This window comes from Saimiri boliviensis, chromosome 1, assembly GCF_048565385.1.
Source record: "Saimiri boliviensis isolate mSaiBol1 chromosome 1, mSaiBol1.pri, whole genome shotgun sequence".
Lineage (NCBI taxonomy): Eukaryota > Metazoa > Chordata > Mammalia > Primates > Cebidae > Saimiri > Saimiri boliviensis.
The window spans coordinates 176365724-176436303 of NC_133449.1; the positions used below are offsets into that span (position 1 = coordinate 176365724).

A 70580-nucleotide genomic window follows, 5' to 3' on the forward strand; every position below is an offset into this window, starting at 1 on the left:
AACATGTGTTAGGGGATGCAATTTTCCATTCTGCGGAGGTAGGACCTTTAAGAGATGTTTAGGTCCTTAGGGCAGAGCCCTCACAAATGGATTAATGCCATTATCTTGTTATTTTTGGGAATGGGTTGGCCTCCGCTTTCTTTCTCTCTCCCTCTCTTTGCCCTTCTGCCACGTGATACTCTTCCACTATGGGACGATACACAAGAAGGCCCTCACCAGATGGCAGCATGTTAGTATCAGACTTCCCAACCTCTAGAGCTGGGTGCCAATAAATTTGTGTTTTTATAAATTACCCGGTCTGTGGTATTGTTATAGCAGTACAGAATGAATGAAGACATGGATGTAACTAAGAATTTTCGGAATTGAATTTTTTAACCCCTCAGGGAGCTGGTGTTTTGAGCAGCCACATCCTGATTTTTTTTTCCATATTATATAAGATCACAGCCTTTTGGCCAGGCGTGGTGGCTCACACCTGTAATCCCAGTGCTTTGTGAGGCCTACGCGGGCAGATCACCTGAGGTCGGGAGACTAGCCTGACCAACATAGAGAAACCCCTTCTCTACTAAAAATACAAAATTAGCTGGGCATGGTGGCGCATGTCTGTAATCCCAGCTACTAGGGAGGCTGAGGCAGGAGAATCGCTTGAACTCGGGAGACAGAGGTTGCAGTGAGCCCAGATAGCACCATCAGACTCCAGCCTGGGAAAGAAGAGCAAAACTCCGTCTAAAAAAAAAAAAAAAAAAAAAAAAAATCACAGCCTCATACCCTTTCTCTGAACCTACTGCTCCAGTATTAGTTAGGTGCTTGTGAAAAATACAGGTGCCAGCCCCACCCCAGAAGTATTAATGGAGAACATCCAGGGGCTAAGGGATAGGCCCCCCCTCTGCACCTGCACATCCCAGCAGTCATGCAGGTGCTTCTTATGTGCACCACATTTTGTGATAAGATATAATTGCCTTTCCATTTCTATGCTCTAAGCTGGAAATATCTTGGGCTGGTTTTTCCTTTAAGACACCCTGTGTCTCAGCTAGGCACAGTGGCTCACACCTGTAATCCCAGCACTTTGGGAGGCCGAGGCGGGTGGATCACGAGGTCGAGAGATCGAGACCATCCTGGTCAACATGGTGAAACCCCGTCTCTACTAAAAGTGCAAAAAATTAGCTGGGCATGGTGGCGCGTGCCTGTAATCCCAGCTACTCGGGAGGCTGAGGCAGGAGAATTGCCTGACCCCAGGAGGCGGAGGTTGCGGTGAGCCGAGATCGCGCCATTGCACTCCAGCCTGGGTAACAAGGGCGAAACTCCGTCTCAAAAAGAAAAAAGAAAAAGGAGTGACTGAACGAGTTTTAGGAAAGCTATGGTATTTCCAGAGAAAATCCTAAGGGTCAGCCTCCCCTTCCCCCACAGTCTCTCTTCCAGGAGGAAAGGCCAGAGAGTAGGTCATGGGGGGTACGAAAGGATGGGGTAGGACAAAGGCAGGGACACTTGTGGACTCAGTGGCCAACATTGTTGTCTAGCTACCTGTCATTGCCCATGTCAGAGAGAAAGTCGTTCCTGGCAACCAGGAGGGAGGAGGAGGTGTTTGTGTTGGGGCCAATGAGGAAGCAAGCCCTCCCCAGGTTTGGGAGGAAGCTAGAGAAATGAGAGGTCGTAGGCAGTACACACTCAGCCAGGCCAGGTGTGTGGTCTGACACCAGCCTTCAACTGGCCAGGAGAAACCAATCCTCAATCAGGTGCACGTGGGCATGTGATGGGGGGTGAAGGCAGCTGTGGGGTAGTGCAAGGTTAGAGCTGTTGCAGCCTTAGGTAGAGAAACGTGACTCCTGTTATGTCGCTGCCTGGAAGGATAGGAGGTGGGGAAATAAATACTCCTTTCTTTTTTTTTTCTGCTCTGTCACTCAGGCTGGATCACAGTGGTGTGATCGTGGCCTACTGCAGTCTTAATCTCCTGGGCTTAGAATCCACCCACTTCAGTCTCCTGAGTATCTGGAATTACAGTTATTCGCCACCATACCTGGATAATGTTTTTAAATTTTTCATAGAGACAGGGTCTCACTACGTCGCCCAGGGTAGTCTTGAACTCCTGGGCTCAAGAAATCCTCCTGCCTCAGCCTCCCAAAGTGCTGGTATTACAGGTCGGAGCTACTGTGCCAGGCCGAAGTTGTGTTTTTTGCAGTCTTTTGTGATCATTCTTGTAATCAGGCATACATGGATGAGAACCTTCCCTTTACGACTTTCCCTGTGTCTATTTGTAGGGTTTTTTGTTTGTTTTCTTGTTAACACAGATGACTCCATTTTTATTACAACACCTTCACACATTTGATAAGTCACTGGAGGGACTCACTGTGATCTTGGTCATCCTAACAGTTACATTTTATTACAAGGGAAGGATGTAGATTAAAATCAGCCAAGCAGGAGACGCATGGGCAGAGTCAAGGAGGGTTCCAAACACAGAGCTTCCACTCTTCTTTCCTGACGGAGGCACATGGATGGTCTGTTCCTCCCGACGAGCGTCTGTGGCAGTACACTTAGAGCAGGTGTCCCCAGACTACGGCCCCATGGGCCGCATGGGGCCCCCTGAGGCCATTTATCCGGCCCCCCGCCGCACTTCAGGAAGGGGCACCTCTTTCATTGGTGGTCAGTGAGAGGAGCACAGTATGTGGCGGCCCTCCAACGGTCTGAGGGACAGTGAACTGGCCCCCTGTGTAAAAAGTTTGGGGATGCCTGACTTAGAGTTTTGCCAGCCAGGAAAACTCACGCGAGCTTTGGCATCTAGAGTTTTTACTGGGGCTCCCTGGTCAAATGCGCACAGGGCTGACATCATCTCCATTCTCCAGAGATCCAGCTGAGCATGCTGGATGCAAAGTCCTCACCCTGAATCACATATTAGTTTATCCAGTGTGGCCAACCCCACCCTAAATCACATTGTTCGCTTATCTGGTGTGGCCAGGCCCCGCCCTAAATATCCTCCTATCTGGCATGACATTGCAAGGGCTTAGAGATTACCTTCTGGAAGCTGAGGGCAAAGGCCAGGCCTCTTCCTGGGCAAGGTTAAAATAAATTCTTTACTCTAAAGGCAGATGAAACAGTCCCCAGCCCGAGCCAAGGCTGTGAGTCCGTTGTTTCTGGCAGATCAACAACCCGTGGGGCGTGATTCCTAGCTGTCCCCAAGGTGTGTGACTTGGTTGGGATATGTGTCTCCTCCAAATCTCCTGTTGGAATGTGAGCCCCAGTGTTGTGGGTGGGACCTGGTGGGAGGTGTTTAGGTCACAGGGGCGGATCCCTCGTCAGTAGCTTGGTGCCTTCCCCACGGTAATGAGTTCTCACTCTTAGTTCATGCTAGAGCTGGTCGTTGGAAGGAATCTGAGGCCTCCTCCTTGTCCCTTTTCCTCCGGCTCTTGCCATGTGATGTGCCTTCTCCTTCCTGGCCTTCTGCCGTGAATGGAAGCTTCCTTCTCAGGAGTCACTCACAGGCCTCACCAGAAGTCTGTATCATGCTTTTTGTGCAGCCTGCAGAAGAGCCGTGAGCCAATTCAATGTCTCGTCTTTATAAATTACCCAGCCTCAGATATCCCTTTACAGCAACACAAAAACGGACTAACACAGTGTGCAGTCCGCACAAAGGGGCAGTAAGCCCCTCCGTGTCAGTCCCCTGCCTTATGCCACACGCCACTCATCATCTCTTCAGTTATGTGTTTACTCACCGTTTCCTAATTCCTAGCATATGGCAGGCACTCTGGAAAGGACACAAGCATGGACAAAACAGAGCCAGTCCCTGCCCTCATGTCCTCACTCTAGCGAGGAAGTCAGAGCAAACCATCTATGAAATACATATAAACTGTGCTACAAGCTATGAAGGAAACGGAGGGCTGAGCTCAGAATAAGGATGGAGAGGAGAAAAGAACCTGTGTTAAATTTTGTAACAGGGAAGGTAGATTCAAGAAGGTTCCGTTTAAGCAGAGGCCAGAAAATGAGACGACATCAGCCGTCTGGGAAGAATATACCCAGGAGACAGGCACATGGGCTTTGCTGCCATGCCCCCTACAGACTGTGAAAGCAGAAACACAGCCGTTTCCTTGGGACTGACATAGTCTGGTCAGGACCCAAGGCTTTGTGAGCTGTGCATGGCGAGGGTCTCAGCCCTACACATCCCCTGTGCTGATGCAGTGTGTAAGCCACACAACCCTACACAGCAGGTTTAGACAGAAGTGCCTGAAAGCCAGTGCCCTGTGCAGCTCTACCTGGCTGGCACCCAGACAGCAGGCCATTTTAATTGCATCTGGCCTTGTCCACATTTTATTTTTATTTTTGTGTTTTTCATGCTTCCTGTCCTTGCATTTGTGTTCATTTTAAATAATAAAAACAAAGTGTTGCCTGTTAGCAGAGGCCATGGTGCCAGAAACTGGGACATTCTTCAAGTCCCAGCCACTTAGGCAAGAATGCAAGTCAAGGGGAAGAAACAGCCCCATTTTGGCTTGAGGAAACACTGCTTGGGTCCATTTGCTGGTGGGGCCTGGAGAAGGGGTTCCATGTCCCTTGCAATACAAGGGGATCCCAGTCTAACTTTTTCCTGTTTTTCTTTAGCCTTTATCAGGGACCAGAGTGTGCTGAGCAAAGAGGGAAGCCCTTGCCTTCTCAGTTCAGAGTTTTCTGGTAGGATTCCAGCCCCATGCCCATTCTCCTTCCCACTCCCCATCACAGCCATGTGTACAAGCACACATAGTCCCTCTCAGAGAGCATTACAGGTACCAGCACTGGGCCTGAGTTTGCTGTACAATAATAATGCGATCTGCACTTACCCCAGATTGCAGTCTGTTTTATGCAGCAAGAACCCCTGCCTCTTTCCTCGTTGTTTGATTTTAATACCACACCCAGCCTCCTTTAAAAGTTGGAGGTTGGATATGGTGGCTCATGCTTGTAATCCCAAAACTTTGGAAAGCTGAGACAGGCAAATTGCTTAAGCTTACAAGCTTGAGACCAGTCTGGGCAACATGGCAAACCCCCATTTCTACAAAAAATACAAAAATTACCTCGGCATGGTGGGACATGAAGTCCCAGCTACCCAGGAGGCTGAGGTGGGAGGATGGCTTGAGCCCAGGAGGCAGAGGTTGCAGTGAGCCAGGATCATGCCACTGCACTCCAGCCCGGGCAATAGAGCCAGACCTTGTCTATAAATAAATAAATAAATAAACATTTTTTTCAAAAGTTGGAAAGCAGGGGAAAAAAAAGAAAAAAGCCAGCTGGGTGCAGTGACTCATGCCTATAATCACAGCACTTTGGAAGGCCAAAGCAGATGGATCACCTGAGGTCAGGAGTTTGAGACCAGCCTGGCCAACACTGTGAAACCCCGCCTCTACTACAAATACAAAAACTAGCTGGGTGTGGTGGTCGGCACCTGTAATCCCAGCTACTCAGGGGGCTGAGGCAGGAGAATTGCTTGAACCTGGGAGGCAGAGGTTGTAGTGAGCCAGGATCGCACCATTGCGTTCCAGCCTGGGCAACAGAGTGAGACAAGTCTATGTCTCAAAAAAGAAGAAGAAGAAAAAAAAGCAAAAAAAAAAAAAAAAAAGCCACTTACAACTTTACCATTTGCCTTAGTTCATCCAGGCTGCTATAACAAAATGCCATAGACTGAGTGGCTTATAAACAACAAAGTTATTTCTCACAGTTCTGGTGGCTGGAAGTTCAAGATGAATGTACCAGAAGATTTGGTGTCTGTTGTGGGCCTGCTGCCTGGTTCATAGATGACACTTTATTTTTCTTTTTTCAACTTTTCTTTTAGATTCAGGAATTATATGTGCAGATTTGTTACAAGGGTATATTGCATAATGCTGAAGTTTGGGTATGGTTGAACCTGTCACCCAGATACTGAGCATAGTACTCAAAAGGTAGTTTTTCAACCCTTGCTCCCAGTTCCCCCTCTTGTAGTCCACAGTGTCCATTGTTTCCATCTTTATGTCCATGTATACCCAATGTTGAGCTTCCAGTATAAGTGAGAACATGCAGTATTTGATTTTGTATTCCTGTGTTAATTCACTTAAGATAACAGCCTATAGCTGCATCCATGTTGCTGCAAAGGACATGATTTCATTTCCTGATTTTTTTATGGCTGCGTAGTATTCCACGGTATATATACACCACATGTTCTTTATTCCATCCACCACTGATGGGCACCTAGGTTGACTTCATGTCTTTGCTATTGTGAATTGCTCTATGACAAACCTACAAGTGCATGTGTCTTTTTGGTAAAATGATTTATTTTCCTTTGGGTGGAATAGTAGTTCTATTTTTAGTTCTTTGAGAAATCTCCAAACTGCTCTCCACAGTGGCTGAACCAATTTACATTCCCACCAGCAGTGTATAAGCGCCCTGTTTTCTCTGCAGCCTCACCAATATCTATTTTTTAACTTTTTAGTGATAGCCATTCTGACTGGTGTGAGGTGGTATTCATTGTGATTTCAACTTGCATTTATCTGATGATTAGTGATGATGAACATTTTTTCATGTGTTTTGGCCACTTGTATTTTTTTTTCTTTTTTCTTTTTCTTTCTTTTTTTTTTTTTTGAGACAGATTCTCACTCTGTCACTCAGGCTGGAGTGCAGTGACTTGATTTTGGCTCATTGCAACCTCTGACCACCGGATTCAAGTGATTCTTGTGCCTCAGCTTCCCGAGTAGCTGGGATTACAGTCACCATGCCTGGTTAATATTTGTATTTTTAGTAGAGCTGGGGTTTCACCACATTGGCTAGGTTGGTTTCAAACTCCTGACCTCAGGTGATCCGCCTGCCTTGGCCTCCCAAAGAGCTGGGATTATAGGCATGAGCCACCATACCTGACCGTATGTCTTCTTTTGAGAAGTGTCTGTTCATGTCCTCTGCCTACTTTCTGTTTTGAGATGGAGTCTTGCTGTTGCCCAGGCTGGAGTGCAGTGACATGATTTCAGCTCACTGCAACCTCCACCTCCCTGGTTCAAGGATTTTCCTGCCTCAGTCTCCTGAGTAGCTGGCATTACAGGTGCCCGCAACCACGCCCAGCTAATTTTTGTATTTTAGTAGAGACGGGGTTTCATCATGTTGGCCACGCTGGTCTGGAACTCCTGACCTCAGTCAATCTGCCTGCCTTGGCCTCCCAAAGTTCTGGGATTACAGGCGCGAGCCCAACACACCTGGCCTTCTTTCTACTTTTTAATGAGGTTCTTTGCTTTTTGCTTGTTGAACTGCTTCAGTTCCTTATAGAGGCTGGGCACAGTGGCTAACACCTGTAATCCCAGCACTTTGGGAAGCCAAGGTGGGAGGATCACCTGAGGTTAGGAGTTTGAGACCAGCTTGTCCAACATGGTGAAACTCTGTCTCTATTTAAAAAAAAAAAAAGTTCCTTATAGATTCAGGATATTAGACCTTTGTCAGATGTGTAGTTTGTAAATACTTTCTCTCATTCTACATTTCTCTCATTCTCATTTCTCTGTTTACTCTGTTGATAGTTTCTTTTGCTGTGCAGAAGCTCTTAAGTTTAATTGGGTCCCACTTGTCAATTTTTTTTTTTTTTTTTCTGAGACAGGGTCTCACTCTGTCACCCAGGCTGGAGTGCAGTGGTGCGATCATAGCACACTGCAGCCTCAACTCCTGGACTCAAGCGATCCTCCCACCTCAGTTTCCTGAGTAGCTGAGACTACAGCTATGGGACACCATGCCAGGCTAATTTTTGTATTCTTTGTACAGATGGGTTTTTGCCATGTAGCCCAGGCTGATTTTTGTTTTTGTTGTAACTGCTTTTGAGGACTTAGTTATTTATAAATTGTTTACCATGGTTGATGTCTAGGAGGGTATTTCCTAGGTTTTCTTCTAGGATTTTAATAGTTTGAAGTCTTACATTTGTCTTTAATCCATCTTGAGTTAATTTTTATACATAGTGATAGACAGGGATCCAGTTTTGTTCTTCTGTATATAGATAGCCAGTTATTCCAGCACCATTTATTGAATAGGGAGTCCTTTCCCCATTGCTTATTTTTGTCCAATTTGTTGAAGACTTGTTGGTTGTAGGAGTGTGGCTTTATTTCTGTGTTCTCTATTCTGTTCCACTGGCCTATGTGTCTGTTTTTGTAGCAGTATTCTGCTGTTTGGGTTATTGCAACCTTTTAGTATAGTTGGAAATCAGGTAACGTGATGCCTCCAATTTTGTTATTCTTGCTTAGGATGCTTTGGTTATTCTGGCTCTTTTTTTGTTCAGTTTAAATTTTAGAATAGTTCTTTTTCTAATTCTGTGAAAGATGATGTTAGTTTGATAGGAATAGGATTAAATCTACAGATTGTTTTCGGCAGTATGGACGTTTTAATGATATTGATTCTTCCAATCCATGAGCATGGAGTGTTTTTCCATTTGGTTGTGTCATATAGATGATGCTTTCTAACTGTGTCCTTACCTAGTGGGAAGGGTGAGCAAGCTCTCTCAGGCCTCTGCTCTGATGATAATCACATTTCAAAAGCTCTGCCTCCTAATACCATCATCTTGGGACTTATGATTTCAACATATCAATTTTAAGAGACAAACATTCATACCATAGCTCCATTCTAATAAATCATTTCTAGAATTGTCTTTTAGAGGTTGTATCTCAGTTTCCTATTCCCGTTGTAACAAACTACCACAGACTTAGTAGTTTAAACAACTCAGATATATCATTTTACAGTTTTAGAGGTCAGAAGTCCAAAATCAATCCCTCTGGGCTAAAATTAAGTGGGCATCAGGGATACCTCCTTCTGGAGGCTCTGGGAGGAGAATCTGCTTCTTTGACTTTTTAGCTTCTGTGGGCTGCCTGCATTCCTTGGCTCATGGCCCTTTCTGACATCTTCAGAGCCAGCAGTGTAGCATCTCCAGTGTCTTTCTTTCTCTCTCTGACCCACTCTGCTCTGTCATTAAATTGCCTTCTCTCACTCTGACTCTCTTGTCTTCCTCTTACAATAACTTGTAGGCTGAGCATGGTGGTTCATGCCTGTAATCCCAGCACTTTAGGAGGCCGAGGTAGATAGATCGGCTGAGGTCAGGAGTTTGAGACCAGCCTGGCCAACATGGTAAAACCTCGTCTCTCCTAAAAATACAAAAATTAGCTGGGCCTGGTGGCAGGTGCCTGTAATCCTAGCTACCTGGGAGGCCGAGGCAGGAGAATCACTTGAGCCCACGAGGCAGAGGTTGCAGTGAGCTGAGATTGTGCCACTGCACTCCAGGCTAGGTGACACAGTGAGACTCTGTCTAAAAAAAGAACTTGTGATTACATTCTTGTGATTACATTGGGCCCACTTGGATGATACAGGACAGTCTCCCCATGTCAAGATACTTAACATCCGTATGATCTCACTTAAATGTAGAATTTAAAATATTCATATCATAGAAGCAGAGAGTACAGTGGTGATTGTCAGGGCTGGAGGAAAGGGAAAATGGAGAGATGGTGATCAAAGGGTATAAGTGTTAGTTATGCCAGATAAATTCTGGAGATTTGTGCATCTGACATAAGGTCTAATATCCAAAATCTATAAGGAACTTAAACAATTCAACAAGCAAAAAAACAACCTCATTAAAAAGTGGGCAAAGGGGGCAGGCGCAGTGGCTCACACTTGTAATCCTAGCACTCTGGGAGGCTGAGGCAGGTGGATTGGTTGAGCTCAGAAGTTTCGAAACCAGCTTGGGCAAACATGGCAAAAACATCATCTCTACTTTTTTTTTTTTTTTTTTTTTTGAGACGGAGTCTCGCTCTTGTTACCCAGGCTGGAGTGCAATGGCACGATCTCGGCTCACCGCAACCTCCGCCTCCTGGGTTCAGGTAATTCTCCTGCCTCAGCCTCCTGAGTAGCTGGGATTACAGGCACGCACCACCATGCCCAGCTAGTTTTTTGTATTTTTAGTAGAGACGGGGTTTCACCATGTTGACCAGGATGGTCTCGACCTCTTGACCTCGTGATCCACCCGCCTCGGCCTCCCAAAGTGCTGGGATTACAGGCTTGAGCCACCGCGCCTGGCCCTCTACTAAAAACAAAGAAGAAAAGTGGGCAGAGGACATGAACGGATGCTTCTCAAAAGAAGACATGTAAGTGGCCAACAAAGATGTTAAAAAAATGTTCATCATCACTAATCGTTATCTACTATATATCACAGTACCCACAGCTAACAATACTGCACTGTATACTTACAATTGCCAAGAGGATAGATCTTAAGTGTTCCTACCCAAAAAAGGGAATGGGGGTTGGGTATGTTTATATGCTTGATGCTGGTGATGGTTTCATGAAAATATACTTATCTCCAAACTCATCAATATATGTATATTAAATACGTACAGCTTTTTATGTGTCGAAAAAGTAGGGTTTTTTTTTGTGTGTGTGTGTGTATTTTTTGTTTGTTTTTTACATTCACAGGTTCCAGTGAATAGGATGTGGATATCCTTGGGGGGGCCATTATTGTACTTACCATAGTTTGCCTCCACAGTCTTTAATGCTGGGCTTGCAGTAATGCTGAACATAGATTGCCTTCCATTAACATTGTAACAGAACTATTTCCTGACAGGAAGTTTTTGTAACTATCTTTCCTCAAGGCTGTGAGTGATTTCAATATGCCTAAGCTGGAAACCAGACTGTGTTCCATACTGGGCTGCTGTCCATTTTCCTGCAGCACGCATTCCCCATACTTAGGATAAGTTGGGTTCCCAGCAGTAGGTCAAGGTAGGTGGAATAAGTTTATGATTCTTATCGAATATAGTCTAATTGCTTTTCAGAAGGATTGTATCACTTTACATATCTACTGATGAACCTCACGACTTTCTTAAAACCGAAAAAAGTTCTCTCTTTTTATAATCAAGGTGTTACGTCTTCATTAAAGAATATTTGGAGGCCAGGTGTGGTGGCTCATGCCTGTAATCCCAGCACTTTGGGAGGCCGAGGTGGGTTGATCACTTGAGGTTAAGAGTTTGAGACCAGCCTGGCCAACATGGCAAAACCACGCCTCTACTAAAAATGCAAAAATTAGCCAGATGTCGTGGCATGCACCTGTAGTCACAGCTACTTGGGAGGCTGAGGCACGAGAATTGCTTGAACCTGGGATGTGGAGGTTGCAGTGAGCCAAGATGGTGCCACTGCTCTCCAACCTGGGGGACAGAGGGAGACTCTGTCTCAAAAAAAAAAAAAAAAAAAAAAAAAAAGAAAGAAAAAACAAAAAACAACAAACAAACAAACAAACAACAACAACAACAAAAACACAAAAGACTATAAGGGAAATGTAAAAAGAGCCAAAGAAAAAAATCACTCAGAGTCTCATAAATAGAAATACAACTTAATAATTGTGGTTCTGCTGAGACTTGATTATGAAAAAAAGAAAAAATAATTGTGTTTCAATGAATAAGAATTCATCAATTCTGGCCAGGCGTGGTGGCTCATGCCTGTAATCCCAGCACTTTGGGAGGCTGAGGCAGGTGGATCACAAGGTCAGGAGTTCAAGACCAGCCTGGCCAACTTGGTGAAACCCGTTTCTACTAAAAATACAAAAATTAGCTGGGCATGGTGGTGTAACCCTACAATACCAGCTACTCTGGAGGCTGAGTCAGGAGAATTGCTTGAACCAGGACCTGGGAGGTGGAGGTTGCAGTGAGCCGAGATTGTACCACTGCACTCCAACCTGGGCTACAGAGCGAGACTCCATCTCAAAAAGAAAAAGAATTGATCTATTCTCATAAATATTTCATTAATAATACATTTCTTTCCAATATTTGTCTCTCTGTGTATATGATACAAACGTCTTAAAAAACATAGCTATGATGTTGGAATTTCTTGGAACCATTTTATTTATTTTAATTTTTTTTTTTTTTAAACTGAGTTTCACTCTTGTTGTCCAGGCTGGAGTGCAATGGCACGATCTTGGCTCACCACAACCTCCGCCTTCTAGGTTCAAGCAATTCTCCTGCCTCAGCCTCCCAATTAGCTGGGATTACAGGCATGTGCAACCACGCTTGGCTAATTTTGTATTTTCAGTAAAGACAGGGTTTCTCCATGTTGGTCAGGCTGGTCTCAAACTCCCGACTTCAGGGATTCACCTGCCTGAGCCTCCCAAAGTGCTGGGATTACAGGCATGAGCCACTGTGCTTAGGACACCTCATGTTTTGGGATATACAGGAGAACAGTATCGATTGTGTTTATCTTGGGATGGTTCCCATCCTGTTTCCTCAAGTGATTACTGCTCTCACTCAGAACCTGGAGGCCTGGTTCCTTCCCTGGATGCTGAGTGTCAGGGGACAATGTGGGGAGTGTGGCCTGAGATCCTTGACCACAGACGCGTCATCTTGATTCTTCCTACCCAGACTCTAGTCTGAGGAGTTCACTGGAAAATGATCGTAAGGTGAGGTTTTATGACAATGCAGCTTTATAATCCAATTAATTGATGCTGATTACAAACAGAATTTTTTCTCTTTAAAAATTAATTCACATAAGTTACTTCCATTTCTGCCTTCATGGACTTTGTCTTCCACCTCTGGTACTTGGCATAGACAATGCTAAGCAACCATGTAGAAATCCAGGGACATCTGGCTCTGAAAAGAGGAGAATGGGGAATGTTTCAATCTATGTTCTTAGAAGGTAATCGGCTGCTTTCCATTTTGATAAATATCTACATTTTGATAAATTGTAGATAATTGTACATTTTGATAAAATGCTTTACATTTTGATAAATATCTACATTTGATAAATTTTTCCATTTTGATAAATTGAAGCCCTAGGGCTGTTAGAGATAAGAAAAAAAAAACCCAAATTCCCTAAAATAAAATATGCTTACATTGGTAACCCATTCCAGTATTAACAATAAAAGAAAAATATCATTTTCCTTGGATGTTTGACATTGTTTTGCTTGAAGGGAGGAGAGGAACTGAGTTAGCATCTGGAAGAAAACAATCCAAACTGGACCAGGCAAAACAGGAATCCATTGGCTCAGGCAGCTGGCAAGTACAGAGTGTAGGCTCAGGCATGGCCAGATTCAGGACCTCATCTCTGCCTTTCTCTTGCTGGTTGACTTCTTATTTAGGGAAAGCCTTCGTTTCTGCAGCCCCAGGAATTCTCATCTGGCCTCATTGGTCTATCCCTGGGGGGAGGGGCAGGAGAGGTATACAGGGCTCTAATTGGTCAGGCTGGGCCATGTGGCCACTCCCAGGAAGGCTTTGCAGTCAGGGTTGGCGTTAGCTCCAGGAAAGCTTGCTGACTGAAAGGAGGGGGAAACAGCGTCATTCCCCCAGAGAAAAACTGAGGTTAGGATTGTCCTGTGCCCACCTCCTTCTCCACTCACCGAGACTCGACTGCCTTCATCAGGGACTTGCTGTAGCCAGGTTAAGCTCAAGTGGAGTTACTAAAGTGGCACAGGGAAACCGACGCACGGAAAGAACAGGGGGGCAGTCAAGGAGAAGGGGCCCAGAGCCACCCTCTGCAGCGGCTGCTCCATTCTCTGCTCTGTGCAATGCCCTTGTTAGCTTCCCAACGCCGACAGGGATGCCAGACCCAGGTCTACCCGAGGGCCTTACAAGCTCCCGCATTTCCCCCTCTGCCATTCTTAGCTCTGGGTTTCTCAGTTTAAATTTGCAAGAGAGGATCTGATTGGCCTGGCTCGGGTCAGGGGCCAAACCAAAGCCCAATCAGCGGTGGCGGATGGAGTGGAGGTGGGGCTTAGGCGGTTCCCCTCTTTCTCAGGGTTGACGTGGGTCGATGGATTCTAGTGATTATGGGGCCTGCAGATCTCAGCTGATATTCTTTTAAAAAAACTTACTAGTGCTATTTTTTGAGGCAGGAACTTTCTTGTGGTACAGGCTGGAGTGTAGTGGTTGGATGCTAGCTCACTGCAGCCTCAAACTCCTCATTTCAAGCCATCCTCCTTTCTTGGCTTCCCAAACAGTTGGGATTACTGGCTTGAGCCTCTGAGCCTGGCCCCAGTTACTGAGTGCCTACTCTTCATGTGTCCCATTTTAAACTTACACCAACACACTGAAGCTGAGGCTCTGAGAGGCCAGACTTCTTGCTCGGGGTCAGGCAGCCAGTAAGTGAGTGGCTCAGCATACCCTAGGTGGTTAATCCAGGACTAGCACCTAGGGGAGCTGGCGAAAAGGCCCAGGGTAGCAGAGATCATTAACTCTCTCCAGTTTTTTTTTTTTTTTTTGAGACAGTCTCACTTTGTCACCCAGGCTGGAGTGCAGTGGCTTGATCCGGACTCACTGTCCAAGTTCAAGTGATTCTCGTGCCTCAGCCTCCTGAGTAGCTGGGATTACAGGCACACACCACCATGCTTGGCTAATTTTTGTATTTTTAGTGGAGACAGGGTTTCACCATGTTGGCCAGGGTGGTCTCGAACTCCTGGCCTCAGGTGATCTGCCCCCCCTTGGCCTCCCAAAGTGTTGGGATTACAGGCGCGAGCCAACACGCCTGGCCTCCAGGTTGGTTCTTGATAGTGGAGTTGAGAAGCGGTGCCGGAGGGGAGGGAGCCCTTCCACATTTGCTCCCAGCCTCACAACTGGGCTGCGCTGCCATCTGTTCCTAGCCCGTTGAGGTTCCTGGAGCCCCGCCTTGTCTCGCCGGCCTCCCTGAGGTCCTGCCCTCCTTCTGCCCACCAGTCTCTACGTGGAGGGTAGGGACCACCAGGCTGGGAAGCCCGGAGTCCCCAGGCAACTCGTGGGTCTGGGAGGGTCACAGAATCCATCCTATACTATCCAGGATCTTGAAGAGGGCTCTTCCTCACATTCGCAGTCATTCCTCCCCCCAGCGCCTACATAAAGCCTAGGCGCCCTGTCTGCACCCCACTCACACTCTGTATCAGCTGCCTTCTTCCTCAGCACTCCATCCCACTGGAAAACCTTTTCTAACTCGAGTCGCCACTTTCACATGTAATCTGCCGCCTCTTTCCCGCAGCCAGTCCTGATTGCCTCCTCCGAAGCCCCGGTTGCCTACTGCTTTAGCTGGTGTCGCAGCTGGCTGTGAGGAGTGTCCTGATTCTGTAACCCCGCACCTCCTCCACAGGGCCCTAGACGCCTCAAGCCTTCGCGGACATTTGCAGATCAAAGGCGAAGAGCGTGCAGAATCTTCATCCATCTAACAAATTAATTCTTGAAACCTGCTTCGAATGGGCCTCGCGCGGAACACAGGAGACACTCAGTGGCAAACGAGATCGCTCGCTTAGGCCTAGCAGGGAGAAGGTGACGGTTCACTCAACACACACTAACTGGGTCCCGCAGGAGGCCAGGCCCCGCCTGGTCGCCGGCTTACCCGGGCGCCCTCGGCCGGTCAGAACCGGCCTTATCTCTTCGCCCCGAGAGGCCCAGCAGGGACCTCGCAAAACCCAATTCACGTTTTATTGTTTTTTTTTTTTTCCTCTCAAATGCACGGAAATTGGCTGCTAGTAGCTTTACTAAAGGAGAAAATCGCTAATCTGCAGTGCAAACTCAGCGCACAAGGGTTTTCTCCGCAATTGTCTAGTGCCGCGCGGGAGGGTCGGAAGCACGACACAATGTATCCGGAGCCCGGGAGCCACAGTCACTGCCGCTACTTTGTATCTGCGCCGCCCCCGGCGCCCAGCGTCCGCGCGGGGCCTAGGACTGCTCTCGGGGGATGGGGCCCAAGCGAGGTTTGATGGGGGGCCGGGGGCCACTTCGTCCACCAAGGCGAGGCTTGGGTCCAGCGCCGGCCACTACATCAACTCCCGGGGGATCTAGCAGCACTGAAGCAGAGCAGGAGGCCCAGGAGCCAGGTGCGTCTTCCATTAGCGCAGGGACCTCAGGGTCACCGCTCAGCGAATCGGAAGGCCTCCTTCTCCTTCCAGAGCGCTGCCACTGGGGCCGAGGTTTCCAGCAAGGACCCGCGTGTCCCCGCGCACGCACACACGGTGCACACGTCAGGCCTGCGCCTCCCCGTGCCCGAGCGCACGCAGATCCTCCCGCGCGCCCGCACACCCCCGCAGGCTCCCGTGTTCGCTGCGGGGGCCGCGGGGCCCGGAAGGGTAAGAGCGCGGCCCGGGTGTAGGATGGGGACCTGGGCCAGGCCAGGGAGCTTTCCCGGGAGGGGCCTGGGGGCGGAGCGCGCCGGGCAGGGCGCGCGGGAGGGGAGGCGGGTCCGCGCCGCCGCCGTCCGCGCCGCCCCGCCCTTGGCCCCGCTGCTCGCTCCGCTCCGTTCCGCTCAGCTCCCTGCCTCCGCGCCGCAGCCCACGCCGTAGCCGCCGCCGAGCCCGCCGCCACCGCCTCGGAGGTAGGCGCAGCGGAAAAGGGCCCCGGCTCCCTTGCACCCCGGACGGCGGGCCGGGCGCCTAGGGAGCTGAGAAGGAGGCGCTGAGGGAGGGGCGGGCGAGGGCCAGGGCTAGGGGCCCCGGGAGCCCGGCCCAGGGGAGGGAGCGGGAGCGGCGGGCGCGGGCCTGGCTGGGCAGCGGAGGTCTGAGAAGGCCGCGCAGGCGGGCGCTGAGCGGGCCAGGGCTGGGAAGCGCGCGGCCGAGGGTCCAGAGACGCCTGCGGCTGGGGCGAGAGGCGGCCCGGGCTTGCAGGCGGAAGGGCACGGGCGGCCGCGTGGAGGCACGGTGGGATCCGCGTCTAGGTGACCTTCCCCGGCGGCGCCCTGTGGCCCTGGATCCCACCAGCGCGGATCCGGCGGGGACCCGACCGCCGCCCACGCGCGCCAGGCCAGGCCCAGGGGCCGGTGCTGGCCACGCTGCCGCCGCGGTAGTGAGCTCACGTGACAACCGTGGCCCCGCGCCCCCAGGCCAACACGCCTTGGCCGGCCCACGCCCGCAGAAGCTGGCGCCCGGCACCGCCCGCCTGTGCCAGAGCCTTCTGGGGCGGAACGCGCCGGCCGAGAGTCGACTTAGGACGTAGAGGCCGGAGGTCGGGCCTGGGCTGGAGGTTTGGCCTTAGAAAAGGAGGCCTCACGGGGAAGGATGTGGCCTTCTTGGCCTTAGGAGTGATTCCTGGGTCAGTCGTTCATTCATTCGCCAAATGCGGCTGGGCATTGGGGAAACTGATTCGGAGCCTGAGGTTGGAATAGAGGCCGGCAGTCTTGGTGATTTGTCCAAGGTCACACAACTGGGAGGACCCTAAACCTTAGTTTTCTCCTCTGTAGAATGGGAGCAGTTGTATCTCTCCTTCGTTGAGTGTTGGGGAAGAAGAAAATGAATTAACATGAAACCTTTCTAGCAGTGCTGGTATGGAGAAGGGCTAAGCAGAAACCCTGACACCTTTGGGGCTTTTTCGGTGAATCCAGCCCATCCCCCGCAGATCGTTTTGCTACACGTGCATTGTGGAAAGGGTTCAATAAGTGTAACTCCTGTTTTTAAGCATGCTTACACTATTATTAACAAGCATTGTATACCAGGTATTGAGTAACTTTAGGATAATTTATGAAAAACGTTGCAAGTCTACAAATGGACATTTTCTTTTTCTTTTTTTTTTTTTGAGACGGAGTTTCGCTCTTGTCACCCAGGCTGGAGTGCAATGGCGCGATCTCGGCTCACCGCAACCTCCGCCTCCCGGGTTCAGGCAATTCTCCTGCCTCAGCCTCCCTAGTAGCTGGGATTACAGGCACGCGCCACCATGCCCAGCTAATTTTTTTTGTATTTTTAGTAGAGACAGGGTTTCACCATGTTGACCAGGATGGTCTCGATCTCTTGACCTCGTGATCCACCAGCCTCGGCCTCCCAAAGTGCTGGGATTACAGGCTGGAGCCACCGCGCCCGGCCCTGACATTTTCAAGCTCGATGCATGTGCAGATCTTGAATGCAGGAGCAGACTCTAGTTTGGAGGCCCGTTCCGCCTGGTGCCCCTATCCCCTTGACTAGCCTCCCCCTTCTCTTGGGGAGGTAGGTTAAAGGGCGCCTCCATTTCCTAAACTCCTCCACTGTTGGCAAGGCCAGGGCAGACTACCCAGGGCCTGCGTTCATTCTGCCCACGCCAGCTCTGGACCGACTGAGCTCCTAGGGGTCAGACTGAACTCACTTTGTCTTCAGTGAGTGGGCTGGTGCTGCCTGGCACATAGTAGGTGCTTGAGAAGGGTCTGGGGCGGGGATAAATGCACTCTTGTATCAGAATCCACCCACCCTTATTGACAGAGTTTTACTATTCGAGTAGCGGGAACATCGTAGGTGCTCATTAGGTATATGTGGAATTACTGAAGGGGCATATAAAGGGCTGCAGGCCCAGACCATAGCCCTTTGATCCCGGCTTTTATTTTTTTATTTTTTATTTTTGGAGACAGGGTCTTGCTCTGTTGCCAGGGCTGGAGTACAGTGGCACCATATCAGCTCATGGCAGCTTCTGCCTCCTGGGCTCAAACAATCCTCCTACCTCAGCCTCCCAGAGTATCTGGGATCCCAGGTACATACCACCAGACCTGGTTAATTTTTGTATTTTTAGTAGAGATGGGGTTTTACTATGTTGGCCAGGCTGGTCTGAAACTCCCAGCCTCAAGCAATCCACCTGCCTTAGTCTTCCAAAGTGCTGGTACTACAGGTGTGAGCCGCCATGCCCAGCCCTGGACATCCTTTTGAGGGACACAGACATCTCACTTGCAGAAAACAGCCTCACCTAGCAGAGAGTCACAAATATTTAAAGAACTGTAACAGTCTTGAAATAAGTGCTTTAAATACATCGTCTTCCTTCGAGGGAAAGTTGTTGAACTGGTGTTTCTGGGCTTGCAGGGAGGGTGACATGGGTGAATGGGGTTCTGCAGAAGGTGTTGGGGCTGTTACTCCTTCCCTCATGGTGGGTGGATTGATGGCTTATGCTGGAGTTGTCCTGAGTATGATGCCTGCCTCTGGGTAGTGGAGACTGCTCACTGTTGATTAGTTTTATTTCTGCTCTTCTGGAGTTGGGGTGTAGGCAGGGGTTATTTGTAGCACAGAAAGCAGGGGACCATACAGGGATGAGGTGCCTATGGACCCCTGCCCCTGCTGAACACTAGGCGGATGTGGACAGTGAACTCCACGCTGGGGTGGTGAAGGGCATCCACCCTCCACCTTTACCAGGAAGATGCTCCGGAAGCACTGAAGTCCACTTTGCCCTTGCTGGAATTTCCCCTGGTGCAGTGTCTTCGGTGGTAGTGACTGGGAGAGGCGCATGTGTGTCAGAGGACCAGCCCAAGCATGGAGGCCTCCCCTCCTGGTGCTCTGAGTTTCTGTAATCTGTGGCTTTGGGCTGTCTTTCTTTCTTTCTTTTTTTTTTAAAGATGGGGTTTCACCATGATGGCTAGACTGCTCTTGAACTCCTGATCTTAGGTGATCCACCCATCTCGGCTTCCCAAAGTGCTAGGATTACAGGTGCTAGCCACCGTGCCTGGCGTGGCTTTGGGCTTTCTATGGACTCCTGTGGTAGCCACTGAGAAAAGGTGACCAGTGGGCTCCTCAGCTGGGTCTGGGCACATCTCTCCATTTAACCACTTACTCAGGGGGTTTGGGATGAGTGGGACTCTAAGTTCTTTACTCAGAACTGTGCTGGAAAGAGCACTGGAGAGCAGCTTGGGCCCACAACACAGGTCTGATGAGCCGTAGGGTTTGTCCTACACAGGTCAAGTCACTTTCTTGTGCTTCAGTTTCTCTGCCATAAAAGTCTGGTTGTCATCACAGTAATTGCTGATTGAGGGCTTGCTCAGCACCTTTCTAGAGGCTCGAAGAATGTTCTGTGATGCTGCGTCCACCACCCTACACACCCTGGGAGAGAGGTAGTGTGTTTCCATTTCACAGGTCAGCAGACTTGAGCACAGAGAGGCGAGGTAACCACTGTGAGCCTAACAGCCTGGCGGGAGTGGAGCTGGGATTCAAGGCCTGGCCTGAGTGGTGGTGTTCTTGCATTGCAGTTGTACTCCAGGGGACCCTTGCAAGGAGCTGTAGATGTGAATGCCTTTTTGAAAAGTCAAAACTGCTGTTCTGATGGGAGATGCTATTCTTCCTCACCAATCAGAATGAGCTTGTGCATGGCTGAGTGTAGACCAGCCAGCAGTGGACAATGGAGTCACCCCTATTTGTTGCAAGGACAGTGGTGCTGAGCGTCTATTATAAGGGTCAGTTTTCCCTGGGATCTGGTGGGAGGCATTCTTCCAGGACCTGGTCAGCTAAACAATGCCTCATTATGGATGTGAAGGACTCTGGACCCTGTGGTTCGGAGTGACCTTTTGAACATGCTCAGCAACCATTATTATAATAAATACTCAAAATGAAAACTTTTGGTAAAATATGTATGTTCCCTGCTTACCATGTGCCAGCCACTGTACTAAGTGTTGTATATTAATTAACCTGCTAATTCAGTCCTCACAGTGATGCCAATCCAGATGCTCTTTCCCCATATTAGAGCTGAAGAAAAAGGAGCGGAGAGATTGTGACTTGCCCACTAGAAAGTGGTGGGTTGGGTTAGAACTCAGGTCTATTTGACTCCCGAGGTTACCTGCCCAAGCACTGTCTGTCTCAATCGCACCTGGCCAAGCCAGGCAGTGAGGCTCCAGGGAATTTGAGGTCCCTGAGATCAGGCAGGAGCCCCAGGTGTGCCTGGAATCCAGACCATAGTGTGCTGGCTGCTAGCCCAGGCCACCTCCCCTTGATGGACGGGTGGGCAGGCTGCCCTGAGTCAGCAGCCTTCTCCTGAGTCTAGGAGCTCAGCGTGCAACTCAGCCATGTTGGTGGTAGCCCAGCTCTCAGCGTGTTTCGAAATAGAAGCTACCCCTGGAAAGCTTTACTGCCCACTTTGGGACTGTTGTGGAAGGATGGAGGGTAGAGCAGCTGCATTAAGTACACAGACCTGCTATCACAGCACAGGGCCATTGGCTTTGCCAGGATCCTGGAGCTCGAACCAGGGTATGTTCCCCTGGGCTCTTTCTTCCTGGCAAGAAAGAGAAAGTGCCGTTTTGTGTGTGTGTGTATGTGTGTGTGTGTGTGTGTGTGCGCGTGTGTGTGTATGAGTGTGTGTGTGTATGAGCGAGCTGCTGATTGTGTTCGCCCCCACATGTTGGCTTTTAGAGCAAGGCTTGCCTTCTGCTGGAGAAGTTGCTTTTCCTGGTCCTCAGGCTAGGAAGAGGTGCTGTTGCTGTGATCCCTGGCTGGTTTGATGCCCCTCCTATAGGCTGGTCTAGTTCTGCCCTGGCAGACCATCTAGAATGGTGTTGGTGAAACAGTGGAGCCAGGGACTTCTCCACAGTACTCTCTTCCTCAGCAGAATCCTAAGATGATGGCAATGATGGTGATGATGATTGTGATTGCTCTGTTGCTTAGGGTCCTTGCAGGGATCTGGTGCACACTTACACTTGGTAATCCAAGAGAGTTTAATGAAGACATCATTTGCAAAGCTGTGGACGGTTTGGTCTGGTCTGTTAACACCCTGAGGCCTACAAGAAAGAGAGCTTCTTGGCAGGAGCTGTGACCTTGGGTAGAGGAAGGTAGTCATTGCCCATCTGAGGCCCAGCAGGGAGGGAGACTCAGGGTGAGTACCCCAACTTCATTCTTCCCTAAACTCCCATCTTCTGCAAGTGCCTTGCATCAATCGACTAAGCTCAATCATAAACCCATGAATAGCAGTCCATAATGATCAGTTCTGGGGGCACAGAGCAGGGTGGAAGGAAGGAGAGTAGATCTGGAGGGGCAGACAGAGTATCCAGTATAGTGGATTATGGTTACCACTGCCCTTCGTTGAACACTTATTCCATGCCAGACACTCCTGCTGTTCTGCCTGTTTCACCTATTCCTTGAACTTCCTTAGGCCTTTCTAAGATAGGCTTTGTTAGCCCCATTTTGTAGGTGAGCAAAATGAGACCTTAAGTATAAATGGCTTGCTCAAGATTGCATAGCCAGAAAAAGCTAGAGCTAGGGCTAGAGCTTCTGCCTGGCTGATAGCCCTTTCTGTAGTTACTACGCCTGCTGCCTGGGCACTTGGATGGGCTGGGAAATGCTGTGGCAGGGTGGCTTCTGGTCTTCAGGTCCCAGCCCTGCCACATCCTTGCCTTTCAAGACAGTGTTGCAACACATTTGGGTGTTTATCTTTGCGCAAGAGACTTTTCCTTTCAGCTGTTCCTAGCTGAGTTTTGGAGACCCATGGGCACCCTGCTCCCTGTATCAACCATTACAGTAGTTGTTGGCTTTCTAGGGGTACAAAGCTTGTCTGCCTGAATCCTTTCATTGTTATTATTATTCATTTCTTTTTATTTTTTATTTAAAAGGGTTGAGGGTCTCAGTATGTTGCCCAGGCTGGTTTCGAACTCCTGCATTTAGACGATCCTCCTGCCTTGGCCTCCCAAAGTGCTGGGATTACAGGCATGAGCCACCACGCCAGCACATGCCTGAATTGAGGGAGCCTCTGCAGAGAAAAGAGCATACTTCTATTATGTGGGGGCTTGGTAGGTGCTTAGTGCAGGGATTGCCTTGAGCTTCCTCTTCTCAGTGGCACCTCGGGGCAGCCCTGCCTGTTAGGCACAGGCTGAGGGGCACGGCAGGAGGAGTTCTGCCTCTTCTGGCAGGCTCTTCTTGAACAAGCACCTGCGGTGATTCTTGTGCACACTGAAATTAGGGAGCTTTGCCCTGCTCATGGTTTCTGGCAGGGTAGCCAAGCCACCAGTGGTCACCTGGGAGTGAAATGTGCTCCCATGGACCTTGCCTGATAACTCTTCCATCTCAGTATAGTCTAAATCTGTTCTTGGAATCTGTATGGACACTGTAGGTAGCCTTCTGGCACCCCCACTGCAGCAGCCTTGGAATGTGACTTGTGGACACAACACAGCTCAATTTCAGGCACAGTGGTTGGCTTTAAAAAATTTTTTTTTTTTTTTTTTTTTTTTTTTTTTGAGAGGGAGTCTCACTGTGTCACCTAGGCTGGAGTGCAGTGGCACGATTTCAGCTCATCGCAACCTCTGCCTCTGAGGTTCAAGCAATTCTCTTGCCTCAGCCTCCCAGGAAGCTGGGATTACAGACACCCGCCACCATTCCCGGCTAATTTTTGTATTAAAATTCTTTATCCTTAAACAAATTAACAATGTAAACAAACAGCTTAAATAATGAAGCAGAACAAAAATGAAAATTTGATTTGAAGTTCACTCTTTTCCTAAACCTCCTTCTCCAGAAGCGTATCTAAACCAGACCCAATTTGCAGATTGGCTCGTATCCTTCCACATGCTTTCCCATCCATTCATGAACACCGAAAGGTGTGTAAAAAGGTTTTCCTCCCATTATATGGAGTTATGAATTTTCTGACCTTTTTCATGTAACTGTATCATAGCTAGCTTTCTATGCCACCCCATACATCTACCTTATCCATCTATCTATCTATCTATCTATCTATCTATCTATCTATCTATCTATCTATCTATCTATTTATTTAGTGAGACAGTCTTGCTCTGTCATCCATGCTGGAGGGCAGTAATCTCAGTTCACTGCAACCTCCGCCTCCTGGTTTAAGCTCGTGCTTCAGCCTCTCGAGTAGCTGGCGTTACAGGTGAGCACCACCATGCCTGGCTGATTTTTAAAAAATATATTTAATAGAGGGTTTTGCCATGTTGGCTAGGCTGGTCTCGAAATCCTGGCCTCAAGTGATCTGCCCGTCTTGGCCTCCCAGGATTACAGACATGAGCCACCCACCTTATTCTCTTTGATTGCCACATGGTACTTCTTAGTTTGCAAGTATAGTGCCTTAATTTTTTTTCATTCATTTTTCTTTTGTTGGACTTTTAAGTTGCTTCTTGGTTTTGTGTTACAAATACTGCTACAGTGAGCGTTCTCATGTACACATCTTTGAGTTCCTTGGTTGCTACAGTGGGGTGAGTTCGTAGAAGTGGAATTGCTACTAGACCAGCCTGGGCAACATAGTGAGACCCCGACTGTTAAATTAAAAAAAAGAATTAGTTATTTATTATTGCTGGGTTAATTGTTCTCTGAAAAGAGTGTACCTGTAGTACTCCCACTTGGCGTGAATGAGAGTGATTGTTTTCCACACCCTCACTAACACTGGATGTTATCATCTGTGTTTTTGCCAGTCTGCTGGTTAAGTGAGCTTCCCAAACAGATGTGGCATTCACTCAGCAGTGGCTCTGAGTGGACCTTAGAATAAAGTGCATGCTTAGTTTTGATGTCAGAAGCAAACAGTGCTCACTTCTGAAACACTTGGTCTCCTCAGCCTGAGTTCAGCTCTCCTTAGGCTGAGGCGGGAGCAGGCAGAGAGTGGGGGTCATTGCTAGTTGAGGGTCTCCCCAACTCCGCTACTCTTGGTGGTGCTGCAACAGTGACCCTGCAGAGGGAGCTCTTACTTCCTGGTTGCATTGTAATTTACTGAATTCCTGTTGTCAGATTCCAAGTTTCTACTTTTTACCCCATTATTAAATAATACTCTGATGCTCATTGTGCATTCACTTATCAAACACATTTATATTGAATGCCTATTATGTGCCAGGCCTTAGCATCTTTATATACGTAGCTTTTCCCCACATTTTGGATAAATTTATGCATGACAGGCTCTGGGGTGCTTTGAGTTCAAGGGTGTGATTTGAGGGTAGGTGTATGGGGTTGGGTGGGGTGGGGGCACTGTGAGCAGAGCAGCTGTCACTGCCATGCAGCTGATGAGTCAAGAAGGATGTGTACCCCCAAGACAGAGGTTACGTAAGTGTTATGCAGACTGTGCTGGGTGATAGATACACTATCCTTCCCCTCCGAGCTTCCAGTATGGGCCGGATTTTCATTCCTCAGCTGGAATGGGGATTGCATAATTTGTTCAAGGTCAGCCAAGGGGTAGCTAGACTGGCAGGCTGTGGAGGGGAACCAGGGACACCTGTCTCCTAGTGTGAAAAAGGAGTCCTTCTCAAAGCCATCAGTGACTGCAGGCAGGTCTGCTCAGCCCAGCCCTACCCATCCCTCTGTTTCCCACCAACCAGTTGAAATGAAGCCCCCATGCTCAGCCCTGAAGCCATCACTCTGGCAGAGAGGCCTGTGGTTCTGTCTCCCCAGGACACCCTCTGACTTCTGCTTGTCCAGGGCTGGCTGCTTTGCTGATGCCAGAGGGCCCTGCTTCATGCGCAGCCTCTAGAGGCTGTGAAGGCCCCTGTGGGGTGGATGCTGCAGAGACAGCTGTGTGTCAGTAGCCAACTGTACAGACTGATTTGGAGCAGATCCGGGTGGAAGGAGCGGCTGGGAGGGGCCAGGGCCAGGGTTCAGCCTTCAAGTCAGCGCCCTGGCAGGGTGTTAAGTGAAAGCACAGTGCCGACTGTTCTTTCCTCCAGTCCTCACCTTTAGGAAACTAATGTAGATTATTATTTCTTTTTTTTTTTTTTTTTTTTTTTTTTTTGTTTGTTTGTTTGTTTTTTTGAGACGGAGTTTCGCTCTTGTTACCCAGGCTGGAGTGCAATGGCACGATCTCGGCTCACCGCAACCTCCGCCTCCTGGGTTCAGGCAATTCTCCTGCCTCAGCCTCCTGAGTAGCTGGGATTACAGGCACGCACCACCATGCCCAGCTAGTTTTTTGTATTTTTAGTAGAGACGGGGTTTCACCATGTTGACCAGGATGGTCTCGATCTCTCGACCTCGTGATCCACCCGCCTCGGCCTCCCAAAGTGCTGGGATTACAGGCTTGAGCCACCGTGCCTGGCTGTAGATTATTATTTCTACCATAAGATGGTCTCTGAAACGGGTTTGAGAGCTGTGTAGAAATGGGCATTTTGGTGGTGCTGTTTGTAGCTGTAAGAAAGCCGAACTGCAGGGAGTGGCAGAGCTGTCTCAGGCCTTCCTTAGTGCTGTCAGATCAGTGTAGCAGGGGATGGGCCGAAGTGCACACAAAGCAGGAGTGGAAGCTGCCACTGCCTGGCACTTGGGGGCCTTTAGTGAAGGGGTGAGTCAGCTTTTTGCTGTCCTTGGTGGTATCCCCTCAGGCCCAGGAGTAGACTTGATTGCATTCAGCCAGTGGTATCTGTGCGTCTTCCCTGCCAGGTGCTGTGCTGGGGAGAATGCTTACCTGGGGACCCAGAAGGGAGAGATTATGCTTCATCGTCTGTATTCAAGGGGATGGGGAAGAGAGCATGATACACAGATGAGAAAGCCAGCCTCCAGCATGGTCACCGTGAGGCGTTGGATAAGGATATGTTTTAGTGAACCAGCAAGTTCTGTTGCATGCTGTTGGTACCAACTGTATGAGAGTGTGTGGGACCCTGCAGCCCCAGAAGAGCCTGGCCATGTGGGAGCTGCTAGAGGCCCCAGGTGGGGTCCTGCCTGCTCTTCTGAGCTCTGCTCTCTGAGTCCCTTGTCCTTGGGTGGTAATCTCCTTAGTAGCCTTGTACTTTAGGCTGATGTTTGCTGTGGGTGGGGTGTGTTTTGACTGGTGGCTGTGCTTGTTGGGTTTTGGGGATTAGTGATGAGAGAGGGCATTTGGGGAACATTAAATGGATAAGTGTTCTGCCTTTATCCTGAGTGGGGATCACTCCAGATGTGAAGGCTACTGTGTCTGGGAGGTGTCTCTTCTGTGGGATCAGGGGAGAATTGTGGGGAAGGCTCTGGCTCCTAAGGTCCAGGGAAGTCTTAACTGACCCACAGATATTAGCACTGGACTGCTTCTCCTCCTGCCTCCCCAGCCCCCTCTCCTGGCTGAGTTTGTGGCTCAGCTGGGAGGGGTAGTACTGAAGCGGGGTGCTTGGTCCACTGATGGCTTGTTAATCCTCTCAGTTGGAGAATGTTCTGGGCCCTTTGCTGGTATGTTCTGTATCTGCCCTGGGTTACCTTACCTCAGATTTCAATCCCGAGTTGTTTTCCTAGGAGAGGGTCAGGCAAAGGGTATTTCTTAAGGATCTGGTGGGTGGTTTCCTGGTCTACCCCTGGGGTGGCTGTACCTACAGGATGAGTTTGGGAGCGGGAACAAGTAGGGAGAAGGAAGCCCCCAGACTTGAAAGAGCCAATGGCGGGCAGTGTGAAATGGATCACCCGCCCCCATCTCTCTACCCTGATCCTAATGTGAGCTGACCTGCCCATGGTTCCAGCCTGATCATGTGCAAGAAATAACACAGCAGTGACAAAAATAGGACAGAGTCAACAGCTCCTCTTCTGTGCTCTGACACAAAAGTGAGCTGGGATAAAATTAACAAAGCATCTGAAAAAAGGAAAGTAGGACCTGGACCAATTGAAAATTGTGGAAGTTTATACTGTTTCTTTTACAACATACTCAGTGAGTCTGTGTCCTCCTGCAATGCCTTTGAAGTTAAAGCCTTGCTCAAGAATGCAATTTCCATTTGTGATATTGTTTCCTTGGGATCATTGGAACCACTTTTTTTTTTTTTTTTGAGATGGAGTTTCGCTCTTGTTGCCCAGGCTGGAGTGCAATGGCGCGATCTCGGCTCACCGCAACCTCCGCCTCCTGGGTTCAGGCAATTCTCCTACCTCAGACTCCTGAGTAGCTGGGATTACAGGCACGCGCCACCATGCCCAGCTAATTTTTTGTATTTTTAGTAGAGACGAGGTTTCATCATGTTGACCAGGATGGTCTCGATCTCTTGACCTCGTGATCCACCCGCCTCGGCCTCCCAAAGTGCTGGGATTACAGGCGTGAGCCACCGCGCCCGGCCTGGAACCACTTTTTGGTGGGCTCCCTCCCACTTGCCATGAGCAAGTTCATGCATGTGTTTATTTGTGTGAGTAGATATACATGTAACTTCAGGTGGTGTATATGCAGATGCATTTGATAATTCAGGTATACTGTATTTAAAAATGAATGGAATGATCCTTCTGGTTAGTTGAGACTAATGATTCTAGGGATGGAGAAGGTACAGGAGATGAGGCTTTCTCACACGTGATCCCCTCTCCTCCTGGGCAGAGCACACAGTGTACAGTCCCAGATTAGGGTTTTAATCTTGTGTACACAGCATATACAGCATGCCAAAGCAAAGGCTTCCAGGGATGCAGTGTGGTCCTTAGGGCAAAGACTGTTGGAGTTACTCTCCTTCCTTGACCACTGAGGTGCTAAATAAATGTTTGTTGATTGACTTAGTGATATGTAGCAATCCCAAGTAGTCCTTTGATGGTTAGTTTTTAAAATAAAGTCATACTGGTGCTTAATGGAAGTTTAATTTATTTGGAGGATGTAGTTGGGTTTTTTCCATGTGAGGAGCTGCCAAATTGGTTAGGTTTTACTGTATTATCTGTCAGAAATATGAAGCGGGTTCCCATAAAGTCCAAAAGTTTTGGGAGAAATTGGGTCCATCCTGGCATATAGTAGGTACTCCATAAATATTTGTTGAATGAACGAAATCAGAGCCACGTGGAAAATGATGTTTCCGTGAAGAGCTCTGATTTCTGTTTGGTGCATTTAATGTCCTAGTAGCTGATATTTTGTAAGAGGATATGTTTTATTGGCAAGAGTCCTGCAATTCAGTACAGTCACTGGCTTATGGGAATGTGTCTTTGACAGTTTATTCATTAAGCAAATATTTCCTGACTCCTACTATGTTCTGGGCCTGGGCTCAGTCCTGAGGATGCTGAGGAGGAGAGGTCTAATGTGTTGATCCTCCTTCAACAAAGACTCATTGAGTGCCTCAAGCTCTGGCCACAAAATGAAGGACAAGACAGCGAAGGCTTCTTGGCCCACACCTGGGAGGATAAGCTACCTGGAAGTCTTAGTGCTAGGTGATTTCTGTTGGTTGCTAATTATATCTAATAATTTTTACTGATGGAAAACTTCATTTCCCTAATTCCCAATGTATTTATTCTGGTGATTCTTTTATTGTAGCAGAAGATGGCTGTGCCACCCACGTATGCCGATCTTGGCAAATCTGCCAGGGATGTCTTCACCAAGGGCTATGGTGAGTGTTGCACAAAGTGGGTGCCTTTCAGCTAACAGAGTGAATTGGTATGTTTGAGACTTGACCGATAACTGTTCAGGAGACCTGGGTAGGTCAGGTGTTGAGAACTTTCATGTGAGGGAAAGAAGAAGCCGTCTGTGGCGAGTGAAGCAGTTGGTTCTGCACCTAGTCGGACGGGCTCCTGCATTGGTGCTGTCAAGTGGATATTCTTGTTTTCTCTTCCAAGTGTGGAGCAGCGCTGTGGAAGCTGCTGCAGTGGAGCGCGGCTTCTATATTTAGCCTGTGCTTAGGCACATGCCCACGAGGCCCTGTGACCGTGTCTCTGCCAGCTGTCAGGCGTCTTCTTCTCAGTCCTTGCTGGGAGTGCAGGTGGGGCCCAGGTGGGCCGGTGCCCATTCTGTCTGCTGCTGTTCTGTGGCAGCTGAGCTCTTCACACGAGCAACAGCAGAGACTTGGTACTCTCAGCCCTTGTGGCAGGAGCGTGCTTCTTTTAAAAAAGCATTTTGAAGCAACCGTGAGGGAGGCAGAGATGCTGTTCTCTAGTTACTTATTTAACCTATTAAAAGTTACCTTTTCTTTCTTTAGGATTTGGCTTAATAAAGCTTGATTTGAAAACAAAATCTGAGAATGGATTGGTAAGTAGTCCAACCCACATGGAACATGAGCATTCATTCATTCATTCATTCATTCATTCATTTATTTATTTATTTATTTATTTATTTATTTGAGACAGAGTGTCGCTCTTGTTACCCAGGCTGGAATGCAATGGCACGATCTCGGCTCACCGCAACCTCCGCCTCCTGGGTTCAGGCAATTCTCCTGCCTCAGCCTCCTGAGTAGCTGGGACTACAGGCACGCGCCACCACGCCCAGCTAATTTTTTGCATTTTTAGTAGAGACGGGGTTTCACCACGTTGACCAGGATGGTCTCGATCTCTTGACCTCGTGATCCACCCGCCTCGGCCTCCCAAAGTGCTGGGATTACAGGCTTGAGCCACCGCGCCCGGCCGCATTTATTTATTTTTAAAAAAGATTTTAGATTCAGGTGGTACATGTGCAGGTTTGTTATACAGATGTATTGTGTAATGATGAGGTTTGGGCATCTAGTGTACCCATTACCCAAATAGTGATCATTGTGTGGAACGCGGGTATTTGTTGTAGATCAGCAAATAATTGTCATGACCTGGCTGGCAAAGCCAAAAGAAGGTATTAAAAAAAAATTCTGATCCGGGCGCGGTGGCTCAAGCCTGTAATCCCAGCATGTTGGGAGGCTGAGGCGGGTGGATCACGAGGTCAAGCGATCGAGACCATCCTGGTCAACATGGTGAAACCCCGTCTCTACTAAAGATACAAAAAAATTAGCTGGGCATGGTGGCACGTGCCTGTAATCCCAGCTACTCAGGAGGCTGAGGCAGGAGAATTGCTTGAACCCAGGAGGCGGAGGTTGCGGTGAGCCGAGATCGTGCCATTGCACTCCAGCCTGGGTAACAAGAGCGAAACTCTGTCTCAAAAAAAAAAAAAAAAAAAAAATTTCTGGCAGTTTGTGGTTGTCACATTCAGTGCATCCTCTGCGTGATGGGTGGTCCAGGGAAACCATGCCAATAGGCCCCCAATTCAGCATCGGGTCATACTCAGAGGAGAATGGGGGCAGGTCTCAGTTTTAGTTTTCCTTATGCTTCTTATTTTCAAATTCACCTGTGTTCAACCATGTAAGTGTATTTAACGCAATCTTAGTAGTCCCTTTTAGACTGTGAATGCAATAATTGTTGGAAGGAAGAAGTTTCTTTGGCTCAGTGCTTTTTCTCTATACCGGGCGGGAGCCAAGATAGAAGGGGGATGCTTTCCTGTCCAGACTGAAGAGTTACGGGGAGGAAGGAAACTGTCTGCTGACAATGAATTCCCCGTAAGATTTCTTTACTTAGCAGGCTCCTTTACTCCCATCTGTACTTTAAATACTGTATTTAATTTACAGTATTAAATACTTTAAAGTATTTAATTTACTTTACAATTTATTTGAATTGTAAAGTTAGCCTTTGCTTGTGCCCCGCCCCCTCCCCCACATTTAGGGCAGAAAGGCAAGTATAGTTGGTTAGGAGCAGAGAGAAGCCAGTGAGTGCTGTGGTGCAGGCTGTGCCTCTCTCTCTCCTTTGAAGGAATTTACAAGCTCGGGCTCAGCCAACACTGAGACCACCAAAGTGACGGGCAGTCTGGAAACCAAGTACAGATGGACCGAGTATGGCCTGACGTTTACAGAGAAATGGAACACCGACAATACACTAGGCACCGAGATTACCTTGGAAGATCAGGTAATGGCTGCTGTGAAAAGATGCGGACTTATTAATTCACATCTGCTGGCCTGCCTTGTGACTAAACCTACTGGCAAATTTCTTTTCTGTTCAGCTTGCACGTGGACTGAAGCTGACTTTCGATTCATCCTTCTCACCTAACACTGGGTAAGATTCTCATCTGTTTTCTCCACGAGGATGTTCTCTGATGTTGCAGGTGGTGGAAGCCCTCTGACAAAATGTTTTGGGGGCTGATATTACCTAAAATATGGTCTCCAAGACCTGGTGATTTAAGTCCTTCGGTTTTGATTTGGTCCCAGGGGATGTATCCACATATACGAATTAACAGACTATGCTATAATGAGTACTTCCTAATTCAGGATTGGTATTTGCCCAATGAAGTGTCGCCTATGCTTGGCCCTGTGCCTATCTGGGGATCTAAGGGTGCCCAGGCCATGACTGTTACCCCTCAAGGAGCTCACTTTCTAATACAGGATTTGGACCAGTGTTTAGCACCGTTTTGTGATAAGATCCTACATTACGTTAGTGTTCTCCTGGCTTCAGCCATGGAGGCTGCAGGATTTCTGGTTCACTAATAGCCATTTCATGTGAGTTAGACTGCTGGTGATGTAAGTGGCCGTGGCCAAAGGGCAGTGGGTGACATTTGGAAGCAGGGCCTAACTGGTCACTGTTTCCAGCTTTGTTTCTTCAGGCGTGGAAGCCCTTCTCCCAGCCTCCTGCTTCGGGACACTGAGACCCTGTGGGTTTAACTTCGAGGTGGCTCCTGAGGCTGTACTTTCCCCAGGCCTTCTGGCCACAGATGTATTAGGCTTGTTAGTTCTTGACCTATCAGCTGGCAAGATAGCATGTCGGTCTGCCTCAACTACTGGGTGCTTTTCAGAGTGCCTAGAAGGAATCATTCCTTTTTAGAATACACCTTTGGATTTTTCCACTCAGATTGGTGGGTCTTCTAAACCTGGGGAAGGTTGTTTTGTATACTGATGATGGGATCAAAGGCATGTACTGAATTTCAATTTTTAAAAGTTATAGTAAGGGGTCAGGTGAGTAGCTCCTACCTGTAATCCCAGCACTTTAGGAGCCTGAGATGGGTGGATCGCTTGAGTTTGAGACCAGCCTGGGTAACATGGCGAAACCTCATCTCTAATAAAAATACAAAAATTAGCCAGGCATGGTGGTGCGTGCCTATAGTCCCAGCTACCTGGGAGGCTGAGGCACAAGAGTCACTTGAACCTAGGGTGCAAAGGTTGCAGTGAGCTGAGATCGTGCCACTGCACTCCAGCCTGGGCTACCGAGAGAGACTCTGTCTCCAAAAAAAAAAAAAAAAAAAAAGAAAAAAAGTGATAAGGTATACATATACAACTTAGTATCTTTAAGTATGTAGTTAAATGGCATTATGAATTTTTCAGTTTTGCCATTTCATATAATTTTTTTTCTCTCTTTTTTTCCTTTTCAACAAATATTTATTAGAAGGAGGGTCTACCAAGTCCAGACCTGTGCTGGGTGTGTGGTGCCCACAAGTGACTGGGCACACAAGGTTCCTACCCTCTAGAGATGTCTTTTTATAGCCTGGCTGTAGATGATCTGAAGAGACCATTGACTGGGGGCTGATTTACTCCTGTTCCTCCTCTCTGCTGCAGCTTCTCCTGTCAGGAGCACTGCCTTCTTGAAATGCTTGTGCACTTCCCCCCAGGAACCCTGCCATGATATCAGGGAGAAGTTCTCCAGAGAAATCCTGCCTCCCTGGCTCAAGGGATCCTCCCTTCTCAGCCTCCCCAGGAGCTGGGACTACGGGTGCCTGCCACCACCGCTGGCTGATGTTTTATATTTTTGATAGAGACAGTGTTTTACCATGTTGCTCAGGCTGGTCTTGAACTCCTGAGCTCAAGTGATCTGTCCACTTTGGCTTCCCAAAGTGCTGAGATTATAGATGTGAGCCACCACACCCACCTTCAAATGGTAATTTTCTATTGCCATTCTTCCTTAACTTGTTAATTGGGATTCTACTGTAAGGATGAGCTCTTCCTTCTTCCCCATGTATTTATTCAATCAGTTATTTATTTGTATTTGTATAGATGCATGGACATTTACTCTGTGGGCTATAATCCTTACTGTTATTTATTTTGTTGCTCAAATTGTCCCACATATGGCCATTAGGAGAATACATCCTGTGTGTTTTGACTAACCTCTGTTGTTTTTCAGAGCATGTCTTTATTTCTGGTTTCAGAAAGCATACCATGCTCATCTAGTACTTGTTTTTCCCCAGTCCTGCTGTCTGCCATTTCTTCAAGGAGCCTTAGTTCTTTTTTTTTTTTTTTTTTTCTTTCTATAATTTTTCATTTTTAGAGATGGGGTTTCACCATTTTGGCCAGGATGGTCTCGATCTCCTGACCTTGTGATCTGCCTGCCTTGGCCTCCCAAAGTGCCAGGAATGTAGGCGTGAGCCACTGTGCCCGGCAGAGCCTTGGTTCTCTATGTTGGAGAATGGTGTTTAGAAACTAAGATTGTGGGTGCTAGGTGTACATATTGCTACTGGGTATTTGGGGAAAGTTCTGACGATTCATGATGGAGATTAGAAATGAGCTGGGCGCGGTGGCTCAAGCCTGTAATCCCAGCACTTTGGGAGGCCAAGACGGGTAGATCACGAGGTCGAGAGATCGAGACTATCCTGGTGAACATGGTGAAACCCCGTCTCTACTAAAAATACAAAAAATTAGCTGGGCATGGTGGTGCGTGACTGTAATCCCAGCTACTCAGGAGGCTGAGGCAGGAGAATTGGTTGAACCCAGGAGGCGGAGGTTGCGGTGAGCCAAGATCGCGCCATTGCACTCCAGCCTGGGTAACAAGAGCGAAACTCCATCTCAAAAAAAAAAAAAAAAAAGAAATGAAAGCTGGCTTTCCAAAGTGACTGAGGGTGCAGCCTGGGAAAACACCTGGCTTCCAGGATAAGCTGAGTGTAGACTGCATTTGGATGAGGCCGCAGACATCAATAAAAACCAGCACTCACCACTGAGTATCTACCACAAATAAAGACTGCTTGTTAACCACAAATCAGTCAGGCCTCTCTCGGGTGCTTGTCAAATTAGCACTACTGTTGAAATAGCTTAAAAATAAATTCCAGTGGCTGCGTGCGGTGGCTCCTGCCTGTAATCCCAGCACTTTGGGAGGCTGAGGCAGGTGGATCACGAGGTCAGGAGTTGAAGACCAGCCTGGCCAACATGGTGAAACCCCGTCTCTACTGAAAGTACAAAAATTAGCCAGGCGCGATGGCAGGCACCTGTAATCCCAGCTACTAGGAAGGCTGAGGCAGAATTTCTTGAACCTAGGCAGCAGAGGTTGCAGTGAGCTGAGGTCGCACCACTGCACTACAGCCTGGGTCACAGAGTGAGACTCTGTCTCAAAACAAAACAAAACAAAACAAAAGTATTCTTTATATAGCAATGTCTGAAAGAGGAAGACTGCACAGACATGGTGTGCAGTGTTAGAGAGAACTGGAGAGAAGCCTGAGCCCAGCACTGCCGTTTCTCTGGGGGATCCTGTGTCCTGGCCAGAATCCAATGAGACAGTGGGTGGGAGTGCCACGTAAACTGGTATTGGTGGTGCACACCACTGGTCAGAGGCCCTGCCATAGGCATCATACTTTGTGATCAGCAGCACTTTTTATTAAAATAAAAAAGAAGGTGGTTAGAAGATGCTGATTTTATATTTCTTGATCTTCTTCCCTTTCTAAATGTCAACTTCTCAACAGCTGTCTAATCATCAGTCATCCCAGCCAGTCTGGTGCCAATCAGATACTTGGCCAAAACCCAGGCTTCTTTCCCTGAAGAGCAGGCGAATGATGATAGGTTTCTTTTTCTTTTTTTTTCTTTCTTTTTTTTTTTTTTTTGAGAGTCTTGAGCTCTGTTGCCCAGGCTGGAGTGCAGTGCACTCACATGATTTCAGCTCACTGCAACCTCCACCTCCCAGGTTCAAGCAATTCTCATGTCTCAGCCTCCTGAATAGTTGGGATTGCAGGCACATGCCACCATTTCCTGCTAATTTTTGTATTTTTGGTAGAGACAGGGTTTGCCATGTTGACCAGGCTGGTCTCAAACTCCTGACCTCAAGTGATCCGCCCTCCTTGGAGTACTGGGATTGCAGGTGTGAGCCACTGTGCCTGACCAATGTTGAATTTTACTTTTTTTTCTTGAGATGGAGTTTCGCTCTTGTTACTCAGGCTGGAGTGCAATGGCGCAATCTCGGCTCACCGCAACCTCCGCCTCCTGGGTTCAGGCAATTCTCCTGCCTCAGCCTCCTGAGTAGCTGGGATTACAGGCACGCGCCACCATGCCCAGCTAATTTTTTGTATTTTTAGTAGAGACGGGGTTTCACCATGTTGACCAGGATGGTCATCATCCTTGACCTCTTGATCCACCTGCCTCGGCCTCCCAAAGTGCTGGGATTACAGGCTTGAGCCCCCACGCCTGGCCGAATTTTTCTTATTGAAAGATAATTTGTTTGGTTGTGAATCTTTTCCTTTAAAGCTTGCCAAAATGTACAGAAGTAACTTGAACAAAATTGAGGTTCCAAGGCATAAGTTTCATTGTCACTTGTTCTGTTGGTGAGCAGGGTCTGTGCACCTACCCCCAACTGCTGAGGGAGCTGAGAGACCAAAGAAAGAAACTGACAAATCTGGTTTCTTAGAAACATTTAATAGGGACTTACAAATGGAAGTGATGTATCAGGCAGCCAAGAGACAGTAGATCCCCGTGCTCATCCTCCAGAAAGTATTCTTTATTTTTTATTTTATTTTTGAGATGGAGTTTCCTTCTTTTTGCCCAAGTTGGAGGGCAGTGGTGTGATCTCAGCTCACCTCAACCTCCACCATGCCCGGCTAATTTTGTATTTTTAGTAGAGATGGGGTTTCTTCATGTCGGTCAGGCTGGTCTCCATCTCCTGGCCTCAGGTGATCCGCCTGCCTCAGCCTTCCAAAACGTTGGGGTTACAGGTGTGAGCCACCGCAGCCAGCCCCTCAGAAAGTATTCTTTATATAGCAAGCTTATTTATTTATTTATGAGATGAAGCTTCACTGCTGCCTCCCGGGTTCAAGCAATTCTCCTGCCTCAGCCTCCAAGGTAGCTAAGATCACAGGCATGCGCCACCATTCCTGGCTAATTTTGTATTTTTAGTAGAGATGGGGTTTCTCTGTGTTGGTCCGGCTGGTCTCTAAGTCCCAACCTCAGGTGATCCACCTGCCTTGGCCTCCCAAAGTGCTGGGATTACAGGTGTGAGCCGCTACACCCAGCCATAGCAAGCTTTTCGAGTAAAGATGTGTGAATGTCTAGACCATCTTGCAAAAAACTTTTGCAAAACTTGTGACCACAGGGAGGTTAAATAAACATCTTTCCTTTTTTTTTTTTTTTTTTTTTTTGAAAACGAGGCTCACTCTGTCACACAGTGTTACCCAGGCTGGATTGCAGAGGTGTGATCTTGGCTCATTGCAACCTCTGCCTCCCAGGTTCAAGCGACTTTCCTGTCTCAGCCTCTTTCAGGTGCATGCCACCACACCCAGCTAATTTTTGTATTTTTAGTGGAGATGGAGTTTTGCCATGTCGGCCAGGCTGGTTGAACTCCTGACCTCAAGTTACTCACTTGCCTTGGCTTCCAAAAGTGTTGGGATTACAGGCGTGAACCACTGTGCCTGGCCGGCATCACTGCTTTTATGGGATTGTCTGTGATGCATTCCTTGGTTGATATGGCTGTATTAGGCTGTTTCTTCATTCCTATAAAGAAATACCTGGCCAGGTGTGGTGACTCATCCCTGTAATCCCAGCATTTTGAGAGAGCGAGGCTGGCAGATTGCTTGAGCCCAGGAGTTGGAGACCAGCCTAGGCAACATGGTTAAATCCTGTCTCTGAACACACACACACACACACACACACACACACACACACACTCTCTCTCTCTCTCTCTCTCTCTCTCTCTTTCTCTCTCTCGCTCGCTCACTCGCTCTTCCTCGCTCTTGCTCTTGCTCTCGCTCTCTCTCTCATTCTCTCTCTCTCTCTCACTCTGGCTGGGCATGGTGGTGTGCACATCTCTAAACACACACACACACACACCCCTCTACACACACTAGCTGGACATAGTGATTCGCACCTATGGTCAGTTCCAGCTACCTGAGCTCAGGAGGCAGGGACTGTAGTGAGCCATCATCACACTACTGCACTCTAGCCTGGACAACAGTGAGACCTTGTCAAAAAAAAAAGAAAAAAGAAATACCTGAGGATAGGTAATTTATGAAGAAAAGAGGCTAAATTGGCTCATGGTTCTACAGGCTGTACACGCATAGCACAGGTATCTGCTCAGCTTCTGGGAAGGCTTCAGGAAGGTTTTAGTCATGGCAGTTGATGAAGCAAGAACAGGCACATCCCATGGCAAAAGCAGGAGCAAGAGAGAGAGTGGTGGGGAGGTCCCACATGCAAACACCCAGACCTCATGATAACTCACTTATTATTGCGAGGACAGCACCAATCCAGGAGGGATTCACCCCCATGATCTAATCACCTCCCAGCAGGTCCAACACTGGGGACTGCATTTTAACATGAGATTTAGAGGGTACAACATCCAAACTGTATCAATGGTGGTTTTGCTTTAAGGTGGTATCACTCTTGACATGCAACAGGATTTTCCTACATCACTTGGGAGGGGCACTGGCTTGCTTTTCTTTCCTTTTTTTTTTTTTAACCTGCAATTACTTTTGCAATATTTTCAATTGTGACCTCTAAAATTCTTGTCTCATTGAGAATTTGAAATGTTTAATCTTTATTTTTTTTAAATGAGAAATCTCAAACATACAAAAATATACAGAAAAATATATTTAACCCTCATTCTATTCCTGTCACCCAGCTTTGATAGTTACCAACCTGTGGCCAATCATGTTTTATTTATACAGCCATAAGTATAACACTCCTCCATGCCCATATTATTTTAAGTAAATAACAGCACATAATTTCATCTGTAAATATTTTATTATTTATCTTTAAATGGTAAGATTCCTTTTCAAAGGAGCATAACTGGTATTATTATATTGGAAAAAGTTGATCATTTCTTAATATTGTCAAATCTCTAGTCTGTTCAGATTTACATGATTGTTTCATGATTTTTAAAAATAGAATCAAAAATTGTCCAGGGCGATGGGTGGATAACTTGAGGCCAGGAGTTCGAGACCAGCCTGGCCAACATGGCAAAAACTCATCTCTACTACAGATAAATAATTAGCTGGGTGTAGTGGTGCATGCCTGTAATCCCAGCTACTTGGGAGGCTGAGGCACGAGAATTGCTTGAACCTGGGAAGCACAGGTTGCAGTGAGCCAAGATTGTGCTGCTGCACTCCAGCCTTGGTGACAGAGTGAGACCTTGTCTCAAAAAAAAAAAAAAATTGGCCAGGTGAGGTGGCTCATACGAGTAATCCCAGCACTTTGGGAGGCCAGGGCAGGCGGATCACAAGGTCAGGAGTTCAAGACCAGTCTGGCCAACGTGGTGAAACCCGGTCTCTACTAAAAATACAAAAATGAGCCAGGTGTGGTGGCTGGCACCTGTAGTCCTAAAAACTTGGGAGGCTGATGCAGGATAATTACTTGAACTTGGGAGGTGGAAGTTGCAGTGGGCCGAGACTACTCCACTGCGCTTCAGCCTGGGTCACAGAGTAAGACTCCATCTCAAAAAAAAAAAAAAAAATTGTCCATGTAAAATTAGGGAAATAGATTAATATGGCTCCTATATCTCTTAATTTTCAAATTCTCCTTGTCTTTTTTCCCTCTTGCCATTTATTTGTTGAAGCTAGATTGTTGTCCTGTAGAGTTAGATATGTACTGATTTTACTGTTTGCATTTCAATGGTATCATTGAACTTCTTCCCTGTCTCCCATTTTCTGTGAATTGGTAAGTCCAAAGAATTAGTCACATTTAATTCCCATTATCGGGGGTAGGTCCTAAAACATAGGTGTCGCTGTATGCTGCCAGTGGGATGTACAAATGGTTTTGTCTTTATATGATGTTAGTGCCGTTCATGATCCAGTAACTCATTAGATTACAAAATGGTGGTAATTTGTCTTTTAAAATTTCTTCTTCACTTATTAGCTGGAATATTTCCATAAAGGGAAACTTCTCATCAACGATTTGGTTATTTGAGGTATAGTTAGTATAGGACAGATGGAATAAATGTTTAATTCCTTGTTTGTTTGTTTGTTTTGAGTTGGAGTCTTGCTCTGCTGCCCAGGCTGGAATGCAGAGGCATGATCTCGGCTCACCATAACCTCTGCCTCTGGGGTTCCAGGGATTATATTTTTAGTAGAGACAGGGTTTCACCATATTGGCCAGGCTGGTCTCAAACTCCTAACCTCATGATCCACCTTTCTCAGCCTCCCAAAGTGTTGGGATTACAGGCTTGAGCCACCGCACCCAGACTATTTGCTGTTTTTATTTATTTATTTGGGACAGAGTCTGGCTCCACAGTGTGGCCCTGGCTGGAGTACAGTGGTGCAGTCTCAGCTCACCGCAACCTCTGTCTCCTGAGTTCAGGCGATTCTTCTGCCTCAGCCTCCTGCGTAGCTGGGACTACAGGCACGTGCCACCACGCCCAGCTAATTTTGGTATTTTTAGTAGAGACGAGATTTTGCCATGTTGCCAGGCTGGCCTTGAACTCCTGACCTCAGGTGATCCAATCACCTTGGCCTCCCAAAGTGTTGGGATTACAGGTATGAGCCGCCACACTCGGCCTGTTTGCTGTTTTTAGATAACAAGTTGGTTCTGTAGTCCCGAAAGATGATGGCTCTGTGATTTATATGTTATTATAATTATTTTTTTTCAATCTGAGACAGAGTCTTACTCTGTTGCCCAGGCTGGAGTGCAGTGCTGAGGTCTCAGCTCACCGCAACCTCCGCCTCCTGGGTTTGAGTGATTCTCCTGCCTCAGCCTCCTGAGTAGCTGGGATTATAGGTGCCCATCACCATGCCTGGCTAATTTTTGTATTTTTAGTAGAGATGGTTTTACTATGTTGGCCAGGCTGGTCTCGAACTCCTGACCTCATGATTTACCCACCTCAGCCTCCCAAAGTGCTGGGATTACAGGCATAAGCCACTGTGCCTGGCCCCGAGTGTCATTATTATTCATAGAATAAACATATTGTTTAACATATTTCAGCCTATTGCTGATGTTTTTCTTATTGAGGCTCATATTGCTCTGTTGTCGAAGCCCTTGGGAGCCTCTTGAGGTTAGCTTATAAGTCCTTTTGCCTCAACCCCAGAAGTCTTCAGTAGCTTCAATAGATGCTTTAGGTCACTGTGTACATTTCCTGCCTGAGATCTGTAGTTGGCCATTTCTCTAAGGAGCACTGGTTCCTTTCAGGAGGGACTGGTCTAGGTGCTGAGGATGAAACGTTAATCTCAATGTGAATAAAGCTAGGAGTGAACAGAGCTGTGCAGTCCTTGGGGCTGTGAGTGGATCTGGTTTCTCCTATGGACTCTGCTGAGAATGCAGCTTGCTGTGGGAGATGTCTATCTTGTAACTAAATGATAGAAACAATCAGATAAAAATGGTCCGTGTTTTATTTGATCAGTGTAATCTTGTTCTCCAGTGTTTACTTTTGGTAAAATACATGGTAATAATATGTCTGCAGGTGTCACTAGTCACCTGCTCTTCCTAAGGGATGCCAGGTCTTGAGGAACAGGGAGTAGAGACACTGAACTGCTTTATATACTCACATCTGGGATCATCAGGTTGGACGTGGGGTACTGTCTGGCTAGTTAACATTTCCTGTCTCCCGTGATTGCAGAGTTCCAGGTTCTACATCAGTACTCGGTTCTCTGAAATACATACTTAATTGGTGTCTCATGAGTATGAAATTAAAATCCATTTTACTGTTGTATTAACTTAGAAGGAACATAGCCTTTGTTTCCTTACTTAACTGTGTGAGCCACAAAGTAAGAAGATAACCGTCTCCTTAACAGCTGCTGTTTAGCTGCCTTCATGACAGATAAATCTTTTCCACAGATTTGGAAAATAGCAAAGATGCATCTGTTTCATAATTACATGGTAGCTTTCCATCTAATGAATGCCTGCGTAGGCTGCTACATTAATCCTACAAAGAGAATAGTAGAAGAAAGTTACTTTGTACTTATTTTTCAGGCTTTTTTTGTGTTCTCACTTCATTATTGTGGGATTTCTGCAGACAGGGTCCCCGTGGAAGACAGGTCGTCCTGCTTATTGTGGTGTGGCAGTGGCTTAAGGGAGAACTGGAGCCCTAACTTCACCCCCACCCCACTCCCTTTATTTGGCCCGGGATTTTAAATTAAACAACTTGCATTTCAAGGTGAGTTAGCTTCTGATCTTAATGCAACCTCTTTTCCTTCAGGAAAAAAAATGCTAAAATCAAGACAGGGTACAAGCGGGAGCACATTAACCTGGGCTGCGACATGGATTTCGACATTGCTGGGCCTTCCATCCGGGGTGCTCTCGTGCTGGGTTATGAGGGCTGGCTGGCTGGCTACCAGATGAATTTTGAGACTGCAAAGTCCCGAGTGACCCAGAGCAACTTTGCAGTTGGCTACAAGACGGATGAATTCCAGCTTCATACTAATGTGTAAGTGTACTTGGAGCAGTGGTAGAGGGGAGCCGGGGGTGGGGGCTGGTGTGTGTGTGATAAGGGGATTGCTTTTCATAACTTTTTTTTTTTAAAGGAAGCCCAATTTTTTTTTTTTTTTTTTTGGGATGGAGTTTCGCTCTTATTACCCAGGCTGGAGTGCAATGGCGCGATCTCGGCTCACCGCAACCTCCGCCTCCTGGGTTCAGGCAATTCTCCTGTCTCAGCCTCCTGAGTAGCTGGGATTACAGGCACGCACAACCATGCCCAGCTTATTTTTTGTATTTTTAGTAGAGACGGGGTTTCACCTTGTTGACCAGGATGGTCTCGACCTCTTGACCTCGTGATCCACCCGCCTCGGCCTCCCAAAGTGCTGGGATTACAGGCTTGAGCCACCGCGCCCGGCTGGAAGCCCCGTTTTTAACCACTGTAAAGTGAGTTTGTTGGCATCAGATGACCCAGATGGCCTGGTGCTATCTTTCTGTTTCCCACCTACGCATTTCCTGAAGTGTCTTAGATCCTTTCTACTCTCTGAACAGTAAATACTGCCACTGGTACACAGAGTGGCTGATTAACTAACTACAGGATTAACTAACTACAGCATGGACCCAGAGTCAGTCCAGAGTGTGTCCTTTCCCTGCAGTTTTTGTTTTAGTTAACAAAACAGCTCTCTTTCTTTGTCTAATGCTTGAGGTTTAGCCTGCTGGGCTTGATGACAGGTAGACATGGTAGACAAATGTAGGAGCTGATTATCTCAGCTACAAAGTATCTTCTTTGTAGTGAAACTGTAAAAGTAGCTATTGGACAGTATGGTGAAGGGAAACAGTGATTACAGGTTAGGAGAGAGCCCCTTGTAATCAAACTTGAGAGTTGAAGTAGGGTGATGATTTAGTTTAAGGGAAACAGATTTCATTCATGAATCTTGTTTCATCCGTAAATCTTGTTTATTTAGTTTCATGAGGAATTAACCTGTGGCACAAACTGGGTGCGGAGTTACCAAGTTTTATTTCCTTCCACTAGAGGTCACTAGAGAAGTAACTTCTTAACACAAATAAGTGATATTAATGTGTAAACTAATATTATTTTCATTAATGAATTTTTCTGAGCAATTTTTATCATTAATTTGAAATCTGTTACAGCTAAAACGTCACAGGAAAACCATGGACATGGGCAATCTAGTGGTTGCCAGGGAGTGGGGAGGGTATGACTATGAAGGGGTGACTAAGGGAGTTTGGGGAAGGGAACTGTCCTGACTATGGTCATGGTTACATGAATCTGTGTACCTGTGTTAAAATTAATAGGAATGTTTACCAAGAAAATATCCATTTTATTGTATGTTAATTAAGAAAAGGTGAAACATAGGCCGGGTGCGGTGGCTCAAGCCTGTAATCCCAGCACTTTGGGAGGCCGAGGCGGGTGGATCACGAGGTCGAGAGATCGAGACCATCCTGGTCAACATGGTGAAACCCCGTTTCTACTAAAAATACAAAAAATTAGCTGGGCGTGGTGGCGCGTGCCTGTAATCCCAGCTACTCAGGAGGCTGAGGCAGGAGAATTGCCTGAGCCCAAGAGGCGGAGGTTGCGTTGAACCGAGATCGTGCCATTGCACTCCAGCCTGGGTAACAAGAGCGAAACTCCGTCTCAAAAAAAAAAAAAAAAGAAAAGGTGAAACATACATACAAAAAATTATAGGAAACATATCACATGGATAGAAATGTTTTTGAATGTAGAATTCTGATTGGCATGGGAAGTGTTTTCCTTGGTTTGAAATTGGGCATTGGCACCAATTCTAGGAGGAACAATGGCTGTCAGCCGTTTCTCCCACATATCTAAGCTTCAACATTTTTAATAAGCAACAAGTGGGTATGGTTTATTTTTGGAACCAGCATGAAGAGCTGACACAGCTCATCTGGGTTGCCTTGGTGCTTGCAGGGGCCCAGATGCATAACAGAAAATCTTTGTGCTTCATGTAGATGAATTTGAACAGTTCCCCTGTTTATGGTTTTTTGTTTTGTTTTGTTTCTTTGAAGACAGGATCTCGCTCTCTCACCCAGGCTAGAGTACAGTGGCACAGTTTCTGCAGCCTCCACCTCCTGGGATCAAGTGATACTCCCACCTCAGCCTTGCAAGTAGCTGGGACTATAGGTGCACACCACCACACCTGCCTAATTTTTGTAGTTTTTGTAGAGACAGGATTTTGCCATGTGGTCCCGGTTGTTTTTGAACTTGTGAACTCAAGCGATTGGCCTGCCTCAGCCTCCCAAAGTGCTGGGATTACAGGCGAGAGCCACTGCGCCTGGCCTCTGTTTATGGTTTTGAAAGCTCTATACAGGAAGGCAGTATTGTGTTGCTGGTTTTAAGATATTCTGAAAAATTTGGCCTTTTAAAAACATGTAAGCCCAAGAAACTTTCCCATTTGAATATATTACTAAAGTCTTTCAGAAACCTGTTCTTTTTTTGACAGGCTGCTGTTTCGTTGTAGCATACTTGGGCTGTATAAAGAAGATAGGATTCCCTGTGAATCAGGCAGTGCCTGGGTCTCTCTGTACTTTCTGGAAGTATAATGTCTGTCTGGCCAAATTTCATGGGGAAACGAGAATTTTGTAATGTGTGGCTCACACGTGTAATCCCAGCTATTTGGGAAGCCAAGGCGGGAGGATCCCTTGAGGTCAGGAGTTTGGGACCAGCCTGGGCAACGTAGCAATACCCTGTCTCTAAGAAAATTTTTAAAAATTAGTTGGGCATGGTGGCAACATGCCTGTGATCATTGGGACCCAAGAGTTTGAGGTTGCAGTGAGCTATGATTTTGCCACTGCTCTGCAGCCTGGGCAACAGAGGAAGATTCCATCTCTGAAAGAAAAAAAAAAAAAAGAAAATTTAGAATATAGTCTCTAATTTAGAGAGAGTGTCTGGTGAAAACTAAAGTTTTTGTTCTTAGGTCTGGAAGCCCTTTGCTGGATTCCAAAGTACATGGGCTCTGACTCGCAGTTACCAAGGCCATTTCCACAGGAAATGCCCACAGTGATGAGGCAGAACTCAGGCACTGATTTTATGCTAAAGATGTTTGAGAGGGTCTAGGCAGGCTTGAAGACCATCTGATGCAAGGAAGATGGCCATTCCTTTTTTAAAAATTGCAGCAATAAAATTTTTCTTAATTTTTTTAATCAAAGGAGTCTGAGCCCATGGTTTTTAAAAATCAGACAGTACAGATGGGCTTATGAAAAGCAGTGATTCCAGCCTGCCTCAGTCTGCTCAACCCAGCTCTCCAGTGGTAGCCACCTGAACTGTTGTTTTCTATGGTTCGCTCTGTAGAGAAGGTTGCTTCTGACCAGGCACCAGTACGCACTGTGCGTATAAACAACAATCTGAAAGCAGTAATGAGAAGCAGTATATGATCTTTGCAGACCCCAGCCCGACAGTGGACAAAGTGTAGAGTCTCTGAGTGCTTCATATGCTTTTTTAGTGGTAACAGTAACTGCATGGTTTGTATAGGCTGTTCAGCAGGGTGGGGCAGACTTCCAAATTCTGAGAGTTTAAGCAGGGCCTCCAAAGAGGAAGAGGAGGATTTGAATGACTGGAGAGAGGAAAGGGATATTCCCAGCAACTGGAGTCATTCCGTGTATTTGGAAGAGAGCAGGGAGCTTGGCCAGCTGGGGTTTCATTCTGAATGTTTTTGAAAAAGGGAGACATTTTACAATGTAGTAAAAAGGCTCCCTCAGTCCGGAACTGTAGCAGTATGCACAGGTGGACAAGTTGAATTGTGGGTTAAGCTCTTGAATTGCTGCTCCTCCAAGAGGCTGGGTCAGTGCCAACTCTATCCCCCTAGCAGTGGCTGCAGCAGGTTGTGCCAAGGGCTCTAACTTGACTTCTGAGGCATATGCCCTGCCTTTCTTGCCATTTTTGGCTGTGTTCTCATTTTCTTCTCTTTCCATACCATTTTTTTTTTTAAGCCAGAGTCTCACTCTATCGCCCAGACTGGAGTGCAGTGGTGCGATCTCAGCTTATTGCAACCTCTGCGTCCTGGGTTCAAATGATTCTCCTGCCTCAGCCTTTCGGGTTGCTGGGGTTATAGGTGCCCGCCACCACGTCTGGCTAATTTTTATGTTTTTAGTAGAGACCGGGTTTCACCATGTTGGTCAGGCTGGTCTCAAAGTCCTGACCTCAAATGATCTGCCCATCTTGGCCTCCCAAAGTGCTGGGATTACAGGTGTGAGCCACCGTGCCTAGACTTCCATACCATTTTTATGGTAGAATCATTTATAAAAGTAATAATATCAGTAGCAGTAAAAACTAAATCACTCAGATCTCACTGCTCTACTTGCTGCTGCTTTTTTTTCCTTATAGAGACGGAGTCTCACTGTGTTGCCCAGGCTATATCCTGGGCTCAAGCAATTCTCCTGCCTCCGCCTCTCAAAATGCTAGGATTATAGGCATGAGTCACTGCTTACTTCCTCTCCCCTGGTTTTTTTTTTTTTTTTTTGAGACAAGGTCTTGCTCTGTCACCCAGGCTGGAGTGCAGTGGTACAGTCTAGGCTCACTGCAACCTCCACTTTCCAGGTTCAAGTGATTCTCCTGCCTCAGCCTCCTGAGTAGCTGGGATTACAGGCGTGTGCCACCAGCCTGGCTAATTTTTGTATTTTTAGTAGAGACAAGGTTTTGCCATGTTGGCCAGGCTGGTCTCGAACTCCTGGCCTCAAGTGATCTGCCCATCTTGGGCTCCCAGAGTGCTGGGATTACAGGCATGAGCCACTATGCCTGGCCAGGTGCGTGTTTCATTGTTACCAGGCTTTCTGTAATTGAGTATCTGTTTTGTGAAATTTGGTAAACTTCTGGCTTCCCTTAATACCAGTATTGGTTCAATCCATTTCTGGCATCCTGTTTTCTGGGAGACTTGGGTAGATCTGTCTGGGCTGCAGCTCTCCTCCCTGGGAAGCTCAGCATCTGTGCTGTGCTCATTTACAGGAATGATGGGACCGAGTTTGGCGGCTCCATTTACCAGAAGGTGAACAAGAAGTTGGAGACCGCTGTCAATCTCGCCTGGACAGCAGGAAACAGTAACACGCGCTTCGGAATAGCAGCCAAGTATCAGATTGACCCTGACGCCTGCTTCTCGGTGGGTATCTGTGGAATCAAGCATCTCACAGGCCCATCTGCTACTTAGGTTGGAATCCTTCAGGTTTGCTGGAGTGCTGTGCTTCAGCTTACTCAAAGTGAGAGATGCGCCTGAGCACGGTGGCTCATGCCTGTAATCCCAGCATTTTGGGAGGCCAAGGCGAGCAAATCACTTGAGGTCAGGAGCCCAAGACCAGCCTGGCCAACATGGTGAGAACTTGTCTTTATTAAAAATATAAAAATTAGCTGTGTGTGGTGGTGTGCACCTGTAATCCCAGCTACTCGGGAGGCAGGGGCAGGAGAGTTCCTTGAACCAGGGAGGTGGAGGTTGCAGTGAGCTGAGATCGTGCCACTGCACTCCAGCCTGGGTGACAGTAAGACTCCATTTCAAAAAAAGAAAAAAAGACTCCATCTCAGAAAACAAAAATAAAATGGGAGACATTGTCACTTTGAAAAGAGTTCCAAGTGAGTACAGTGATCATACTACTAGTGCTTCGTATAGGTATCAGGCACTGTGCAGAGCCTTTTATGAAGACTACTGTGTTTAATCCCATTTGAAATAGGTGCTTTTTTTTTTTTTAAATTATCTCTGGGTTTTTAAATTTTTTGTTTTTGAGATGAGGTCTTGCTTTGTTGCCCAGGTTGATGTAGTGGTGTAATTACAACTCACTGCAGCCTCAACCTCCTGTGATCAAGTAATCCTGCCACCTCAGCCTCCCAAGAGGCTGGGACTACAGGCACACCGCCATGCCTGGCTAATTAAAAATATTTTTTTAGCAGAGACAACATCTCTCTGTGTTGCCTGGGCTAGTCTCAAACTCCTGGGCTCAAGCTGTCCTCCCACCACAGCTTCCCAAAGTTTTGGGATTACAGGAATGAACCACCATACCTGGCCAATCATCTCTGTTATTCATTTTTTTTCTTTTTTTTTTGAGATGGAGTCTCCCTCTGTTATCCAGGCTGGAGTGCAGTGGCACTATCTCGGCTCACTGCAACTTGCACCTCCCTGGTTTAAGTGATTCTCCTGCCTCGGCCTCCCATGTAGCTGGGACCACAGGCACCCACCACCACACTCAGCTAATTTTTGTATTTTTCATAGAGATGGAATTTCACCATGTTGGTCAGGCTGGTCTTGAACTCCTGACCTCAGGTGATCTTTCTGCTTTGGCCTTTCAAAGTGCTGGGATTACAGGCATGAGCCATCGCTCCCAGCCAGTCATCTCTGTTTTTACAAATGAGGAACTAGAAGGTTAGAGAGGTTGAATAACTTGTTCAAAGGTACACAGCAGGAAGGTGCTTGGGACTGGATTTGAGCCAGACTGGCTTACTGTTGAGCCTTTTCCATTAATACCAATTCCTTTTCTATAATGCAGACTGTTAAGCACTCTGAAATTTAGGGTTCTAATTGATAATTTCCCACCTCACGTTTCATTCTCCTGTTCAACTCCTGCATTGCCTATTAATAAATCAGTAGTCAGTTGGCATCTTGCAGACTCTCTTGCATTAATCACAGGCCCTCAAACTACTTCACAGGTTTTGCAGTAAATCCTATTGGGCTCATTTCTGTTGTCACAGGGCACTGGAGGCTGTACCTCTTTAGGGTGGAATGAGGGAATCTCATGTTGTAGAATGTTTTCTGTACTGGTTTGTGTAATTTATGGACAGCCCATTTTAAGTCTCCTGAACTAGAACCAAATTTGGCTCTCTTAAGAGCAGGCACTTAAAAACGAGAAAAGGGGCACTGGCCTCCAAGAGGCCTTCCTTCTCTCTGCTTTGTTCTTACAAGGGTGTCAGATCTCAGAACACCATTTGAACAGGAAAATATGCATCTAAAATTGGTGTATTTTGTGTTGAATTTAATGAATCTCATGAACAAGATGGTCATAAAAAAATTTGATTCTGAAGTCCAAGGTTGGTTGACTAAAAGCTCTTACTGATTTTTGAGATGGAATCGCGAAGTGTTAAACGTAATGTTTTCTCTGTTTTGTCATTTCCTTGACTAGGCTAAAGTGAACAACTCCAGCCTGATAGGTTTAGGATACACTCAGACTCTAAAGCCAGGTATGTGTTGCCTGTATGTGAAATCGGTTCGTTTTAAAACAAATTGTGGTGCTGGTTTGCTGATTTATGTCATAGTAAAATGTTTATATAGTACAGTGGGTATATAATAAATGGGTATATATAAAGTTGTATAATTAAATGTTTATGAAGGAGTGTGGGGTCATGATGAAACATTTGGAGAATGTGAGATGTAGCACGTAGGAGAAAAAGGCTGAGGCTCACATATATTCTTTGCTATTTTCTTCCATCCTTTTTTCCAGTGTGTATATAATGCCTGAAACTTACTTTTAGCAAATTCTCAAAACTAACTTATAAATCGGCCCCATTGTAAAAAGACAAAGAAATAGGAAAAGTGGTTTGCAGGTTTCCTTTGCACAGTAAGCTAGGCCAGTCCATGGTGTATTATAGTTCCAGGGTATAATACCACCTTTGAACATGGAAATCTAAGATTACCAGATACTCCCTGCATCAGGTTATTTCAGGGAAGGTCAGTTTGTTGTATGCATGTGTGGATGTGCATGCACGCTACACGTGTGTATACACTATGAACATAAAGATGTCATCCCTTAGGCTGGATTCAGGATCGAGGTTTCATTTAAAGGGATGATTGCTAAAGAAGCTTACTGTGTGCTACCAATGCTAGAGACTGATTATACCAGGGGAACAGTGAGAGGAAAAAGGAAAGTGGGGTTCCAGAAGTAGATTTGGGTAGGCTCTCTGGGCAGTGGGATAATTATAGTTGTTTTATAAGCTCACTGTAGGATACTCGTTAGTCAGATAGTGTTAAGTAACAAGGATTGAAGGGCCATGTAGTTTGGACCCTGCTGATAATACCTGGAACAGGTTCTCAATTTGGTGTTAACCTTTCTTGTCTTTTCTCCATTCCTCCTCCTTTCCCCCTGATTCTTCTCCCTGCAGGTATCAAACTGACACTGTCAGCTCTTCTGGATGGCAAGAACGTCAATGCTGGTGGCCACAAGCTTGGTCTAGGACTGGAATTTCAAGCATAAATGAATACTGTACAATTGTTTAATTTTAAACTATTTTGCAGCATAGCTACCTTCAGAGTTTAGTGTATCTTTTAATGTTGTATGTCTGGGATGCAAGTATTGCTAAGTATGTTAGACCTCCAGGTTAAAGATGATTCAGCTTTAAGATGTTACCCTTTCAGAGGTACAGAAGAAACCCATTTCCAAAAAAAGGTCCTTTCAGTGGTAGACTTGGGGGGAACTTGGGGGCCCCTTTGAGATGCCAGGTTTCTTTTTTATCTAGAAATGGCTGCAAGTGGAAGCTGATAATATGTAGGCACTTTGTAAATTCATATTGAGTAAATGAATGAAATTGTGATTTCCTGAGAATCAGACCTTGGTTTCCTAATCCCAATTGATGAGAGGCTCGCTGCTTGATGGTGTATACAAACTCACATGAATGGGACTTTATAAGATAGATCTTCATGACCTGTTCCCACCCCAGTTCACCTCTTTTGCACCAAAAGGTCTGCAGGGTGTGGTCACTGTTTCTTTTGTGCCATTTTGGGGCGGAGAGGGTGGATGTGATGAAGCCAATAATTCAGGACTTACTCCTTCTTGTGTTGTGTTTTTTTGCCCTTGCACCAGAGTATGAAATAGCTTCCAGGAGCTCCAGTTATAAGCTCGGAAGAGTCTGTGTGATTTTAATCACATGGTGACAACACTCAGAATCTAAATTGGACTTCTGTTGTATTCTCACCACTCAATTTGTTTTTGTTTTTTTTAGCAGTTTAATGGGTACATTTTAGAGTCTTCCATTTTGTGTGGAATTAGATCTTCCCCTTCAAATGCTATAATTAACATCACTTAAAAGAAACTTGAATAAAATATCGAAACCTCATCCTTCTTCTGTTGTCTTTATTAATAAAATATAAGTATAAACAGGGCATTTGTTGATACTTGTTTTTTGTCTCCATGCCCTGTATGTGTATTATATGTTATTTGTTTTCACTTGCTGTATAACAAATTAACATAAAATTAAGAGCTTAAAACACTCATTTATTGCACAGGTCTGCAGGTCAAAGCCAGGCAGGCATGCATGCCTGGGCTCTGCTTAGGTTCACAGAATGCTGAACTTGGGGTGTCGACCAGGCTGTCTTATTTTATCTAGGGGCTTGGCATCCTCTTCCAGGCCCACAGGGTTGCAGTAGAATTCAGTTATTTTCAGTTGTAGGATAGAGGTTCCTGTTTCTTTGTTGGCTGAGCCACTCTCAGTGCTTAGAGGAAGACAGCATTCCTTGCCACGTGGTCCCCTCCATCCCCAGAACCAGAAACAGAAAAACTCCCTCATGTGAAATCCCTTTCACACTTCAGTCTCCTACAGGAAGAGCCTCAACCCTTTTAAGGACTCACCTGATGAGGTTAGGCCCACTGAGGGTAATCTCCCTTTCTTAAAGATAACTGCCAGGTAAAGTAACCTAATCACTGGTGATATACTTTCATATTTGCAGGTCCCTCCATTTGGGTCATGGGGAGGGGTGATTTTTGAATTCTCCCATATATTTATATATTTTTAATAACTTGATTGTGGAGATTTCAAACACAATAGTAATGAACTCCATGCCTGATCCAGCTTCAACAAATATGAACATTTTTTTCTATTCATGATTTTTTGGCAGAATTCCTTTTTTTCTGTTTAAAAGTGACATACAAAACAGGAACCATCTACTTTTAGCATTTTATGCAACTGATCATCCAAAAACTGTGGGCCTCAGTATTTGTCATAGTGTCTTCAGGTTTATAAGGACTTGCAGCTATTTCTAAGTCAGTGTTCACAGAACCCGTCCAGAGATTATGGCACATAGTGGTTGATAGGAACATCTAGTCCGATGTCAGGTACTGTATTAAAATGTTTTATTTTTTATTAAAACAATTTTTTGAGAGGAGTTTCGCTCTGTTGCCCAGGCTGGAGTGTGATGGTGTGGTCTTGGCTCACTACAACTTTTGCTTCCCAGGTTCAAGTGATTCTCCTGCCTCAGCCTCCTGAGTAGCTGGGATTACAGGCGTCTGCCACCATACCCAGCTTTTTGTATTTTTTTTTTTTTTTTTTTTTGAGATGGAGTCTTGCTCTGTCACCCAGACTGGAGTGCAGTGTGCGATCTCAACTCACTGCAACCTCCACCTCCCAGGTTCAAGCCATTCTCGTACCGCAGACTCCTGCGTAGTTGAGACTACAGGTGTGTGCCACCATGCCTGGCTAATTTTTGTATTTTTAATAAAGATGGGGTTTCACCATGTTGGTTAGGCTGGTCTCGAACTCCTGACCTCGTGATCTATCCACCTCGGCCTCCCAAAGCGCTGGGATTACAGACGTGAGCCGCTGTGCCTGTCCTAATTTTTGTATTTTTACTAGAGACAGGGTTTCACCATGCTGGCTTGGCTGGTCTTGAACTGACCTCATCATCCACCTGCCTCGGCCTCCCAAAGTGCTGGGGTTACAGGTGTGAGCCACTGTGCCCAGCCAAAATGTTTTATTTTTAGAGACAGAGTCTTCACCTAGAGTGAAGTGCAGTGGCATCATCATAGCTCACTGCAGCCTTGAACTCCTAGGCTCCAGAGATCCTCCTGCCTTAGCCTCCCGAGTAGTTGTGATTACAGGCATAAGCCACCATGCCTGGCCCTAAAATATTTAAAAATGTATAAAGGGTTCTGATGAGTATGAGGGAGTATTTCCCTCACTAGTTATTGTCTGCCTGTTGCATGCAGCATGTTGGAATATCATTGTGCAAAATGCCTTGAGTTCATAATATCTCACCAGTTAAGAGAATTGAGACAATCTCGTATGAGGACACAAATGGACAAAGTGGACAATAAGTCAGGGAAGAGGACTGCAGTGTGTTTATTACAGATGAACTTTTAAAGGCAACCAGCAGAACTAAGATTGAGAAGCTCATTTGTTAAACTGAGTGGTTTTACAGAAAACTTGAGTACAGCTCAGAGAAGAGAAGTCCTGTGGGACTGGGAGGACTTTGCACCTTGGCTAAGGTGGAGGGTTTGCAAAAAGGGCACCATTCAGTCTGTATGGGCTTGTGGGGGATTTCGGGAAATGTGCAGATGAATGACTTCTTAGTTTTCTTAACACAGAGTTTGTGTGTTTCTGAGCTGTCACCAGGGTGAAATAAAAGCTTAGGGGAAACCAGATTCAGGAGTAGAACACAGGCCCTTTAGAGAGGCAGCTCAGCTGTGTCTCTGGGGGATAGCGGCAACCTTCTGAGGGAATCAGAGACCAGAGTGGTGAAGCTGTGGGCACAATAAATGTCTTGCTTAACATCACACCGATTTTCCTAAAATTGATCAAATGGAGCTTTTATGATTTGAAGCCTACATCTGTTTATTAAGGAAACATTCACAGAACGTACACACAGAGCAAAGTATGGCGCCAGGGCCCAAAGTGAATTTCACCTTCTTGGAAGTTTATATAACTTTGCATTTTTATATACCGGGATTTGAAGTAACAAAATTTAACAAGAGAAGCTTAGGAAACCTGGAAGTTATTTTCAATGGCAGCCCCTCACCCCTACTTCCTAGCCACCTTCCTTTCTTTTCCTCCATAATTTAAACAAATTTTATAAAAATTTTTGAGATGAGTCTCTCTTTGTCGCCCAGGTTACAGTGCAGTGGCCGGATCTCAGCTCACTGCATCCTCCACCTCCTAGGTTCCAGCAATTCTCCTACCTCAGTTTCCCGAATGGCTGGGATTACAGGCACACACCACTACGCCCGGCTAATTTTTGTATTTTTAGTAGGGATGGGTTGGCCAGGATTGTCTCCAACTCTTGATCTCAGGTTTTCCGCCCGCCTAGACCTCCCAAAGTGCTGGGAGCCACTGCACTCGGCCGGTGCATAATCTCTTTATCAACTTGTATACTGTGTATTTTACACCATAGTCGTCCTCACAAGAAAATAAACTCAAAGGCAGGGAGGTTCGTTTTGTTCACTGCTGTATCTTTAATAGGGAGAGGTGCTAAAACTTCGTTGAAAAAAACACAAGATTGTGGTGAAAGATTTTTAAAAATTACTTATAATCCATCACCCATTAGATAGGACTAAATAACACTGTGTTTCTTTCGCCTTTGAGAAAGGAAAAGCAGTTACTTTGCTTTCGTGATCAGTCTGTTCTAAAGCTGGATCTTCCTTTTAAAAAGGGCTAAAAATGCCTTTTTTGGTTGTATAGTACCCAATCATGCAGGCGGCAGGGAGGGGCTGGCTTTGGCCCTCTTCAGCACCTTACACCCTACCTTTAACCCGCAGCCAAGTGTGTGGCGCTCCCCACACTCTCCCAGCTGCAACTCCCACCTCTGTGCAATCCTTCGCTCTCATTCTGGTTTCCAGAGCCCATCTCCATGCTTGACGTCATCACGCTGGGACGTAAGTGCGGAGGCCTCGGCGTCTGACGTCATGGCGTAGAGCCTAGCAACAGCGCAGGCTCCCGGCCGAGTCCGTTATGGTCACTGCCGCCGTGAGGAGAATGCAGGGGCCCGCACATGCGAAACTGCTGCCAGGGTCGGCCATCCAAGCCCTTGCGGGGCTGGCGTGGCCGCTGGTCTTGGCGCTCCTGCTTGTGTCCGCCGCTCTATCCAGTGGTAAAGGGGGCGCGGCGGCAGTGCGGGCTTAGGAACCTGGGAGGGCTCGGGCGGGGGCCGGGAGACAGGCCGGGCCAGGGAAAGGGCGCTTCCGAGTGTCAGGAGCAGACGGCGGTGTCTGGTTGGGGCAGGGTCTCCGCGGGCCTGAGGACGGAGGGCATGGTGTCTGAAGGGGTCCCAGGTCTGAAGAGTCTCCAAGGAGCCTGAGAAGTGGGGTCCCTGAGAGATGCGGGAACCCAGGGAGCAGGGCGTGGAGATGGGCGGGGAGGGAGGAGTGGTGGTGGCGCCTGGAGATTGTTGTAGAATGGGCTGCCACAAGGAATGGTGGTGGTGGGGTCTCCAGAATTTCTTGGATCGGAAAGTTGGGAGGTTCTAGAAGAGAGGGTAGCGACAGGGGCGGAGGAGCTGGCCGGGGCTAGGGGGTGTGGTGTCTGGAAAGGGTCCTGAGGTGGGGGGGGGGGGAACTCAGGAATCTAGCAGGACCAAGGAAAGGTGGGGATTTTCCAGAATAGGAGAGGTCAGTGGTAAAGTCCGAGGCAGGCAGGGCAGTAACCCAGTGACCAGACTGAGCCAATGGACTCTTTCCAAGAGGGAAAGTGAAAGGGAAAGAGCTGTCTTCTGGTACTGGTGCACATTTGAGGTCTGGGAAGTTCTGGTGTTTGATAAAGATTCAGAATACGGGGCGTTGGGCCTCTGAGAGCTTGGGAGCTGGAGAGGGGTTTGGGGACAAGGGAGATCATGATTCCTCTTCCCTATGTTCTGAGTTAACCAAAATAACTCTGCCTCATTTTAATAGATCTGTGGGATTTGATTGATAAAGGGTTTCATTTCTTGTAAATGTTGCATGGCGAAATCAAGAGATCGAAGGTTTTTATTGAGAAATTAGGAAATCTGTAAACCAGTGCCTGATACTTGGTGGGAAAAATCCACTAATAAGAACTTGTAAGGATTAAACAGTATTTTGTTTAGTAGTCCCATTTATCTTTCAGGCCAACACAATCCTGCGTTTCTCCCTAAATTCGACTTTTTAGCTGCAAAACAGTGTGACCTGGTATAGTGTTTTCTTTCTTGCCAGTCGGGCCTGTCCAGCCCTACAGTCCTCTGCTACTGTACTGTGGGTACATACGTATATTTCCTCAGCAACATTTCAGTGTTGGTAACTGGACTGCCCTCTCAGAAGTCTTTGCAGTCTCTGAGGAAGGACTGCTGTCCATTTCCCAAGGCCCTTTCATCTCTAATAAAATGTAATGAGGATTTCCCTGGTTGATGCAGATATTCCTGTTGCTAAAGTACTTCAGTAGCTTAATTGTTTTGGCCATTTAATCATCTAAGAAAAACAAAACACAAACATTTATTTTTCCTGCTGGAATGCTTAAGGAATATATATCTGGCAACTGTAGTTTCAGAAACAGCTTTTCCCCCTAAGAGAGGGTTGAAAATCGCATGGGTAAGCAGCGAGGCAGAATGTAGAGTATTAAGTGTCCTTTGTCTCTGCTTTTATTTGTTAGCGCTCTATAAACATTGTTCCAACTATACTGAGACATTTTAGAAAATCTTTGTCTTTTAAGTATACTTTATATATACCAATTTAAACTGTCATAAATTCAGATTATTCTCTCCTGAAAATAACTTAAAACGACATACATGCTTTTAATAGGTGAGCAGTTCCATTGCAGAACAGTGTAGCTTGGGGTGTATTTCTTGTAAGTATTTCTTGTAAGCATACCTTATAATTTCAAAGTAGTCACTCCTGTAATAAGAAAATTAGTCTAGAATGTGTTGAGTTAAGGATTTCAAGTGAGTTTACAAAGGTAGAAAGTTACCACATTAGATTTATTTAAATTTGTTCCATATTAGGGTTTTAAAAATGTCAATGCTTGGTTGTGTGCTTGTTTGTCTGTAAGAATTTTTGTTTTATATTTTTGTTTTGATAAAGTCTAAAAAAATTAACATAAGCAGTTTGGATTACTGGGTGACTAATTCTTGGTCATGCCATTTCAAAAATGCCTGCTTCTTTACATTTGCTATTATATTGTTCCCAAATGATCACCTAAACTTAATGCATAATGCATTTCATTTTTAAGGCGTTGTTTCTCAAACCAGTGTGTGAATGAGTTCTCAGGGTCCTCTGCATTCTTAAGAAATGCTGATATAGTTTTATTTTAGGACACTTTTTAAAAAGGGACCAGTAGAAGAGGGGAATTAAATTTAGAAAGTTTTTTATTTTTAAATTTTTTTTTTTGAGACAGGGGTTTGCTCTATCACCCAGGCTGGAGTGCAGTGGCACAAACTTGGCTCACTGCAACCTCTGCCTCCTGGGCTGAAGCAATCCTCCCACTTCAGCCCCTGAACAGCTGGGACCACAGGTGTGTGCCACCGTGCACAGCTAATTTTTGTGTTTTTTAGAGATGGATTTTCACCATGTTGGTCAGGCTAGTCTTGAACTCCTGAGCTTAAGTGATCTGCCTGCCTTAGCCTCCCAAAGTGCTGGGAATTACAGGCATGAGCCGCTGTGTCTGGCCTAAGTTTTATTTTTCTTATGCTGTATTTCTGTGTTACTTTAAGGATTTTACTGTTTGACTAATACATATTCTGCTCCTTCTTGGTGCTAGGTATTAGAGTTAAACAGTTAAACAATGAATAGGGTGATATTGGAGGTATCCTTAGAAGAATGAGTGTCATTTTGCTGAGAAGCATGGGATGGGCTCCTCAGGGAGTGCAGTAGGTGCATAGATGTTGTGTGGGATGTGGTGTGGGATTTGTGGTGAGAGTTGAGTTGAGTCATATTCAATAAATATTTATTGAATGCCTGCTATCTATGAAGTAGGTAATGGGTATAGAGCTGTTAGAGAGATTAGTAAGATAATGAGAGTGAGGTAATGGAGGCCAGATTGTGTAGGATCTTGAAGGCTATTATAAAAACTCACTTTTCAGACAAATGGATGGCCCTGGAGGGTCTTAAATAGAGGAGTAGCATTTGATATGAGTTTTTAGAGAATGACTCTGGCTGCTGTGTTGAGTGTGGACAGTAGAGGTTAGGGTGGAAGCAGGCAGATTAATTAGGAGGCTATGGTAATAATCCACATGAGATAATGGTTACTTGGACAAGGCAGGAGCAATGGAGGGTGGAAAGCCCTCAAATGCTATATATGCTAGAATAACAGATTGGATGTAGGGTATTAAATCACAACTCCAAGGTTTTTAGTTTTAGTAACTAGAAAGATGTAGTTGCCATTAATTGAGATGGAGAGTAGGTAGAACAAATTTTTTTTTTTTTTGAGTGGGGCATAGAAATTTATTTCTTTAAATTAAACTTTTTATTTTGAGATGATTATAGATCCACTTGCAGTTGTAAGAAATAATATAGGGATCCTGCATACCATCTACCCAGTTTTCCCAATATTGACATCTTTCAGAACAATACTGCAGAATCACGACCAGGATATTAACACTGATATAGTCAAAATATGGGACATTACCATCACCACAAGGATATTTCATGTTGCCCTTATAAAGCCATTCCACTTCCCTCCTACCTCACCCCTCCTGAACTCCTAATTATCCATTTGTATAATTTGGTAATTTTGAGAATCTTACATAAATGGAATCATGTAGTATGTAACTTTTGGAATTGACTTTTTTCACTCAGCATAATTCTCTGAAGATTCACCTAGGTTGTTTCATGTGTCAATAGTTTGTTTCTTTTTTAATTTTTAATTTTTATTTTTTTGAGATGTAATCTTGTTCTGTTGCCCAAGCTGGTGTACAGTGGCACAATCTCAGCTCACTGCAACCTCTGCCTCCAGAGTTCAAGCAATTCTCCTGCCTCAGCCTCCCAAGTAGCTGGAATTAAATCTGCACACCACCATACCCAGCAAATTTTTGTATTTTTAGTAGAATCGGGGTTTCACCATGTTGGCCAGGCTGGTCTCAAACTCCTGACCTCGTGATCTACCCGCCTTGGCCTCCCAAAGTGCAGGGATTACAGGTGTGAGCTACTGCTCCTGGCCATTTGTTTCTTTTAATTGCTGAGTAATATGCTATGCTATAGATAGACGGTATTTTGTTTATCTGTTGAAGGGTGCCTGATTGTTTGCAGTTTTGGGCTTTTATGAATAAAGCTGCTGTAAATATGTTTGTGCCACTGTACTCTAGCCTGGGTGACAAAGTGAGACCCTGTCTCAAAAAAAATAAAAAAAAAAAATGAGTTTTCTGTGGACATCATGTAGTTGAATCTGCCAATCTCTGTTTTTTAGTTAATGTATTTCAGTCATTTACATTTAATGCACTATGGGTGTGTTAGGGCTGAAGTCTGCCATTTTATTTTTTGTCTTTAGCCTGAGATATATGAGGTAAAAAGAAAAACCCAAGGAAGTTACCACCGTGTTGTTTCATATATCCTGAGGTTGCTAACTGTTCTATTTAGTTCTTTCCACCTTTCAGAGTGTTCTTGTGTTATTTTATACATAACTTCCAGAGCTTTTAGTTGTTATTAGTGGGAGAAATAGGGAAAAGTATGTTTGTCTTCCTGAAATAGCCAGAATTCATTTGAACATGTTAATGTGAATGTCAGACATCCAAGAAGAGACGTCAAGTAGGTGGTTGGATTTATGAGTCTAGAATTCTGGTAGTTCTTGGAAGTTCTCTTAATTTTTCTCAGAAAAGTTAGGAAGTGATGTCATTGGTTGCAAATGAGGATAACAGAGAAGGCATTTGAAGTTTGTGGACAGAGGAAAATGTGATTGGTCTACAAGAGTAGAAGGGTAAATGGACTAGGAAAATATAATTGCCAACAATTTTTTTTTTTTTTTTTTTTTTTGAGACGGAGTTTCACTCTTGTTACCCAGGCTGGAGTGCAATGGCGCGATCTCGGCTCACCGCAACCTCCGCCTCCTGGGTTCAAGCAATTCTCCTGCCTCAGCCTCCTGAGTAGCTGGGACTACAGGCACGCGCCACCATGCCCAGCTAATTTTTTGTATTTTTAGTAGAGACGGGGTTTCACCATGTTGACCAGGATGGTCTCTATCTCTCGACCTCGTGATCCACCCGCCTCGGCCTCCCAAAGTGCTGGGATTACAGGCTTGAGCCACCGTGCCCGGCCTAATTGCCAACAATTTTAATTGCCAACAGCTTTAAACGTATACCTGAATCTTTGGCACTGAATTTAAAATGAAATGAAAACATGGCATGGTTGTATATTTTCCAGCATGTTCAACTGCTGGGTGCAGATGTGAGTACTCAAAGAGCTTGATTTATTAATTATTAATAACTAGAGATGAGTGTCTCACCATGTGAATGGTTCAAAGTAGACAAGGGGGAAGGGAATTGAAGATGGATGTAAGAGAGTGATTATAAAGCAGTTATAATAGCTGACATATTATTGAGTATGGGTAAAGAGAGAAGAGAGTGTATTGGGCAAGGTTTGGTGGTGGTGGTCAGGGAATGAAAAGGATTAGAGGTTTGTAGCTGTTGATGGATTGAGAATACCAGGGAATGAAATGGAAGGATAGGAGGTCATGTCAGCAAATAGAATGCATGAAACTGAGATTATGGAAGAGGTGTGATAATAGATAATGACCATGGGAGTGAGTGGCTGAGGTAAAGAGGAGGGCTAGCTCATGAGAAGAGAGGAGGTCAAAGATTTTGAAATTAAGGCAGGAGTACTTGTCTTAGAGTGAACTCTATAGCCAGAAGCTCATTAAGAATTGGGGACATGACCTTGGAGTTGGTGTATGAAATTAAATTAGTGGATGATAGCTTAAGATAAGAGAATCAAAGCTAGAGGCATTTAGGGAGAAGAATGGGAGAATGGTCTGAAAAGGGCAATGAGGAGGAGAGCTGTGCCTTCTTGAGACTCAGTGGTGCAAGGATGTGGGAGAAAAAACAGCTGTTATTAAATGGGCTGAAGGGAAAGTATATCCTTAAGGGAGAGTCAGGTTTCAGTAATAACAAGAAAGTGAAGGGTGAAAGAAGGGATTTGCCAATGACTGAATTCTATACTGCATGGTGGAAGTTTCTTTATTATCATTCTACCCTATCAGCTTATGTCCTTTAAAGGTACTCACCCTTGTTCTTTTAAAAGTCAAGTTTAGTTAGTTGGCTCCCAGTTATTTTAATTTTAAATTTTATTTTATTTATTTTTTGTTTTTTTTAATTGTGTTTTATGTTTTGGGGTACATGTGAAGAACATGCAAGATTGTTGCATAGGTGCACATGTGGCAGTGTGATTTGCTGCCTTCCCCCCGCCCCCCATCACCTATATCTGGCATTTCTCCCCATGCTATCTCTCCCCAACTCCCCACCCCCCGCTGTCCCTCCCCTATTTCCCCCCAACAGACCCCAGTGTGTGATGCTCCCCTCCCTGTGTCCACGTGTTCTCATTGTTCAATACCCACCTATGAGTGAGAACATGCAGTGTTTGATTTTCTGTTCTTGTGTCAGTTTGCTGAGAAGGATGGTTTCCAGGTTCATCCATGTCCCTACAAAGGACACAAACTCATTGTTTTTGATGGCTGCATAATATTCCATGGTGTATATGTGCCACATTTTCCCTGTCCAGTCTATCATCGATGGACATTTGGGTTGGCTCCAGGTCTTTGCTATTGTAAACTGTGCTGCAGTGAACATTTGTGTGCATGTGTCCTTATAGTAGAACGATTTATAATCCTTTGGATATATACCCAGTAATGGGATTGCTGGGTCAAATGGAATTTCTATTTCTAGGTCCTTGAGGAATCACCACACTGTCTTCCACAATGGTTGAACTAATTTACACTCCCACCAACCGTGTAAAAGTGTTCCTATTTCTCCACATCCTCTCCAGCATCTGTTGTCTCCAGATTTTTTAATGATCGCCATTGTAACTGGTGTGAGATGGTATCTCAATGTAGTTTTGATTTGCATTTCTCTAATGGCCAGTGATGATGAGCATTTTTGCATATGTTTTTTGGCCTCATGTATGTCTTCTTTTGTAAAGTGCCTGTTCATATCCTTCTCCCACTTTTGAATGGGCTTGTTTTTTTCTTGTAAATCTGTTTTAGTTCTTTGTAGATTCTGGATATCAGCCCTTTATCAGATGGGTAGACTGCAAAAATGTTTTCCCATTCTGTTGGTTGCTGATTCACTCTAATGACTGTTTCTGTTGCTGTGCAGAAGCTGTGGAGTTTGATTAGGTCCCATTTGTCTATTTTGGCTTTTGTTGCCAATGCTTTTGGTGTTTTGGTCATGAAGTCCTTGCCTACGCCTATGTCCTAATTGGTTTTGCCTAGATTTTCTTCTAGGGTTTTTATGGTGTTAGGTCTTATGTTTAAGTCTTTAATCCATCTGGAGTTAATTTTAGTGTAAAGTGTCAGGAAGGGATTCAGTTTCTGCTTTCTGCACATGGCTATCCAGTTTTCCCAACACCATTTATTAAACAGGGAATCCTTTCCCCATTGCTTGCTTTTGTCAGGTTTGTCAAAGATCGGATGATTGTGGATGTGTTTTGTTGCCTTCGAGGCCTCTGTTGTGTTCCATTGGTCTGTATCTCTGTTTTGGTACCAGTACCATGCTGTCTTGATTACTGTTGCCTTGTAGTATAGTTTGAAGTCTGGTAGTGTGATGTCTCCTGCCTTGTTCTTTTTGCTTAGAATTGACTTGGCTATGCAGGCTCTCTTTTGGTTTCATGTGAAATTTAAGGTGGTTTTTCCAGTTCTGTGAAGAAGGTTATTGGTAGCTTGATGAGGATAGCATTGAATCTGTAAATTACTTTGGGCAGAATGGCCATTTTCATGATATTGATTCTTCCTAACCATGAACATGGAATGTTTCTCCATCTGTTTGTGTCCTCTCATATTTTGTTGAGTAGTGATTTGTAGTTCTCCTCAAAGAAGTCCTTTATGTTCCTTGTTAGTTCTCTTCCTAGGTATTTTATTCTCTTGGTAGCAATTGTGAATGGCAGTTCATTCTTGATTTGGCTCTCTTTAAGTCTGTTATTGGTGTATAGGAATGCTTGTGATTTTTGCACATTGATTTTGTATCCTGTGACTTCGCTGAAGTTGCTTATCAGTTTTAGGAGATTTTGGGCTGAGACGATGGGGTCTTCTAGATATACAGTCATGTCGTCTGCAAATAGAGACAGTTTGACTTCCTCCTTTCCTATTTGAATACTCTTTATTTCTTTTTCTTGCCTGATTGCTCTGGCTAGAACTTCCAATACCATATTGAATAGGAGTGGTGAGAGGACATCCTTGTCTAGTGCCAGATTTCAAAGGGAATGCTTCCAGTTTTTGCCCATTCAGTATGATACTGGCTGTGGGTTTGTTATAAATGGCTTTTATTATTTTGTGATATGTTCCATTGGTATCTAGTTTACTGAGGGTTTTTAGCATAAAGGGTTGTTGAATTCTGTCGATGGCCTTCTCTGCATCAATTGAGATAATCACGTGGTTTTTGTCTTTGCTTCTCTTTATGTGGTGGATTACGTTTATAGATCTGCATATGTTAAACCAGCGTTGCATCCCTGGGATGAATCCTACTTGATCATGGTGGATAAGCTTTTTGATATGCTGTTGCAATTGGTTTGCCAGTATTTTTTTTTTTTTTTTTTTTTGAGACGGAGTTTCGCTCTTGTTACCCAGGCCGGAGTGCAATGGCGCGATCTCGGCTCACCGCAACCTCCGCCTCCTGGGTTCAGGCAATTCTCCTGCCTCAGCCTCCTGAGTAGCTGGGATTACAGGCACGCGCCACCATGCCCAGCTATTTTTTTTGTATTTTTAGTAGAGACGGGGTTTCACCATGTTGACCAAGATGGTCTCGATCTCTTGACCTTGTGATCCACCCGCCTCGGCCTCCCAAAGTGCTGGGATTACAGGCTTGAGCCACCGTGCCCGGCCTGGTTTGCCAGTATTTTATTGAAGATTTTTGCCCCTCTGTGTTCATCATGGATATTGGTCTAAAGTTTTCTTTTCTTGCTGAGTCTCTGCTGGGTTTTGGTATCAGGATGATGTTGGTCTCATAAAATGATTTGGGAAGGATTCCCTCTTTTTAGATTGTTTGGAATAGTTTCAGAAGGAATGGTACCAGCTCCTCTTGTATGTCTGAAAGAATTAGGATGTAAACCCATCTGAACTTGGGCTTTTTTTTGGGTGGTAGGCTCTTAATTGCTGCCTCAACTTCAGCCCTTGTTATTGGTCTGATTTCGACTTCTTCCTGGTTTAGACTTGGGAGGATGCAAGTGTCCAGGAATTTATCCATTTCTTCCAGGTTTACTAGTTTATGTGCATAGAGTTATTTGTAATAATCTCTGATGATGGTTTGTATTTCTGTGGAATCTGAGGTGATATCCCCTTTATCATTTTTTATTGCATCTGTTTGATTATTCTCTCTTTTCTTTTTTATTAATGTGGCTAGTAGTCTGTCTATTTTGCTGATCTTTTCGAAAAACCAGCTCCTGGATTTATTGATTTTTTTGAAGGGTTTTTTTTTGTGTCTCTGTCTCCTTTAGTTCTGCTCTGATCTTAGTTATTTCTTGTCTTCTGCTAGGTTTTGCATTTTTTTGATCTTGCTCCTGTAGCTCTTTCAATTTTGATGATAGAGTGTTGATTTTAGATCTCTCCTTGCTTCTCATGTGGGCACTTATTGCTATATATTTTCCTCTAGAGACTACTTTAAATGTGTCCCAGAGATTCTGGTATGTTGTGTCTTCGTTCTCATTGGTTTTGAAGAACATCTTTATTTCTGCCTTCATTTCATTGTTTATTCAGTCAACATTCAAGAGCCAATTGTTCAGTTTCCATGAAGCTGTGAGGTTCTGAGTTAGTTTCTGAATTCTGAGTTCTAACTTGATTGCTCTGTGGTCTGAGAGACTGTTTGTTATGATTTCCATTCTTTTGCATTTGCTGAGGAGTGATTTGCTTTCAATTATGTGGTCAGTTTTAGAGTAGGTATGATGTGGTGCTGAGAAGAATGTATATTCTGTGGATTTGGGGTGGAGAGTTCTGTAGATGTCTATTAGGTTTGCTTGGTCTAGGTCTGAGTTCAAGTCCTGGATATTGTTGTTAATTTTCTGTCTCGTTGATCTGTCTAATATTGACAATGGGGTGTTAAAGTCTCCCACAATTATTATGTGGGAGTCTAAGTCTCTTTGTAAGTCATTAAGAACTTGCCTTATATATATGGGTGCTCCTGTATTGGGTTCATATATATTTAGGGTCGTTAGCTCTTCTTGTTGCATTGTTCCTTTTACCATTATGTAATATCCTTCTTTGTCTCTTTTGATCTTTGTTGGTTTAAAGTCTATTTTATCAGAGACTAGAATTGCAACTCCTGCTTTTTTTTGCTCTCCATTTGCTTGGTAAATCTTCCTCCATCCCTTTATTTTGAGCCTTTGTGTATCCTTGCATGTGAGATGGGTTTCCTGGATACAGCACATCAATGGGTTTTGGCTTTTTATCCAATTTGCCAGTCTGTGTCTTTTGATTGGGGCATTTAGCCCATTTACATTTAGGGTTAATATTGTTATGTGTGAATTTGATCCTGCCATTTTGATGCTAGCTGGCTGTTTTGCCCGTTCGTTGATGCAGTTTCTTCATTGTGTTGATGATCTTTACCATTTGGTATGTTTTTGGAGCGCCTGGTACTGGTTATTCCTTTCTATGTTTAGTGCCTCTTTCAGGAGCTCTTGTAAAGCAGGCCTGGTGGTGATGAAATCTCTGAGTACTTGCTTGTTCACAAAGGATTTTAGTTTTCCTTCACTTATGAAGCTTAGTTTGGCTGGATATGAAATTCTGGGTTGAAAGTTCTTTTCTTTTCTTTTTTTTTTTTTTTTTTTGAGACGGAGTTTCGCTCTTGTTACCCAGGCTGGAGTGCAATGGCGCGGTCTCGGCTCACTGCAACCTCCGCCTCCTGGGCTCAGGCAATTCTCCTGCCTCAGCCTCCTAAGTAGCTGGGATTACAGGCACGCGCCACCACGCCCAGCTAGTTTTTTGTATTTTTAGTAGAGACGGGGTTTCACCATGTTGACCAGGATGGTCTCGATCTCTCGACCTCGTGATCCACTCGCCTCGGCCTCCCAAAGTGCTGGGATTACAGGCTTGAGCCACCGTGCCCGGCCTGAAAGTTCTTTTCTTTAAGGATGCTGAATATTGGCCCCCACTCTCTTCTGGCTTGTAGGGTTTCTGCTGAGAGATTTGCTGTGAGTCTGATGTGCTTCCCTTTGTAGGTAATCTGACCTTTCTCTCTGGCCGCTTTTAGCATTTTCTCCTTCATTTCAACCCTGGTGAATCTGACGATTATGTGCCTTGGGGTTGCTCTTCTTGAGGAATATCTTTGTGGTGTTCTCTGTATTTCCTGGACTTGAATATTGGCCTGCCTTGCTAAGTTGGGGAAGTTTTCCTGGATAATATCCTGAAGAGTATTTTCCAGCTTGGATTCATTCTCTCCATCACATTCAGGTACACCTATTAAATGTAGATTAGGTCTTTTCACATAGTCCCATATTTCTTGGAGATTTTGTTCATTCCTTTTTACCCTTTTTTCTCTAATCTTGCCTTCTCATTTTATTTCATTGAGTTGATCTTCAACCTCTGATATCCTTTCTTCTACTTGGTCAGTTTGGCTGTTGAAACTTGTGCATGCTTCATGAAGTTCTCGTGTTGTGTTTTTCAGTTCCATCAATTCACTTATATTCCTCTCTAAGTTGTTTATCCTCATTAGCATTTCGTCCAATCTTTTTTCAAGGTTCTTAGTTTCTTTGCATTGGGTTAGAACATGTTCTTTTAGCTCACAGAAGTTTCTTATTACCCACCTTCTGAAGCCTGATTCTGTGAATTCATCACACTCATTCTCCATGCAGCCTTGTTCCCTTTCTGGTGAGGAGTTGTGATCCCTTGTAGGAGGAGAGGTGTTCTGGTTTCAGGTGTTTTCATCCTTTTTGCACTGGTTTCTTCCCATCTTTGTGGATTTATCCACCTGTCATCTTTGTAATTGTTAACGTTCAAATTTGGTCTCTGAGTGGACGTCCCGTTTGTTGATGATGAAGTTATTTTTTTCTGTTTCTTAGTTTTCCTTCTAGCAGTCTCACCTTTCTGCTGTAGGACTGCTGAGGTCCACTCCAGGTCCTGCTTGCCTGGGGATCACCTGCAGTGGCTGCAGAACAGTAAGGGTTGCTCCCAGTTTCTTCTTCTGCTATCTTTGTCCCGGAAGGATACCCGCCAGATGTCAGTCGAGCTCTCCTTTATGAGGTGACTCTTTGGATATACAGAGGTCAGGGAGCTGCTTGAGTAGACAGTCTGTCTTTATAGGAGCTCAAGTGCTGAGCTGTGAGCTCCGTTGTTCATTCAGAGCTGCTGGGCAGGTACGTTTAAGTCTCCTGCAGCAGAACTCGTAACCCCCACTCCACTCCTTTTTCCCCCCAGGACCTCTGTCCCAGGGAGTTAGGGCTTTTTTTATGGGTTTTTGTTGTGCTGCAGGCTTTTTTCAGGGCTGCCCTGCCCAGTGAGGAGGCAGCCTAGTCACTGTGTGCCTGCAGAGGCGTTGCTGAGCTGCTGTGGGCTCCGCCCAGCTGCCCTGTGAACTTCCCTGCAGTCCTGTTTATACGAGTATAGTTAGAACTGCGTTGGCAATGGCAGCCCACCTCTGTAATGGAAGACTCTTTATAATGGCGGACTGCCTCAGCAAAGACGGTCTGCCTCAGCAATGGCAAACTACCTCCATAGTGGTGGACTGCCTCGGTAATGGCAGATGCCCCTCCCCAACAGAGCTGGACCCTCCCGATTTCAGCTGTGCTTGCTGTGAAACTCTCAATCCAGAACGTTTCCCATTGCTGTTTTTCTGTGGGGGTGGGACCAGCCGAGCCTCATCACCTGGCTCCCTGCCTCAGATCCCCCCCTATTTTTTCTTTTTTTAGTTGAATGATCGACTCTCTCCTGGGTGTTCCAGTTGCTTGTTGAAAAGGTGCTGGGATCTGTGTGATTTCCCATGTGGGGACCCACTGCGCCAGCTGAAAGAGTGGCGCTGAGATTCGTGGTGCTTTTTTGCCCCAGAATTTCCTGGCCTGGCTCCCTGTTTCTGATTTTTTAATCAGATGGGTGACTCTGCCTTCCTGGAGCTCCAATTGCCAGCTAAAACGGCACCCGGACCCGTGTATTTTGTACAGAGAACTGCTGTGCTGGTGTGCCGGCCCAAACAGCCGTGCCAGCCAAAACAGTTACGCTGGTGTCCCGTGGGGCTCCTCCGCCTGGGAATCTCCTGGTCTGTGGGCAACAAAAATCCGTCTGGAAATGCGGTGTCCACTCACCCTCCGCACTTTCGTTGGGAGCTGCATTCCTGAGCTGCTCCTAATCAGCCATCTTGGATCCCTCCCTAAATTTTATTTTAAAATATATTTTTTTGTACTTTGGCAGGAAAATTAAATGTATCAGAAGATAATTTATAAATTCCTGAATTATAACTAAATTGATGTGATAAATGTAAAAATTATTTTCAGAAATTCCTATTAGTAGTTTTCTGAGTAATGTACTTAGTTGTAGGTCCTATTTATTTCTCTTTTCTTCCAGTAAAAAATTTCAAGGAACTCAATTATTGAAAATGTTTTAAGAGTTTTACTTTAATCCTAGGACTTTGGGAAGCCAAGGTGGAAGGATTGCTTGAGCCCTGGCGTTTGACACCAGCCTGGGCAACATGGCGAGATGCTGTCTCAAAAAAAAAAAAAAAAAAAAAAAAAAAAAGATTGCATGAGGCATTGGACAAATATATGAAAAAAAATAAAAAATGCTGGGCAAGGTGGCATGTGCCTGTGGTCTCAGCTACGTGGGAGGCTTGAACCAAGGAGGTCGAGACTACAGTGAGCTATGATTGTGCTACTACATTTCAGGCTAAGCAACAGAGTGAGACCCTATCAAAAAAAAAAAAAGAAAAGGCGGGGGTTGGGAAGAGAGAGTTTTACTAATTTACTCTTTTTGTTAGTTTTGTTACTAACTTACTACATTATTTTTCTGAGCTCTTCTATTCCAATTTAGAACAGCTATTTCTTTTTTTCTGCACAAAGTAGATGTCAACTGTGATACACAAACCACAGTGTATTCACTTGCAGAAAGGATTGTCTGTTAGATTGTTAACTTGTGTGAATGCACATGTTTGTGAAAGCCCTAGAATGATTTGGTTTAAGCTTAACCCTATAAAATATTTTACTTTATTGGGATAGACTTTAAAATATTGTCTGAATATGTTTAGATCTCACATAACAGGTTTTTTTTTTTTTTTTTTTTTTTTTTTTTTTAGGTGTAGTAGAGATCCTTGAAGTTCTTCAACAGATATTATGTTAGATTAAAAATTAGAAATGGTTAAATTTCAGAAGGGATTTCTCTGTTGAATCTCCCCCCAATTGAGTCTTCTTGGGAGAGTTACTTATGCAAAGAATTTTACCTTTAGTAAACTATGCTGAGTAGGTAGCAGCACAGAGAAGTAAGAATGTGTGTATTCGGTGTCATTCCCATACCTACATGCCTTCCTCCCTCTTTAAAATAATCTGCTTGTCACTTAGCTCTCAGGTTCCAGTTTCTGATGCTTCTCCTTTAGAACTTTTTTTTTTTTTTTTTTTTGAGATGGAGTTTCGCTCTTGTTACCCAGGCTGGAGTGCAATGGCGCGATCTCGGCTCACCGCAACCTCTGCCTCTTGGGTTCAGGCAATTCTCCTGCCTCAGCCTCCTGAGTAGCTGGGATTACAGGCACACGCCACCCATGCCCAGCTAAGTTTTTGTATTTTTAGTAGAGACGGGGTTTCACCATGTTGACCAAGGATGGTCTCGATCTCTTGACCTTGTGATCCACCCGCCTCAGCCTCCCAAAGTGCTGGGATTACAGGCTTGAACCACCGTGCCTGGCTAGTAGAACTTTTTAATTTGTAAGGATCCTTCTTTGTTAATTTTTTTTTTAATTTAGGAGAGGAGGTCTTCTAGTTCAAGTATCACTTAGAATTACTGTCTACAGCTTGCTTATAACTTCCCCTGAATTTGTTATATTGTGTTGAAAGTATTTTGGTTCAAACTCCCTGTCGTTTTTGGGACCTAGTTGAGTGAGAATCAGTCACTTATTTTGTTCTAGGGATCAGGTAGAGTCTGGACGAAATAACTGAAGTCCACACTCTTTATGAAATGAAAACAGAAGGGATGGGTCAGGGCTGTATGTGGACTTGCCATTGTGACCTAAAATCTGACCTTTTTCTTTCTTTCTTTTTTTTTTTTTTTTTGGTGGCAGGCGCTATAATGCAGTAGGTCTGTTATGTTGCTTAAGTTGTTAGTATCTAGCAAAGCAGTTATTATCTGAAGAGTGACTAAGAAGAAATGTAACTGATTGCTGTCTATTGAGACTTAATAACTAGTTTTTGAGAATGTTGTAGGAATTTAGGGAGAAATGCTTAGTGTAAAATTTAGGTAAATATGCTTTTAGCTTGGTGGAAATATAAAGTTGGAGATTTCAGTTTAATATTCTTTGTTTGTTTCAGTTGTATCACGGATTGATTCACCGAGCCAAACTGTGCACAACTCAGATATTTCTACCCCAAATGTGAACGCTTTAACACGTGAAAACCAAACCAAACCTTCTATTTCCCAAATCAGTACCACCCTCCCTCCCACAACGAGTACCGAGAAAAGTGGAGGAGCATCTTTGGCGCCTCATTCCTCTTCTACTTCTCTGTCTCAAGAGGAAGCTGATAACAATGAAGATCCTAGCATAGAGGAGGAGGATCTTCTCATGCTGAACAGTTCTCCGTCCACAGCCAAAGACACTCTGGACAATGGTGATTACGGAGAACCAGACTATGACTGGACCACGGGCCCCAGGGACGACGACGAGTCTGATGATACCTTGGAAGAAAACAGGGGTTACATGGAAATTGAACAGTCAGTGAAATCTTTGAAGATGCCATCCTCAAATATAGAAGAGGAAGATAGCCATTTCTTTTTTCATCTAATTATTTTTGCTTTTTGCATTGCTGTTGTTTACGTTACGTATCACAACAAAAGGAAGGTAAGTTTGGGATTTTTTTAGCCCTTTATTATTTCAGTCATAATGCTTTTGATGATTAATGGTTCTTTTTTTTTCTTTTTTTTTTTTTTTTGCTAT

General features: G+C 45.6%; 2 protein-coding genes across 8 annotated transcripts in view; both read left to right on the top strand.

The window, feature by feature from the left end:
- The first annotated feature begins 15902 nt into the window (after nt 1-15902).
- VDAC1 (voltage dependent anion channel 1) lies at nt 15903-50721 on the top strand. 6 transcript variants are annotated; one of them, XM_003920587.4, is made up of 9 exons: nt 15903-15994; nt 28701-28773; nt 29359-29408; nt 30926-31078; nt 31173-31225; nt 41465-41692; nt 46655-46805; nt 48808-48865; nt 49784-50721. In XM_003920587.4, the coding sequence occupies exons 2-9, from the start codon at nt 28707-28709 to the stop codon at nt 49873-49875; spliced, it is 852 nt and encodes a 283-aa protein (XP_003920636.1). In that variant the 5' UTR covers nt 15903-15994; nt 28701-28706; the 3' UTR covers nt 49876-50721. The 6 variants fall into 6 exon arrangements, with proteins under 6 accessions (XP_003920636.1, XP_074237627.1, XP_039332377.1 ...); XM_074381526.1 differs by having other exon boundaries at nt 15918-15994; nt 28704-28773; XM_039476443.2 differs by lacking the exon at nt 15903-15994 and adding an exon at nt 16120-16239.
- A 3567-nt stretch (nt 50722-54288) lies between these two features.
- C1H5orf15 (chromosome 1 C5orf15 homolog) overlaps nt 54289-70580 on the top strand; it is a 20641-nt gene continuing 4349 nt past the window's right edge. Inside the window, exons 1-2 of one of the 2 annotated variants that reach the window (XM_074381532.1) lie at nt 54289-54476; nt 69958-70484. In XM_074381532.1, the coding sequence (XP_074237633.1) occupies nt 54338-54476; nt 69958-70484 (666 nt within the window). In that variant the 5' untranslated portion in view covers nt 54289-54337. The remainder of the gene's footprint in view (nt 54477-69957; nt 70485-70580) is intronic. The other variant, XM_003920588.3, reaches the window with a different exon arrangement.

Excerpts from the sequence above, each read along its gene's own strand:
- VDAC1 (XM_003920587.4), top strand. The coding sequence starts at position 28,707 with ATGGCTGTGCCACCCACGTATGCCGATCTTGGCAAATCTGCCAGGGAT. Across the intron at positions 31,079-31,172 it reads AGATTACCTTGGAAGATCAG|CTTGCACGTGGACTGAAGCT; the intron begins GTAATGGCTGCT and ends TTTTCTGTTCAG. Across the intron at positions 48,866-49,783 it reads CACTCAGACTCTAAAGCCAG|GTATCAAACTGACACTGTCA; the intron begins GTATGTGTTGCC and ends TTCTCCCTGCAG.